This window comes from Trachurus trachurus (assembly GCF_905171665.1).
Source record: "Trachurus trachurus genome assembly, chromosome: 3".
Taxonomy (NCBI): Eukaryota; Metazoa; Chordata; class Actinopteri; order Carangiformes; family Carangidae; genus Trachurus; species Trachurus trachurus.
Window position 1 is genome coordinate 23,496,158 of NC_139893.1, and position 72,089 is coordinate 23,568,246.

Here is a 72,089-nt window from a genome sequence, read left to right on the forward strand (position 1 = left end):
AGAGACGTGGTGGGTAAAAGCGAAACTACGGTTCTCCTCCGGTCGTCGTCGCCGTTGTCGCCGCCGCCCCCCCACCCCACACAACCCCTCCCCCCCTCCCCCGACCACCTGCCACACAGTCTCCTTGAAAACATGTGGGAAATACTGTCGTTTATTAATGGGAATAAACGCTGGATGCGCTTGCTGTTAAGTTTCGTTTTCGTTTTCCCCCCCCAGACGATAGCGCTTCTCAACCAGATGGTGGAAGCACTGCGCTGAAACTCCGCAATGTTGCTTTAACACGTGGCTGGTTAAATTGTTTTTGGGAGATTAATGTTGGTCTCATTGATGAAATTAACTGTGGCAGTGGCATTAGTTTGAAGTCAGGACTGCCTCTGGGCTACATAGCCTACTGAAATCACCACATTTACGTAAATAAATAAATGTTTTACAATGAACCGATCAGTCTAATACATTTTATTTTGTTCAGTCAACATGGTACATGGCAAAGATTATTACTACCACTTTATGACTTAGAGTATTTCTATGGGGGAGTCCTCGCCACTTAATCGCTCTGGTCGGCAGTCGGGGCAGTGTGTTTCACTTTTTCCTTTCTCTTGACGAGAGGCGACAGACTCGTCGGCCAAAGCCGTCGGCGTCGGGACGCGTCGGGAAGCGTTGTGGCGGTGTGTTCCTGGCTTACGACTAAAATTGGTGTTTCTTTCCATGCTCTGGAGACGTCTTTAAGCAAAGTTTGACGCTAAACTCACATTGTTTAGTCTGTAAACTGCTGTAAATAGCCTTCTTATCAATAGCCTACCAAACTATAGCTCCTTTAAATGTGAAATAGTCAGCCCAATTTCCACAATAACTAAGCTGTTATGTAGTGGAGTAAACATTCACCTTTTAAATGTAATTATGTCTAATATCCTAATAAAGCAACATGGATGGAAATGTAAAATGCAGAAAAGCTACTTTAAATATAATTGTGATGAGTCACCTTTCACCACTTTTGCTAGTTTAATAGCTGCAATAGCAGATGAAAGTGAAAGTTGTCTATAGGTTGTGCTGTGTTTATCTTTTGTCTTAGCCTAGCCTACTTATTAGGCCCACAAACTTTTGTATTGAATAAATGAAATAGTCATGTGTGTAGGCTATCTTCTGTTTTTCATCCTCTTGATACAAAAATCTATCAGCCTGAGGTGCGAGTCTGCTCACTGAACTTTCAAAGCAGAAATTTACGAGCAGCACTTGAAGGCAGCAGTAGTCCCGCCGCTGTTAAAAGGAGAATCTTTTTCTTCTCTTTTATCTCCGCGTGGTAAATGATGCTGCGCGCTGATTGGCTGCTGCCCGCTGACTTGTGCTACATCCTGCAGGCCGTCTCTCACTCACGGGCTCAGTGCTCAGTCAGCGCTCCCCCCGGTGATCCTCGACACCGCTACCTGCCTCTCCTCCTCACACTCACACACACACTTATGCATACACACACTCATTCATGAGTGCGCTTCCTGTCTGTGCGCACCACCGGCTGCTGCAACCTGTCGACTTTACCTGAACCAACAACGCGGGGGGAACCGAATCACTAAACAATGCGTGCACACTGCATTATGCGCTACCGCAGGTTATTACTACTTTTGCGCTGTTTTAGGAGGTAACGGGAGAGGTGTGAGCTTGCATGCCATCATCATGGATTGCCTTTTTCTTCTGATATGGACTTTACCTATCCCGCTGGTCAGCTGCACCTCAGTCAAGCTACTCTCCACCTTCTTGTCCTGGAATATCATCAAGGCATGTGGCATCTAATACACACACTTAAATTCAACACGTGCAACAATCTGCAAGTATTTGTCGCTTCTCGGCGTGATTTATGTCAACAGCAGGCCAGTGCTTGAAAACTAAGACAAATGATTGTCATCCTAAATTAGACTCATATTCCCACAGGGGAACTCCACTTATCACTTTTTGACTTCCACCACTTCCATTGCTCGCAACCTGTTGCTACCTGTCCATTCATATATATCTATTTCTTTTCATTTTGCAGACGCTGCACATTTGCTGCTCACACACCTCCCACAGCGCTTCAGCCAGTTATTCTTCCAGCTACAGCCACGGATTAAATCATGGTGAGTGCTTGTTTTTTGGCATCAGTGAATGTTTCCTCCAGCTGGGAGAATCCCACGAGATTGTTAATACAATGAAATTGGCCATATTCTTGACATAAACAATTAGTTATGTTACGATTTCATAAATTAAATTGGGTGACATGCCCACAGCGTCTCTGGTAAAACTATGTTGGGGACCCTTGTTAGGATTGGGGTTTCTAATAAGCTGACACTGCAGCAGTGGCTATTGAGACAGGACCAATGAGGGCAGTGCACACACAGGGATTCCCTCTTCACTGCTTTGTAGGCTACTGTAGAAACCAAGGAAACAAGCTGAGGTGATTTACATACTTTAATTTACTGAGGGGAAAAGGGGAGATTGACTTTTTTTTCTGAGGTTGTGAGAAAAGCATCTTTATTCTCCCAGCACTGCACTGAGGGGTTGTTTTCTGAACCTATAGAAAGTCATAGCTTTTGTTATATGACAAAGCTGACTGGGACAGGAAAAAAAAAAATTGGACTAGAAAATTTCCTGCTCCTACTTTTTTTCCGGTGTTTCTAATTACTGTCCTATATTTTGTATCTATGCAGTCATTTTAACATTTCATTTGACTGGAAGACCATGGCAACTGCATGAAATTGGAACATTTTAGATTAACAACCTCTGATTTTGAAGTACTCAACCGTATCTGACATGCATGGAAGTATGATGTTGGCGTCAGGGCTTCTGTTAAAATCCATCTGTCATCCATATGACTTGCTGCACACTGAACCTCTCACTTGAACAGAAGTTTTTCATTTGAGAAACAGGCTTTGTTTGCTAATGACAGTTGAAAGTACCCTCTTTGGATATTCGTCGTGTATCTTGTGTTTCTGTGTAAATTTCCTGGTATAACCAGACCCTTTTTGAGCTATTTTAAGATGCAGTTTGATATCAATGGGAAATTGTATGCAGCAAATGTTAACATTTTATTTTAATATGCGTTAAATAGCAAAACTATCTCCACCAACAATAAGAAAACCAGAATGCAAAGCAAAAAGATGTTTTGTTTTGGATACATGTTGCAACTCACTTCTTTGCTTTCATGCTTTAATTTTTGGTGTTAGTGTCACTCTGTCCTCTAACAGTAGTAGCTAAATCCAAATCATCACACGCATCCTTGGCCAAAGACAACACCAGCCACAAAAGAACTCCTGGAGTATCATAGTATTTGACGTTAGCAGCTTCTGATGTGACTTCCTTTCCACCACTCTATTCCACAGACTATGTGTTTGTAACCCCGGTGGAGGTGAACTCCGAGGGAGGATACCTGACCCATGATGTGACCAGGAGAAGCCACCGCAGCAGGAGGTCCCTGTCCTCTTCTCTGCACTACCGGCTCTCTGCCTTTGGGAAGGACATGCAACTGGACCTGCATCCATCCTCTGTGGTTGGCCCGGGGTTCACCGTGCAGGCACTCAACTCTGATGGCATCGCCACGGTGATGGATGATGCAGGGTTTCACAACTGCCTGTATCAGGGATTCGTCCATAACCTCTCAGCATCCTCTGCTGCCATATCGACCTGCTCAGGACTGGTAAGTGTCTGCCACTTCTTGGCTCTTGAAACATTGTATGATCATGCGATGTGAAAACTCAGCAGTGATTTTGTAATTTATTTAAACTGATTACATGGTCTCAACATAGTTTGAGAAAATGTATCATCCCTTGGGTCGATGAGACCTCAGAATCTCTGAAATGCTTTGTTTAAAGTTTCTGAAAAGTTTGGAGGAAGTATTGGTAATAAAAAGCTTTCAAGCAACACATTTTGTGCTCCACCCCTACCTCACGCTCTGTGTCTCAATGTCTGAAAAGCTGTCACTCCTCTAATAATGACCCAATTGTTTTGATGCATCAATTCAGACCTTGGTAATATCATGGGTGAACTCTGACATGACATCATTACCCATGAGTGTAAGCATAATTTTCTGCAAGAGCTTTGTCCTGCTTTTATTTGAGCATTGGGTGGGGTGGGAAAAGAAAGGATAAAAGGAAGAGAGCTGAGAAGGAGAGAGATGTTACACTGCTGGCATTACAGTGCATGAGGAAGGACAGTAGTTCAGTTTAACTGTTCATTGACAAAAACGCCCAACCAATTTACTCACTAAAGGGCAATTGCAAGTTGTCATGGAAAGCACAGAATTTTTTTTTTCCCATTCCCCAAGTTGTTCACCCCTGCAGCAGTGAAACAAGTGTCTACACGTGCAGGACTGGTTGTGTTGCCTTGTGGAAATGTGTCTTCATCACATTTTCCATGTCAATGCCTTTGTTTACACAACTATACAAAGTTTTGGTCACTGCTATTTCAATTTTTCCTCAGCCACCACACCCACTGGTGCGAATGAATATTAGAAGACATAGCTCAACATTTGGGAGGTACAGTATCCCTGTGGCTTTCCGTCCAAGACTGAGTACAGAGGATTAAGTTAGCACTAATTTAGCCTAGCTTTAGGCCCCGTCCACACAAATACGCGGCTTCACCGAATCCAATCTTCTTCTTAATCGTTTTGAAAAGAATCTCTGTAAACACGGCACCGTTTCCAGAAATATCTGCGTCCACATGGATCAACTGAAAATGACCCAAAACGCGGTAGTACATACATACTCCAGGCCTGTGTGGAGTGTGTGTGGCGCTGTAGCGTTGCCACACACAACCACTTAAGACAGAGAAGAAGACGGAAAGTCCCTGTTGAAATTCAATAGAAGAAGAAGTCCCCCGCTGTATTCAAACTCAAACATGGGATTGAAATGTTGACAGGGAGTCGTGTCAGAGTAAATATGACGATCAGTGATGATTAAACAGGTGCGATTCAGCCGCAGCGTCTGAGCGACCCGACGGTAATAGGCCGTTGTTGTTGTTACGTCCATAGACTGTCAGTGTGTAGCTGCTGTAGCGGTGTGTCTCAGGTTACAGGTAGAGCGGTGGGGGGTATGACATCATCGTTTCAGAAAAAATCAGTTTAGGCCATCCAGACGGATACGCTGGAGTGGCGTTTTCAAATTTTCCCACTCTGGAACGCGTTTTCAAAAAATACCGCTTTCACCCCCCAAAAACGCCGTATCCATGTGGACGCAACGCCGATCCGATAAAGTATTTATCAGGATTCGAAAAAAATGTTTGTGTGGACGGGGCCTTAGTCTGAGTGGTGACTCAAATGCTCATCTTCATGATGCTGTTATAAGATGGTCTTAAAACCCAATGTACAAAGTTGGCCAAACCAAACCCATGTTCCCACAGACTGTTGCTCTACCTCGCTCTTCTTGATCTGTGGATCCCACGTTGAGCCCTTCGCTGGCTGCAAATACAGTAGCTAGGGTATTTGCCTCAAGAAAACATTTTAAAGGACGCATGTCGGGTCGTGCAGATACCTTTGAAGATAAAACTTGCTGTTGTATAATCAAAAAAAAGAGGAAGCGAAGGGAAAACGTTGAAAAGCCAAACAAACTAACAACAACAACAAAAAACACCTACAAGAAAGTAGCTAAGCATGCTATTGATAGCCAGACTTTAGTACACTGATAACCCACTGTTTGTCAAGAATAACACCAACATGTCACTTAACATAATTACTTAGCCATGTTACCTAGCTGTCAGTCTTTATGCTCACCTCTGTTAGCTTAATTAGCTTCTTGCACTAATTTCACTCTGGTTCAACAAAATCATGTGGCAGAATGTGAGATGATGCTGTGTTTGGGCTTTACATATGAACTTTGATTGATTTGTTTTTTGTAATTATGACGTTATCCGATTTCATTTGCGGTTCATGAGGCGATTCTATGCTCCACCACGCTCACATTCGACATCCCACACCAGCCTGGGCCACTTGGAAACACTGCACTCCATAAAAGCCATACCATCCATTTGTCATCCATTGTAATACCTCCTCTTACCACCTCCTTCTCTGCTTGCCCTGCTCTATTGTCCCCTGTTTGCTACATCTCCTCTTGTTCTCAGCAATTAAAGCCAGGGTGAAGTTTGAGCTCCCTGGCTGGCACTGCTAATCTTCACATTGTCCCTTTCATTAGGCTAGGCTCCCACCCACAATAAAACACCACTGACCCGTTCTCTTAAAAGTGCTGCGGGGACACAATGTGATTGGGTCGTGATTGCATTTGAATGGGCCTCGATGAGCGCTTTGATCTATTTTTTACTCCTCCTGAGCCTGTGCTTAGTTTTTTTGCCCCCCTCTTTGTCCCCCAAGTGGGCCATCGCTGACTGGCTGTTCACTCAGCCAGTTAAATGGACTCATGTCTTTATATCTCTGGCTGATAAAAATGAACGGTGAATGAATAAAATGAGATGAAATGGCAAGTGCATGGAAAGTGAATTCTGTCCTTCTCCCCCCTTTTCTGTCTCTTTCTTTTGGTGCATCAGTCTGTGCATTGTCAAACTGCTGCAAGGCTTACAACAACAACAAAAGTAGTTAACCCTTGCTTTTCACCCAGCCCTCTGCCCAGAATATTTGGATTAAGTACAAACGAGGAATGATCCATTCAAGCCTGCTTGATGTAGTGATGAGCTCAAGGAAGAGATTAAGGTGGGATTAAAAACAACGCCAGAAGTCGGGAAAAAGGAAGACAAGAAAATCTGGGAAAAATAGAGAGGGCAAAGCAAAGAGGGTGAATGAATGAATGAAATCATGAATGAGAAGTGAGCTGGGCTGGGAGCGCAGCACCGGAGACAGAGAGAGAAAGAGAGAGAGAGTGCTTTGCAAGAATAATGTGAGTTCATTGTCTAGGGTGGAAGCTCCCAGGGAGGTTGGATGGTCTCTTTATAGAGAGTTGGAGAGATGGACTTGGAGAAGAAATTGAGTGAGAGCAAGAAAGAAAAATTGCTCTCTCATTTTTCATTTCATTGTCTTCTTTCACCAGAGATGAGGAGACAGGAGAATAGGGAAAAGAAAGTGTCTGAAATAGGGTTTTTTGGACTTGACCCGGCTTGTTAATAGCACAGAAGTGTCAGCACCAGCTACCGGGCCAAACCAAGACCAAGCCCTTTTTTTAAAAACATTCACCCCGGCCCGGGCCAAACAGATGGAAGCGGGATTCAACTATTTAAATGAAGACAAGGGCGAGTTGGTATTAAGAGCAGAGCCGGCTGGATGGATGACTGGCATAGAGGGATTTTCTACTGTAAATCCCTAATAATTGAACATGGTGTTATTTGCTGTCCCTTAATTACTCTCTCTGTGTCCTCACAGAGCACCACACTCACGCTTTTGAGTGAAATGAAGTTGTCTGCTTCACTTTTGCATGAGAGATGAAAGGATGCCGTTGCAGATGTAATGCTCTCTGATTTGAAGAGTGGAAAGGGGAGGGGGCTGCGGGTCTTCTTTCTTTCTTCTTTTGAGGGTTTCTCATCTGAGGTTGCTTTGCTGGTTGACCCCAATCCTCTCTTCTTGGGTGTATGGAGATGAGTGAGCTAGAGGGAGGGTGGTTGGGTGAAGGGTGTAGAGTGGAGGGGTTTCAACCTGGCCTCTTACAGGTTCTTACTATAGTGCAAGTTCAGAGCTGCTCAGTGCTCGTGTGAATGCAGAGAGGACAGGTGATTTACTGCTCACCTCTGTCCTCCCAGGCCCTTCCCAGGATAGGATTCTTCTCTGGGGTGATGAGGGCAGATCTGAGTCCTGCACAGACACCGTGCTGGTCCCTGTGAGAAAATATAGACGCACTATATTATCCTCAGAATGTGAACAGAAATTTTACACACTCGGGGCTGGATGAAATGCATAGCACAGCAGAGAGACAAAAGAGTGAACAATTTAAACACGACCAACAGTCCTAAACACAGAAAAAGTTCAATTTTATACCATGTATAAATTAGACAAAAGATGCAGATGCTCAGATGAGAGAATGTGGGACCAACATGTGTTTGACATCGGCATCTGACAAACTAATTTTCAGTGCTTATCAAAATATTTGGGGATTCATTTTCTATAATTTTGCTCTTGCTTTTGACCCTTGATATGCTATATTAGGGTCTAGGCCATCTTTATTACTCCCTTTTAAACATATGGCGAGTGGCTTAAGATGCAAAGCCTTGTGGGAAAGTTGCAGAGCACTAAATTCTCTTGCTGATGTGTTGTCTGAAATTCCTTTGCCTGTATAAGTCAGCGGCTATATTTGGGGATTTTTATTTTGTTGACCGTTACCTATGCAGCCACGTCGACAACTCATAGATGCCGTCAATGTTGGAGTGGTGAATACTGCAATTACTTGATGACGGTGTATAATTTTTATAATTATTTTCTCATGTTTATAATTAACATGCGACAAGTATTTCAGAAACATTGCTACAACATTCTTGTCTATTGTGGTTGTTCAAAGTCATTGCTCATGACTTGGCAGTCTTCACTGCAGCATCGGAGAGTCAGATACTCCCTTTGTCAGGATGTGGCAGAGCTGACCATGACCTTTATTATGACCCTTCCCAAGCCCCTGGGGGCCAGGCCAGAGATGGGCTGGGCTCTTTGGAAACTGAGCTCTGAGGTTCAGACTGACCAATGGGTGCAATTTAGAGGATCAGTTTTCCTCTTCTGAGTCCTTAAATTGCTAAACCAAGCCATTCACTGACTTTTTAGTGCATCGTCGCAAGAAAAAGCAGAAGAGATAAAATGTTACCATGGTTTTGATCAAGCCCAGAAGACGTGTGGTGGAAATTGGCCCTAAAATCCCAGCAACCCCCAGGTGTCACGATTTATAGCTCAAACGTGTTAGCACAGCTACGTGTGAGAGGAAAAACACTTAAGGAAGTGTCAACACACACCTCCTTTCATTTTCTCCTTCAGCTCTCTTCATCTTCTCCGGCACCTCGGATCAAACCTGCTGTCTGGTTGTCTGGTTGCCGTTGTTGACACGGTGCCGCATGTTGTGGCAGCCACCAGTCACTGTAGTGTAGTATGATGGCAGCTCAACCTATGACCTCTGGCTGCATCCCCTCAGGCACTGGGCTCCCTGTGGTGTGAAAAAGATGTTTGCTGTTTTCCCGGGACTTGTCACTGCTGTGTAGCCTCCACAGTTGTGTGGTGGTTGTAGTACACGACACAATGTGATGACAATAAATGAGAGGCTGAGGTGCATTATTTGTTTGGAAAATGTGACATCCTGTTCTTTTGTTGATCTTTAAGGTTAAATATGCATTTTGGAAATAATTGATGATTTAAATGTCCTGCTCCAAATCTATATGCTATATGGAATGTTGCAGTGACAATACAAATTCTAAAAAAAAAAATCTGTAAACTATATCTGGGGGAAAAAAAAGTATTTGGCCAAAAGGCATACATTTAAACACTTGCTTGCACTGTTTGAATATTTAACATATGTAGATGTTTAAATCCCATTAGACTCCTTGAGCTGAGACAGTATACGATTACTCATCCGCAGGGCTGGGAACAGAGACAACATATGATGTGTGTGTGTGTGTGTGTTTCCAAATCCCTTAGGCTTTTGCCGAGTTAAAATGACACTTGAATGACCGATTTCCAGACAGCACTCGGGCCATTTGTACCTGTCCATTTTCAGTAGAGGCCAACAAATTGGAACGTCTCCCCACTACAATGTGCCTCTCTGGCTTGGCCATAACTCAGCCACTGGGCTGGGCCACAGAGGAGCTCAGAGCTTGGCACTACAAGAGGAGAGTGGCCCGGAGCCGTTCCCTGGTGGTCTGGATGCTGACAGTGATGTAGTGCCCACCGTTAGATGCCAGTGGGAGAGGGAGGGTGGGGGTGGGGGTACGACTCTCAGCATGGGTGAGGGTTGCTTTGTGTGTGTGTGTGTGTGTGTGTGAATGGAAGAGAAAAAAACAGAAAAGCTATGTGTATGTGGGCTTGTACATCCTTTCTAGTGTGTGCAAGGTCTTTTCTCACACAAGACTAATGGCTGGTGTTGAAGTCTTCAAGTAGATGCTACAACTTCTACAAACATAGCCCATACATCACATCTGACCTACTATTGTCCCCACTGCATTACACTGACTGGTGCTGTGGTAAAACAGTCCAGGCTCACAGTAAAGCTGGTATGGCCTGGTTGATAAGGAGCGTTGATTGGTGATAAAGAGTGGTGACTTCTTAAAGTGTTACAGCTGTCATTTTTCAATCTGCTGGCAGAAGCTTGTGTGTGAAATACAATGTAGTGCTGTTTCATGTTTAAGGCCTGTTTGCCCCTAGTGTAACCTCACAGTACAGGACACATGGTCTTCATTCTGGTCTCTGGGAAAGCAAAATCTGGGATTAATGGTGAGAGGGGTCTTATCTAATTTTGACCTGCTTTTTCTTTTTTTTTTCCTTTCACAACTTGTGTCAGAGTGTTGTCAAGGTGAAGATGTTTTTCTCTGGCAGCCATGGAGAATTTGATTAGGAGTTGCTGGATGTTCTTTAGTCGAGTTGTACTGTGACCACATACCATGTATTTCCTACACCTTGTTACTACAGGTACGATAAAATTTGTACGTACAGGTACGATTATTTATAAGTTAGGTGCCTTTCTGAAATGTGCCGTTCGACAATGTCTCACTGCTACGGCCATCTCATTCTCCAGTCTACTAGCTTTTTTTTTTTTAGGTTTAACAGCGTCATCAACATAATCTGGGTGATAATGATAACAGTACCAGTTGGCAGAGACCATAAAAATATCTCATGGTGGTTATAGTTTCATTCATAGAGTTTGATTTGCAGCTGTTTTAAAGTTGACAAAGATGTAGTTTGCTCTGAGTCCTCTCAGGCTCACTGCCTCCGCCGGTGCCAACACTGAGGTGAACTCAGTATTGAATATTAACAGTAGGAACCGAGTGGTTATTGACATATTAAACCAACACTAAGGAACTTTTCAACCTTCATATAATATTTTCATAACTTTTGTGATGGTACATGGGCTTACAACAGGTTGAATGACACCTCTGTCATGGCCTGAGGGGGTCTGTATCGCCTTCACTGGCACTAAGCAGCTTTGAGGAGCATGGTAGGACACCGGCTCTCACTTAAGTTTCACTTTCACTTTCGCGGGTCACGACGAGGAGGGAGCAGGCAATGTGGCACCTTTCCGTCGGATTGTGTATGTGTGTTTATTGTGAAATGATCCGCTGGTAACAGAAACTTAGTTTGGACGTCTTCTGTTAATTTCTATGCACCGGGAGATCAGGATGTTTAAGGCGCTACACGCTGGTGCTCATGGGAAATGCAGTCTTCCTTCAGGCAAAACACTACCGCTTTGGGCCACTAGCACCGCCAAACTCAACCAAAATTGAAAGCTAATAAGTACTGCTTTAAAACATATGTTAGTATTGAAGCTCTGTCCATTTTTACAAATAGACAGCTCCTCTGGGTGTTGGGGTGTAACTTCCCTAGTGTCATATCCACCTTTCCAGTCCTAGGTGCTATTACTGAGGGTTGGTTGACCTTTGTTGGAAAATTCAAAAGTTAAAGTTATCACATACATCTCTGGTACTTTTACTGTATGTACGCTTCACTAGAGAAGAAAGAACTCTGAAGTTTATTGGAATTAAACAGTCACGTCGTTTGCATCATAGCATCACTTCATCTTTAGGTTAGTAAAAGTGTTAGAGCTGCACTGTAATCCAGTTAGAGAGCAATTAACATCACTTTGAAGGAGGACATTTCCATTTGTATGAACTGGTGTGGGAGTAGCCTTACTGTTTCATGCTGTGACTACACGGAATAACGAGTAGGACCATCCCAAAGGCTGCAAATGACAAAAGACTCATCCAACACCATCCGTTTCTGCTGCCTTCCCCAGACATGCTTGGAGGGTGTCAGTAGGTTGTTCAAAGACAATTAGCGAGGCCAAACAAGGACTGAAAGATCCCTGGGCTACTGACACTTTGTGATCCTAATCAGTCATACATGAAGAGGGTTATCTGGACATGTTATCACCAACTGAGTAGCTGTAAATGACTTGAATGACTGTGAAATACAGTCTTTCAAAGCTAAATGAGGAGAAACCCAACCAGTGTTATTCCCTGTCATTGCTGTTTGGCTCTTGTCTTCTTCTAATCCAAGATCCAAAATTACCACCACTACCTTTTTTTCACCAAATTACACATAATTTCTCTTGAGTAAACTGTAATTACTCAGATTATGATCCCATTGAATAAGTTAGATACCGGAGGGGCCTCCTCTGCTCCTGAATGATTTTTCCCCCTCACCACACACTGTGTTCACATGATTCTCTGCTGAGCTGGAGTGCAGATGTGCTTTAGAGCTCAGTAATCACCGGCTTGGGGCTTCTCACTGCTCGGCCCTAGTCTTTAACAGCATGTAAGCACTTACTCATTTGCCTTATAATATCATGGTGGGAAACCTTAAAAGAAGTTTGAGTTTATACAGAGACAAGCTAAAGATGCCGTCTCCCCTGACATTATGTTTGCCAAAGAGAAAGAGCTCCTTGTTGGAGTGGCTTTCATTGACTTTATCCAAGGAAAGAAGAGGTCCAGCCGGAGTTATTTTAACCCAAATTTTCTCCACGTTGAAAAAAGAACAATTTCTTACTGGAGGCGACTTGGTTCAGCCTGTGATCTGTGATGATCTGAGTGTGCGAGAGTCAGAGAAAGGTGCAGGTCTGCATGTAAACATGGGTGGAAAGTAAAGTGGTGTTTAGCAGAGAGTGCTCTGCCCTTTAATCTGTCCTAGTCTTACAAGTGTTAATGTGTAAAAGATAATAGGTCTGCGGTACCATTGCTTACTAGCCTCTCTGTTGTCTACTATAGACGCTGTGTCGCCCTGTACAGTCCTGTGAAACTCTATACACCTACCTTTTTTCCTGCACACCTCAATTACAAACAGAGCTACTGTAGATATAGGCAGTCATTTGTATATATTATCTGCAAAATGCGTAATATTTTCGCAAAAATCTAAACCTTTCAGGCCAATCTTTCATTGCTTTGATGGATTCACTCTACCTGCCAGAGATCCCCAGTGAATCTTTTACTGTTCCTGTTTGACTTACACCAATTTATCACCATTGTGCAGATATCATATCTAACCCACTTAGATGGAATTAAATATGCAATCCAACAAATTAATATGCTGCCCCCACAAAGGTGGTCGAAGCAGCAGACGCCAATTCATCCTAAAGTCCCTGGTTGTTGAATGATTGTATTATACATCCCACATTTCCATAGCATGATTGGTTAGTTGCTCTTTGCAGGGTAAATGCTCACATCAGTTCCCTGAATGGATTTTGGGTAAAAAATGTGATGACTCTGATCCTGTGCTGAGACTGAAAAAAAATATCCCCGATGATGTCATCAGGTCAGTCTCCCTTCAGAACCTCAAAAGACATTATACAGCTGTTTCCAAAGGCTGAGTCGTCTGTCCCATGATGAATAAATCGACCTTGATGTGTAAAATAGCTGGAATGAGCCTTTAAGTTATGCATTACCATCCAGTATAAGTAAAGGATTGTGATGCCCCCCCCCCCCCCCTACTTAGACAAATATTCCATTACTGTACTGTTCAGTTCATTCTCCTGTTTATAAAGGAGAATAAATTGTGACCACAAAAGATGAGGTAGATCTTTGCTGCATAGGGCCATGCACTGTAACTCGAAGATGATAGGTTTGTAATGAAATGAGATCTGAATGACACACAAAACATACAACTAGTCACATGACAGTGCTGAAAGACGGTCAGAAAGTGAGGGATGTGTGAAAATGTAAAGAATTAAGCTGGATTTATACTTGGGGTTAAGGGGTTAATGGATGTTACACCATAAATACCTTGGATTCATAGTTTGCCATCAGAATTAATCTCTTCATAGCACCACTGCAACATACCATATGTTATTATTGCATGTAATCAGGCCAAGTCCTGTCATATTGTTTTATTTAACTATTTAATAGTAAACTATCTTCACATTCTTTCATATACTTGCAAGTCTTCTTTATATTTTTATTCAAGCCTTTTCATTCACTGTGATGGAGACAGGCAGAAGGTTTGCAGTGTATATTTTTGGGCAGACAACAGCAGCTCAAGTATAGGTTATAGTGCAACTACTGCAACTAATGTATGTGTATTAGCCTGACTAATTCTAATGTGGTGTTGGTCTATTGATGCTGCAGCAGGTGAACTTTTATTTTGAAAGGCAGGTAGCTCTCCAAGTTGTATTAGTTGCTCTCTCCTTGATAGCAGCATAATGACAGAAGAAAGAATATCACCTCACCTCACCTCACACACACACACACACACACACACACACACACACACACACACACACACACACACACACACACACACACACACACACACACACACACACACACACACACACACACACACACCACCATTATTACCGTGCCTGCAGATGGAATTAATTTCCTGTCATTATCATCTGCTAACTGCTGGAAAAGAAAGTGGAGAGCTGGCAGATGTGGTGACGCAGTGAGAGAGCGAGAGAGACAGCGAGAGAGTGAGAGAGAGATGTAAGGCATGCAAGGATTGTGGTGGTTGCCAGGTTGGGTCATGAATAGTCATTAATAACATCTGCCTTTTCTGATGGCAAATTATATGATATGCTCTGCAAAATCTCAAGCCGAATCTGTATAATGTCTGTATGAGGCTGATTTTCTTGTTGTCTCATTAAAGCCAGTGTGATGGTCCAAGGGTGTTGGTAGGTTGAGAGGAAGAAAAATTATGAAATTATCTACTGCTGTTGTGCAATGAGTAGACTGATACCACTTGACAGAGTGTGCTGTCGGGACAAAAAATAATAAAAGTGTTCCATCTTAAAAGGGAATATGTGATGAAGTGTATGTTTTCACAGAGCAGGTTTGTTGTAAATGTAAGAATGAAAGACAGATGAAAAGATGGGCAAACGAGAGATGACAGCAGTGTGTGCTGATGGGAGACACCTCCTTTGACCTCCACTAGCTCTGTTTTGAATTCCAGTCTATTTTGGGAAGCTGTACTCTTTTTGCCAAAGACCTTCAGTCTCTTAATTCAGATCTTTGATTTGATATATTTTATTCATAGCCCTGAGGAAAGCTTTCTTTCCACCTTGTGCTCACAGGTGGAGCCTTTCAGAGTGATGCCGCTGGAGCAGGGAGCTGTGAAGCTTTTTGAAGGCTGTTTTGGCAGGTATCGATGTGCTGGGGTTAAAGCCATTGACACCGCACAGTGAAACTCGGAAACCATTGGAGCACGTGGAGTTTTTTTTTATGTTGGCAAAATGAAGAACTTGCTGTAAAACTTCCCATCGCTCCGTGGAAGATTGATGGAAGCGGGAGATGATTTATAGACAGACGAAAGATGTGTTGGCGGCTGAAGATTTGGAGAGATGGGTGGATGGTTGGATGAAGGGATGGATGGTCAGATGGATGGATGGATGGATGGTTAGAGGGATGGATGGGGCTGATGATGGCTGCCTGCCATGTATCCAGGCAATGTTTTGACAACAAGAGCTTTGCCATGGCCTCCCTTTTGTCCTGTCTCTGTTTATTTTGCCACCTGCTAGTCTGGGGGGAATGGGGTCAGTTCAACAGGAGCAGGGTCCTCTCTCTCTCTCTCTCTCTCTCTCTCTCTCTCTCTCTCTCTCTCTCTCTCTCTCTCGCTCTCTCTGTCTCTCACACACACACACACACATACATTCTCTCTCTCTCACATACACACACACACATGTACCCATACACACACACTCAGGGGTCACTGGGTCAGTGGGTGTGCGCAAATGTGTTCTTAGTGTGTGTTTATGGCTGTGTATGTGTGTGCCTGATTGATTGCACAGCTATTTTGTGAACATGTGGTGGGATGTGGAGTGAATTAGATTGAAACCTGTGGTCATGTTTAAGGTTCAGTAGCTCAGTCTCTCAGTTCAAAGAGCAGCTAAGGCCACATGATCAAAACTGACGTGACCTGTTACTTTGAAATTAAAGGGCCAGGCCGGACAAGTTGATTTGCTTTGTAACATGTCCAGGGACAAAAACTACAAACATAAATTGAATCTCCTCAGGTTTAGACTCTTCAGAAGAAGGGAGGTCAAAATGGATGCTACAGTGCTGCCATATGTACATGTTGTTTTCCAGTTTAGATGACACATTAAATGAAGTTGACTGTTAAACCTTTAAATACGATTAGTCACGGTCAGGAAATTGAATAAAGCAGTGTATTAAATTTAAACAATTTTAAAAGTGCACTGTACAATTGTCAGATTTTATTTTGAAAACAAAACCAGGGACACAATGTTGTCATTATGACTATGTCAACAACAAGCACTGCAGAATTTTCAGCTTGGAGTGAATTATGTTTTGAAGTAAAGCCCTAAACTGGACTGAACAAGATGTGCACATTTTGTTGTAATCAATTAAAAACAAAACCCAGTTCTGCATAAAAACAGTAATTTTATGCTTTTTTGTCATCCAGCTAAATTTGACATATCCTCCCCTAAAACAGCTGGATGCACTGTGCACATCTGCCTAATATTAAGATGGAGTTTAAGTTGTCAGTTTAGGTGGGACTGATCTGGGCAGATTCAGAGGTGAAGTATGTGTTAGACTGCTGGTTAAACCAAAGGCTGCTTCAGCTACACTGTATATCTCTGTCAAGGCCAGACTGTGCTGTTCCATATTAGATACTAAATATTTAATAGTACCTACTGTTGGATCTGAAAGGATTTCTGTGTGAGAGATTTGTGGTTTTTTACTCATTATCCATGGTTTTGTTTGTGTTTTTTTCAGTCAGGTTTGATCCGTGTGTCTCAGGAGGAGTATCTGATCGCCCCTCTACCCCAACATCTGGCCAAACAGCACAACTACAGTGTCCCCAGCGGTCACCACCCACATGTTGTCTACAAACGCTCAGCAGAACATGTTGTCCACAGAAGATCTACCGACTCATCTAGCACCAGTTCATCCAGACCTGACGATCCTTACCTCCACCATCATCATCATCAGCATCATCCCCATGACTACCAGCATGGGAAACTACAAAGGCATCACTTCTGCGGACGCCGCAAGCAATGTATGTAAGGGAACCTTATATTCCTTATATCACCCTTAAAGCCCTCCTTCGCTATCTGATAATTTTAGATTAATCCCATTTCACATACCAAACACACCACATGTCACTGATTTGGCTGTAAGCCTTTACATTTATTTGTTTAATCGTGTACTTCAAGAAAACACTCTAAATTTATTTTGGTCAGTGCAGATCTGAAAAGATTCTTCCCTGAGCACATGAATCAATGTACATCACTGGCTTAGACATGCATACATATGGAATGTGCTGAATCAATGTAATACATCATTTTGCCATTAAATTGAAAAATACAAATACATAATAATAATAATATTTCATAATCTTAAGTGTTTGTTGGTTTGGTGTATTTGGTTTATGTCTTTAGGCCAATGTGAAGTACTTTCAGCTCATATTTGACATACGCAGGATTGTTGGATGCAACTTGATTTTCTCCTTGCAGGACAGGTCTATACAGATATGTTAACATGAGATGCAAAACACCAGTTTATTTGTAATACAAGTATGTAACAAAATACATTGACATGACATTATTTTAGTGTTATCACCACTTCACCATGCCACTTTGAGTGCATAATTATGACAAATGTATTTGAGGCTACACCATATACTCAAACCTCTGCCCAGGTTACAGTTTTATCTTTCCTTCTAGTGGTGAGAGGTAGGAAGCAGCATGGGGAGTGAATTTCCTGTCCTTTCAACACCTACCCTGCTCTTATCACCTGGCACGAGCCAGGAAAAAGGCAGTTCATTCATTTGACCCTCAGTGCCAAGTCCTCACTGTTTCTTTGTACTTCATTCTCCCTCTGTCTCTCCTCCCTTCCGGCCTTCCCTTTTCGCCCTCGCAGACGCTCCCAAGCCTCCCGCTGGGGACCGTTTCGTCATGCCTGATGAGTTTGCGATACCTGAGGTGGAAGGACCAGGAAGGGCAAAGAGATCGCCCATCAACTCCAACAGGGTGGGTGGTCTGAATGTGGAGACCCTGGTGGTGGCAGACAGGAAGATGCTGGAAAAACACGGCAGGGACAACGTCACAACCTACGTCCTCACAGTCATGAACATGGTGAGAAGTGGGAGGAGAAGAGGGAGGAGAAGGAAATGAGGTGGTGGCATGTAACATAATTGACAATACATGATAGAAGATACATGGACATCTGTTGTATCGCTCTGTTCACTTCAAGCCTGGTTGTAGTTCTTCTGCCATCTAAGATTGGACACTCCTGAGAAGTTTCAAAGCGAGGGCCGTGTGCTTGACTGTAGTTGAGCTAGCACCAAGCGTATAGGCAAACATACATTATATATCCAACCAGACATGCTTAACATCTCTTCAGCAGCTCGTTTAGAAGTGGGATATTATGGCGCTTTTCCACTACACAAGTCACGGCTCGGCTCGGTAAAGGTGCTTTTCCATTACAACTGAGTTCTTCTAGTTCCTCCTCAGCGGGGGCGGGGTCGTCGCGGGGCCACATTGTCTCTCTCTCTTTTTTCGATCCTCTCGTCAGCTCCAAACTCACTCGTCTGTTCCTCGATCACAGACCACACAGCAGTCATTTAACTCAGGTGAAAGAATAACAACAGTCTCGGTACAGATCAGTGGACGCTGTTTGCCGCTGTGTTTTTTAAGTTTCCGGGTTTGATTCTCATGTCGGACGTTGTGCTCACGACGACGCTCTGCCCCATCAGTGGAAGGCAGTCGGCTGACGTCACGTTTTAGTATCGCTTCGGCTCGCTTGGAACCAGGGCTGAGGCGATACTAAAATAGTACCTGGTGCCAGGTACTAGGGCTAGTGGAAAAGCAAAAAAAGCGTGCCGTGCCGTGCCGTGCCGCGCTAGTGGAAAAGCGCCATTAGATTAGGGTAGAGTACTGTAAAGTAATTTATGTTGAATAAACTCTTTAAAGGAAATGCAATAAAATGTAAACTTACACTCAAGAGTTTTCCTGCTGCCGTGTTCCTTTTTTCTAGCATGACCAGTACTGACACTGCTGAGACAAAATTTGCTTCCTCTGTTAACCCAGCTGTTGGTTATGTGGTTTCCAAAAGTCTGATTATTAGTATTTCTTGCATAATTTACTACCTTTACATTAATATGTTTTAATATGTTTGTTAGTTTTCTTCTGTGCTAGTTCTTTGTTGGTCATGTGGCCCTTACTTTCTTGTGTTGTCAGAAATGTTTTAATGGTATCAAGATTTTGACCATTAACCTCTTCAGTTTTGAGTGCAAGAAATCTGCATAGGCAAGTAAATGGAGATGGGCATTAGCCTACAACCTAGCTAAGACTAAACATTACTTGATGTTAGAAGCTCTATGTGGGAAATTAACAATCTACTTCCTGCTCTTTTGCAGGTTTCCAGTCTTTTCAAAGATGGCACCATTGGTACCGACATCAACATTGTGGTGGTTAGCTTGTTACTGCTGGAACAAGACCCAGTGAGTGGAATCACATAACAAGTCTGAAGAAAATGTGCTGTTTTGTTCTTGGACACTGATGACTGATGATTTTACTCAATATCTGTGTCTCTGTTCCTCTCATTTCATTTCCAGCTGGGCTTAACCATAAATCACCACGCCGACCAGTCTCTCAACAGTTTCTGTCAGTGGCAGTCGGGTCTGGTGGGGAAAGGCGGCAAACGTCATGATCATGCTGTTCTGCTCACTGGACTTGACATCTGTTCCTGGAAGAACGAGCCCTGTGACACCCTGGGTAAGGTTGTGCTTAGTGGGAATGCTCAGTTTTGTCTGCATTGGTTACAGCTCAGAAAGCCCTTTCCCCCATTCATTTGAGTGTGAAATGGTTTCAGGAGTTGAACTGCACTGTGGATGTTGTGATTAATGATGGCGATTTGACAATTGCAAATAGAGGAGATGACTATCCTTATGACACAGTAACCTAAATGTGCTTGTTTGTTTGTTTTTGGGCATTTTGCCTTTCTTGCATGGTAACAGTGTAGATGCAGGCAAGAAAACATGGAGAGAGAGGAGGTTATGGCCTGCAGTGGAATTCCCCAGTCAGAAATGCAAACATCACCTTGATCAGCTGACACTCTGGAGGAAAAGAGCTCATTAAAAAGTATCCTGCCATGGTTGTCTGTCAAATCCAAATGAAAAAACACAATCTGGCCAAGCAAGATAACTGCCAACAACATGTTTGAAGTGACCAGTTTACTTAGGGATGAGCTTAGATTCAGTCCACATGTAAATCTTGAAGCTTGTAGGAACAAGAAGCAGCTGGAACAACAACAAGGCAGCCAACTCATCCTGGCTTATATCCCAATCATATTGCATTCACACTACTAAATACCCCTAATCTCTAGGCAGCACTTTATCTCATTATCTCATTAACTGCTGGCAGTTAATAAGAAGAAAAGTGACTTATCAGTAGAAGTATGTGTTAACTGTACGTAACTTGTGTAGTGTCTGAAAGAAAATGGCTTTTTGATAAAGACCAAAACAAAACATACTGAGAGACAACATGTTCTGCCATGGTTGTTAAAGTTTAGCGCATGGCTCTTTTAACTTATGGGCACATTTATTAGCGACGTATCACTGTTCCTACATGCTTTTATTTTGGGGTCAGGAAAGTGACTGTAAATCCTGAAAATTGGTCACTGAAATCATAATGCTGTCGGGGCCACTATCAGCAGTAGTCATCTAAACTCATCAGCTATCAAAGTCTTATAATTAGGCAGGCTTGTGAGGTAGCACTTTGCATCTGGTGTGAAATTCCCCTTCCGACTTTTCAAGTACGTGAACATGTTGCTGGCTGCCAAATCTGTTTGAGGTTTCAACACAAAAGAACATGCTCGGTTACAACAGAGAAAGAAACAAGAGGATTTTGTGTTACAGATGCGAGGTTGAATTTTGTTAACCTTTGGCATTTTGTGAAGCTGGTATGTTGAAAGTTGATGACCAAAAATCTCAGACTACATATCTCTTTCTGTCTGTGCAGGTTTTGCCCCCATCAGTGGCATGTGCAGTAAGTACAGGAGCTGTACCATCAATGAGGACACAGGACTGGGCTTGGCTTTCACCATTGCACATGAGTCTGGACACAAGTATGTTTGACAAAAACTGTATTATTGAGGCATCAAATGAATTCTGCACTCAGCGTCTGGCTGCTATAGTTATAAAGCCTTTCTCTAACAATGCTGACAGAAACTGTAGCAGTGACCTTAAACAGATGAAGCGATGTCAAATGGTTGTAACATTGCTCTGTGCTGCACATTGATGTAATGAATCTATATTAAATGAAATGAACATGCTCTGATTTAAAGAAACAAATACACTGTGGAATAAAAGCATTACGTTAGAGCACTACTTCATCCACTCCATGACACTTTATGAGAGAATAATGGAAACTGCCTAAGGCGCCACAACTCTTTGTTTCTGTTTTCACGTCTCCATTGAGATAGAGTTTTATTTTTGATATTTGCAGATTTCTGTTTGTGTGGCATGCTCACAACAGAAACGGGGTGCAGATGATTTTTTAAATAATCCACTGAGGTAATAATAAGCCTGGCTCTATAAGGTGAGGTATACTAATGAATTAAGTCAGCTAAACGGGACGTGATCCAGAAACATGTTGACTCAAGACCTAAAATTGACAAATTAACAAATAAGTAAACACATGACACCGCGTTGTAATGACTTAGTTCACCCAAATATGTTTTAGCTGCATGACATAATGCAACATGTAAATGGTGGGTTAACAATGACATCAGCTTGATCATCACAAGGGAAGCTGTCAGTATCAATAACTGTCAACGTAATCATCGCAAACTTACTGTTACCGTTTCTATTTATAAGATCTTATCTTTAAATAACTCATATCTCTATTACTCTATATTGTCATCAACATAAGTTTAAGTCTCTAAGTCACCCATTTCTCTTGATTTTCCTGCAGTTTTGGGATGATCCATGATGGTGAAGGCAACCCTTGCCGCAAGACAGAGGGCAACATTATGTCTCCAACTCTGGCTGGAAACAACGGGGTCTTCTCCTGGTCCACCTGCAGTCGACAGTACCTCAGCCGCTTCCTTGGGTTAGGCCCGACTCAAACATATGCACCATGTAAAATCTGTTGGTCAGTTTTTGTTGCCTTCTTTCTGACTGACATGAGTGGTGTGCTGCGTTCACCAGAACAGCCCAGGCATCCTGTCTGGTGGATGAGCCCAGGCAGATCGGTCAGTACAAGTATCCTGAACAACTTCCTGGGCAGCTGTACGACGCAGACACACAGTGCAAGTGGCAGTTTGGCTCAAAGGCCAAACTCTGCAACCTTGATTTTGTCAAGGTGAGATAAGTCTGAGTTTTGAACACAGTTTTGATTAATTGTTGTTTTATTTAAAGCTGCTATCTGTAAGTTTTGCTTTTGCTAGTGGCTAGTTGTTGGCTAGTTTAGCCAGGATTAGCATTAAAAGCTGTTTACAGGGAAATATTGCAACTTCAGCATCAACTTTCTTCCCTTTACTTGCTATGAGCTGTTTGGAAGTGGCCATGCTAACCAGCTAGCTTTCCTTGCCAGCCTCGTCCGACAAGCATGTCACTGTACTTCCCACTTCACACTGGCTTAAGCTCATCACCATCACCTGAGCCTGGCAAGGGTTAACCCTAACCGTTACCCTTACATTTGGTGGTAGAAAACATATTATAGCCCCTTTAAAGTAAAACACTGCTTTGGTAATATTTGTTTATATGTGGCCAGCAGCAAACAGGCATTTCAAGTTTGTGACATGCCAATGAAGAAAGTAGAACAATTAATAGCTAAAGAGTAAGACATTCCCCACTGGTGGAGAGCAAAACAGAGAGAAAAGGAGAGTCTGGACTGACATTCAACAGATGGAGACAAATAGACCAAGGAAAGAATCAAAAAGGATGGAGGAAGTATCGTTCCTATAATAGATCCTTGAACTAACCATGTCTTGTGCAGTTACACTAAAGTTGCATAGTCCTGGTTTTACATGGACCCCAACAATGTAAATCAATTCTCATTCATGTGTCTTCAATGCACTGGAAGAGTCTCCACTAATGAGATGTGGCACTCGGATCATAAAGGGGGTTCACTTGTTTGCTTTAGAGCGCCAGTAAATTGGCATTTTATTAATTAGCATGATCTTTGCACAACAACTTTAAACCCCCTAAGTTTGACCCCTCTATTAAAATGCATTCCATCTTTTGAATAGGAGCAACCACCACCCTCCCTCCATGTAGGCCTTCCCCCCTGAATCCTTGTGCTCTTGGCAATGGCCTTTATATTCAGTGCATTCAGTGACATTGATTCACATGTAAATGCCGTTTAAAATACCACCGGTTTTCCCTTTACAGGGCCGTAAATGCTGGGAAATCGTATATATGACAGATTAGCACACATTACATGGCCATGGCTATTCAGTGCTTATTCAAAACCCCAAATCCCTGCTATGTTTCCCTAAAAGAAGATCACATACCACAAATGCATTTCTTAGAACTCTGTGTTAGTCAGTGGGTGGTCAATTAATCTACACACTGATTGACCATGGATTTGGGACTGCTTTTCACACTTTTTCATCGTGTTTTCTTTTTTCTTTTTTTGGTCGTAATGGGCTCATGTAGAATGATTTTCAGTATGGTTGATGTGGCTGTCAACCACCTGCTCCGTGTCAGAGAAGTGAGGACAAAGACTCAACACACACACCAGAGCTGTCTCTCCTGCTCTTACCCTCCCTCCTTTCTGGTTTCTCTCCCGTTGCCAGTTGCAGTTGGGCGGGTTGCCAGACTCTGCCGCCTGTCTCTCGACCTCGGCTCTCCCTCTGTGCTCACTCGCTCGCTCTGTCTCTCTATTGTTGGGTCAGATGACACATACAATTATAGCCCGTTTCATTAAAGAGGTACAGTGATTAGATTTGACACCAACGCTTTGTAGAGAAGCTTATTCTCGGTTATCGAGGCGGTGGGGGCTTATCTACCAGCATGATGGTGGTCCTGGCAAGAAGCAGGTGCTGTCAGGTCAGGGAGGAAGAGGAAAGAGGGGGAGGAACATGATGCCAAAAGGTGCCAAAACAGATGCTAGTAGAAAACCTCCTGTGTGTTTGTGTATGGCTTGTTCGACAGGACATCTGCAAGTCGCTGTGGTGTCATCGCACAGGACACCGGTGTGAGACCAAGTTCATGCCGGCTGCAGAAGGAACCAGCTGCGGTCCAGACATGGTAAGGAAGGGTGAATCATACTGATCATTTCACTCACTAATTAGACACCTAACATAATAATATAATAATAATAACAATAATAATTGAAAGTGTTATAGCGTTAGACAATACAGAAAGAAAAGAAGATGTGGCACTAAGAAAATTGTCCCCTGCCATGACTTCTGTCAAAGAGCAAACACCAGACTGGGGAGGACAAAAAATCTAGTTCACGGCGAATGATCCTAATCTCACCCAAAATGTAAGAAGTTCATCCCTGGTCCATGTCCCATCCCTCTACCAAGCTCCAAATCGGTTTAGTGCTTCTTGTGTTATCCTGCAAACAAACAAACAAACCAGTAAATACACAGACACAGATGAAAACACAACCTCCTCAAATTATTGATAAATCTCATTTTGTGCAATGTTACATTCTCTGTACGGGCAAGCACAGATAACACATTTGACAGGAAAAGAAACACTGAGATGCTGATAATTGGGTGAAAAGAATGAAAATTGGGTGAAAATATTGCTTTATATCCAGGATTGATTACAATTTCTGTTCTGGTGCATCGTACCGGTAAAAATGACATTTTACTCACCAAGCTCACTGCTGAGAGTTGGTGCAAACAGAAGGAACGTCAGGAGACAGATGATTTTAAAGGACTAGTTGACCTTTTGAAAAATACACTTAGTCATGCTCTTGCAGAGAGATTGATAAAACTCTCACATATATACTTTATTGTGAAGTTACTGCCAGATTAGTTAGTTAGTTTCTTGCTGATGGCAGCTTCTTACTGCACAGGCAAGACAGTGGAATTGATCTTTCCATGTAGCTCACCAAGAAACCGTTCCTCACACAAATCCTTATTTGGTCAGACTAAATGAGGGGAAACCTCAAAATTATTACCCAAATGGTCTATTGTAAATATCCATCATGGTTTACAGAGCCACTTCCTGGTTCATCTTTGATCTAGTGTAAATACCTAATGTACACAGTTTCCCTGTGTGATGACGGATGGTTTAGACAATCTGTCTGAGGTGTTGACATGTTTACAGCCTGTCGAGCAGAACATCTGACTCCTCATTTCTTGCCCCAGCTGCCTTTGTTATGGTGATGTCAGCGTGTTTCCAGGTCATATTAATTCATTCTGTAAGTAAAATGTTTTTATAGCTGATAGAAATAATGGATATGAATTCAAGAAACAAGTGGTAATAAACTGCAATTGGCCTGCATCATCACTCTCCGTAGCGAAAGCAAATTTTGCAATTTAAAAGAAGCAGGGGAAGCAGCTTAACCTAGATTAGTTTATTTGGACACTTAATCAGTTCAAAGAGGATGACTAATAACAACAAATACTCCACTAAGTATGCATCGCTGCTTCTCATACTTGTTTGTACCTGCAGAGGTATTTTTACAGTTCTCTCAGCTGGACACAGAACAACTGCACTCCTTCACATATCGAAAGCTGATATTTAGACAGAGAGAAGGTGATGATGTGTGTGAGTGCAGAGTTTGGCTTGGATTGGCTCGGGTGTGGTGGACGGTATATCTGTGCGTGTGTCTTTTGGCTGCAGCTAGAGAGTCTGGGTGTCCAGGTGTGGTGCTGGGCATTTGTCCAAACCAGGAAACTCAGCAAACCAGGTGCCCGAGCCAACACTCAAGTTCTGATAAGAAAGCCATTTCTGTGTGTCCCAGTCTCTTCTCCTCTTTCACTTCCTTCTTTCTTTTTTCTGCAGTGGTGTCGGCGGGGTCAGTGTGTTAAATATGGGGAACATGGTCCCAGGGCGGTCCATGGGCAGTGGTCAGCCTGGTCCCAGTGGTCTGACTGCTCCAGAACCTGTGGAGGAGGGGTCATGTACAGGGAGCGTTCCTGCACCAGCCCAAGGTATACGCTCTTGTGCATGCTTGCATTTACTTCTAATCTGATTCATCACCTCATTTTTAATTTGTATTGATAGCTTAAGTAGCCGTGCAGATGACAAAGTGATCCATGTTGTCATGTGGCTTCTAATACAGTGAAAATCTGAGTTGCGGTTTGGGCCAGAAAGTAATTCTTGAAGGCCCGGCGTCCCAAAATTCTTTCTCTCTGAACACCTGAACGCGCTGTCTGCCAGGTACTTGTCAGCAATGACATGCACACACGTACTGTCCATGCACACACACACGCATGCACCTGATAACGGCTCTCATCAGTCAGGCTGACAGTCCAGACAGACAGACTATCTCTCCCAGTGCTCCAGACGAGGAAAACCTCCTAATAGCATGCTCTTTTCTCTGGAAGCTGCCAAGACGGTCGGCAAACGTCCCCCATTGCTGCTCACTCACACAAACATAATTCTACATAATTCTGCAGACCCAGATCCCACAGTGCATATCTCTTTGTTAGTAAAAGGGCTCTGTGCGTGCCATTACACTCACGTGAACGATTCCCAGTTTTAATGTTGTGTTTCATAACAGACAAAACAGTGCAGGTCCTTGTTGGTTTCCCCCACAACATCCAGGAAATGTAAGACTTTATTTTTCTCTACAATATAGACTAGGTTTATTGCTTTTCTCTCTCATTACAATGCAATCAAGTAATGAAATGGCCTCACTCTGCAGTTACTCTGCTAACACAGGCCCTTTAAACTTCATACAGGACAAGTGGGCTGCCTGTAATAGGATATTTAGAGAGTTGATTCACTTCCTTACCATTTCTGCAATTTTTGTTCTGCCTTTACTATGTAGTACTGCATGCAATCCATAGACGAAGGCCACACTTACATAGATGTTAATAAACAATGACATTATGGTGCAAAATATACACAGTGTCTGAATGAGAACAAGTGAAGCGTTTAATATCATCTCCCTGAGGAGTGTTTATACAAGTAATTTCCTCCATGCTGTAACACAGGGACACTCATGATGGGGATGGTGGAAGCAATTAACAGTGTTTTGATTCTTGCTTGTAGGAGCAACTGACAAGACTGAAAAGTTTGCATAAATTCCTAGACAGCATCTGTGGTGTTTTTCCTTGTTTCTAGCCAGTCTTCAAGTGGATTTTAATTTCATCTGATTTTTAGTTTAGAAACCAACTGCTAGGGCAATTACAGGAAACAGCGCTGCCACATAGAACTTAGGTTCATGCGTAAGCACACGCACACACCCACACATACAGTAAAAGTAGACTCTCATACCACAATAAGTTTCCTGTAGGATCATGGCTAATGGCGGATATCCAAGCCTGCTGCACCATCACAAAGAACCTGCTGATTGGTTTGTGCTGGTAATGATTGCCATCACTGGGGAATTAGTCAGGGCAGGTTAGATCATATTGGCACGTCACATTCAATTCTACATGTATGAATACGGACTTGTGTGTCTCTGCGTGTGTAGGTGCAGGTGAGATGATACAAAGGACACAGTTGCTTTCGAAATTACTGCTGCCCGTGGGTGCCGTCTTTCAGCCGAGTAAAAGAACAAAATGACTTCATATCATCATCTTTCATCTCACGTAGTCGTTGAGCAGCCGACAGTAACTAGATACCTAGAGCTTTTAAACAATATAAGTTTAATAGATGGCCTCAAGAAATTAGACTTGAATGAAAACAATCAGTGCTTGCGATCTAAGTGATATTTTAACTGGTTACAGTGTTCATACTGTGTGTTGTCAACACTCTTACATTAACGGACACTTCCACTGCTTTCATTCATATTCTTCATCCGAGTTCTTTTACGTTCAGTGGTAACACTTGAACATGTCACTCAACTGCTCAAAGTGATACTTCAAACCCTTTCAAGTGTCAGGTCCTCAAACTTTCTCAGTTGTTCAATTGTTCAAAATCTCAACTGTTTAGCGGACACTTTTGGCTTTTGTCTTTCACTTTATACGCTTAAACTTGCATTAATTTCTTTCACTCCCACATCACCTGCATTTTCAGCTCTTTTCAACTTAAAAACACGGCTCATGTTTAAGTCTATGCTTCAGTTTAAATCATTGCTTACATCAGACAATTTACCTTTTTGCAGTAAATGTGTTTTGACTTTTCTGCTGCACATATACTTTATATTTTCTTGAGAAATTGCTTCTAGTTTAATCTTTTCTCCTTACTCCATTATCGAGTCCATTCAGATATTCGCAGACCTCTATAACACCGCCCTCTTTACTCCACTGGCTTCATCACCGCTTACTTAACAGCCGGACAGATACTGATGTGGCTGCTCTGTCCGTCACAGCCGACTTGTCTCCTAATCCCTGTGAGGGATCAAAGACGTTTTTTTCAGGGGCGGACCGGCCCTCATATGATACACATTATGCACCATGACTGGCAGACCAAAAAGGGCCACTGAGCCCTTTAAACCAGGTTACCTGTCAAGTTCATTTATCATTCTTGTGGCGCTAAAGAGCGCTTTGTAGCAGCTGCTGCTGAAAATGGGTTGATGCTGCTAAACGGTGAGTTATGGGGTCATAGAGACAGAGAGGGTATGTAAAGATGGTTAGGGTGAAAATATGAAATCCAATAATGCCAAGACATGATATGATTATCTCATTACATACAATGGGCCGACTAGTTGTCATGTAAAATAAGATGGGACATGTCTTAATAGGACATCTCCTCACTTCACTTCCATCACCAGTCTGGATCCCACCACCGCTCTGACACACACCACAGGAATTCACCCACCCAAACACACTTTTCCCAGCTGCACCATGTACCCCTGAGTCACGTTTTAGTCTCTGACTCATGACATTCAGAGTGCGTTTGTCCCCAGTAATCTTTGCGATTATTTTGGCAAGGCCCCTCTGTTCTTAATCTGAGCAGAACAAGAAGGATTAGCCTAAATCTGACAGCTTGTCTCTAATGTCATCTTCACCCCCAAAACTGTACTGTCTGGACACTCTGGGGCGTCACCAGTAAATCTCTGGAAAGATCAATTGTGCTTGACACATTGAAACATCTAGATTCCTGTCAAACTTGCAGTCTACCGTGTTTCATGAACTTGTGAAATCCTGAGTTGTTTTAGTAAAGTTATAGAAACATTTTCACCCCTACTCTGCTACGTTTTCCCTCAGCAGCAGCTGCTTTAAAGATTGTTCAATTGATTCAGCACAAACTCAACCATTTCATGAGGCAAACGTGTATCTTCTTCTCAAATCTTGTGGAAGAGTTCTTTGGGACCTGCCAGTTAAACCTTCCCCTTCAAGGAGTTGCTCTAAGACAGAAAGTGTATTGTCTCCTCCTCCCTCTCTCCCTCCATCTCCCTTCTCGCTCCTCCGTTCGCTGTAGACCACCTGCCAGATCAAACACAGTCAAGCTAATCCTCACCAACAAGCCTGGGAGATTAGGTTCACGATCTTGACCTGGTTTTGCAGGGAGCGCATTTTGTCACACACTCAATTTAAAGGGAGTGGGTTGTGTGTGATGAGGGGGCGACGGTGCTTAGACGGACTCCTGTTTGGCGGAAGCCTCCTCGTAGACTTGTGAAGGTGTTTAACAGGGGTTAGGCAGCACACAGCAGCGGAATGGAAAGTCACGAGAGGGGCATGGAGAGAGCAGGTTACTCAAGAAGAAGACAAGACTAGACATGGTGACCTCTGACCCACAGGAGTTCAGTCTCAGCTTCTGCCGTTGGACAGATTTACTGAGCTCGCGGGACCTTTAAGAGTCCTTAAGGGTCCTGAGGGCTACGTCGGGACTGGGCGTTGAGACAGAAGATGAATGGCTGAAACACAAACCGAAAACTTGTCATATCTGGTTTCTGTCTTGTTCTTGAAAGTAGATTTACAGTTGCAATGAGATGATCTAGGGAGAGGAGACCAAAGGGTGTATGTAGAAGATAAATGAGAGGTATTGTGAAACATGGGGCCAGATGTCCATAATCCATGAATAGCATTCAACCCCCTTCTCAAGTAAACTGCCCATGTTCTGAGCTCCTCTGATCAGAAGGCCTTGACTGATGCAGTATATGGAGTAGTTCCCCCAATGGCCTGCCGTAAGCACATTACCATATGGGCTGCGTTTGTCTGCCGCTAAGTCTTAATAGGATCAGGACTATGAAAACCTGGGCCAACCCCCCCCCCCCACCACACACCCACCCCCCACTCACTAGGGGAAGCAAGATCAGCACAGAGCAGATTTACACACATACACACATACACACCTTCACTGAAGCTCCATCATTCCTGGCAGCTAGGTCACTCAGTGATTGAGTCCAGGTCTGAATGGAGGGGATGAACAGTTGGAGTTATGCAGTGAAGCAACATGCATTTTTGATTATGATTGTTGCTAACATCCATTTCATGCAGACACTGTTACAGGAAACTCAGAGGAACTATGCCTCTGGTTGCTTTCCCCTCCTTGTGTTTACTGTTCTTATTAAGCTCTTTTCAGTTCCTTTTCCAAAGCGTTTCATTAAACTGTAAAACTTGGTGAATTGTTTTTATTAGACATGTTTGATCAGCATGGTTCCACAGGCTCTGTGTGTGTGTGTCTATGTGTCTGTGCTGGCCACTTTGGTAAATGACTAAACTCAATTTTCTCTGTTGGTGGCTGTGTTGGAATGCCTGGTATGAGTTTAGAAAGCCTGGGAAGTCTGTCATGGCATCCCATTGTTGACTAAATATCAAGACTCTGTGTTTTTTTTCCTCTTTCGCACAAGCAGTGATGTCTTTCGTCATTTTGATGGTATAGTGATATTTATTCAGTAAGTCATCATCACACACACCACAGAAACATAGGCTACATCGATCTTCACAATAACAATGGAAAAAAGCCAATAAATACATGATGATAATGACCAAAAAGGTATAGGCTAAAGCATATTTAAGCAATATATCACGACAGGCCGTGGTATATGCTCATTATACCACGGCTAAGGGGCGTTGTTCGGCCCAACGCGAAGCTTAACTATCCTACATAGAATCATAAATTAAGCTACCCATCAAAAAAGGAATAGAAAAAAAGCAACAAAAAAACAGGAAAAAAACAAGAAGAAATTATATTAAATCTCCATTATCTGTTTATCTTCTCTATCTTCACATATTGCTGTGGTTGAAGAAGTGTTGCTGTAGCATGGAGTATAGTAACACCTGACATGGCGTTCAGGCTTTGTGAGACATGAGTAGCTAGTATATCTCGACTGTATGGATACATGTGGATTTCAAAACAGTGTAGTAAAATAAAGTATGCTTTATTGAATTTCATTTTTAGTTATTGTTCCCCTTATCAGCTACTGTGAAGTAAACATCAGGGGTGTGATAATATTCATTTGCTCATTGACATGTTGATTTCAGAACTGTGGTAATGAAACAAACTGAATATTTCAGATCTGTAAACCTCCCCCTCGTCTCGTCTCGTCTTGTCTTGTCTCTCAGGCCACAGAACAACGGTAAATTTTGCTCAGGCTCCAGTCGGCTCAACCAGCTGTGCAACACTCGGCCGTGCCCCCTCAATGCCGTGGACTTCAGGGCCCAACAGTGTGCTGAGTACAACAGCAAGCCCTTCAGGGGCTGGTACTACAAGTGGAAGCCCTACACACAAGTGGATGGTAAGCTGATTAGACCAAGAGTGAGCAGAGTCTGTTCACTCCTGTGGCACACTCATATTTAATGTATGATTTGCTCCAAGGATTCTATGGATGCATTTTTCCTGCATCCGTCCTTGAGAGAGAGAAAGAATATTTACATATTATTTTGTGCTCTAAAGAAGCTATTTGAAAGTTTTGCATGTGCGACGGCATTAACATAACGAGCTGTTTATTTACCAGTCTTGCAGAAACACTGTGAGTTTATCACCAACACCTGCAGTGGTGGAAAACAACACCAGTGTTTACTCTTCTCTCTATGACGTCTTTTCTTCGACTGAAGTTAGCCTGCCACCATGCCATGCACACCAGCTATGTAGCTGCTGCCCATCTCATCTAACAGCAGCTCACTGAAGCCTCCAATTCTTTTTTTTTTTGTGCCTCTGTTGAAGTTTGCACACCAACCAACTAGTCGCTGGCCCATCTTGTCACTTTTTAATAGCGCCTTACTGTAGCCACAGTCCGCCCTCAAGACATAACACTGCTCAGAGGGCGTGTTATAGCCTCTTGTCTTGTAAACGCAGTGATGGTCAAAGTAACAATAACAATCTCCACCTCCCGTTCCTAGAACAAGACCACATTTTGGTCTCAGAGGAAAAAAGCCATTTTAAAGCTGCTATAATAATATTTTTTTTATTCCCTGCTCGGCAACTAAGAACAGACAGACCACGTTAGCGACTTCTAATTATAAATGGTTAATTTATTCATTCATTTAATTCAGTAATTCTCCAGGATTATAAATCCACCCCATGATTTACTGTATTTCAGTTCGACAACTCACGATTAAAATGTCTGTTGCAGCTTCAGTATGCATTTAGAGTGTGGTGTCAAGACTCCGACCTCATAGGAATAGGATCTCATTAAAAGTATATGGGAATGATGAGCGAATATCTTAACCCCCCAAAGCCTGCAGGTGGATGCTGGGGTGGTGGGGGGGCAGAAATGATGCAGTACGCTGTTGGCAAGGCAGCAGTGTCATTGACAGGCAAAGAGGACGATGGTTACATTTCACAGCTTGAATTGAGCGCCAAAACGGGAGGGTGTGTATGACTGAGTGAGGCATATCATGTGAGTGAAGCAGCGCAGCCCGATTTGGCTGCCTGAACTAGCTCGCAGGCTTCGCTTCATTATTGGCACATAAAGCGCACAAAGAGAAATGTCATTGTTCAAGAGCACACAGTGCTACTATACAAACACAGAAGTGCAGATTGTCCGGGACAAGCTTTTTCTTGTCTTAATTGTGAAGAGCTTTTATATTCTGCACACTGCTATATTCTGCTTGTCCAGATCTCTTTTATAAAGTGTTTCTGTAATGCCAACCACTATTTACTGCTGCAGTGATTAAGGCCAAAAAGCTGGAGGAAACTATCATTCTGTGTAATGTACATGAGAGACATGTAGCCACCTGCACCCTCTGACACAGTGGGGATGGATTTAAAAAGGAAGCCTGCGGGCCAGCTTTGTTACATTGAGCGAGGGAGAGGGAGAGTGAAATGAAGGAGAGCAGTGTGTTTGGCTGTCGTCCCAGACCTGTTTAAGCTGTTGATGAATGGGAGGTGATGTAGAGAGGAACAGATTCTGAACTGCCTTCTGGGAGCTTGGGCCAAGTCACCTTCACCGTCATTTATTTTAATCAAAGATGGCTGCAGAGACTTGTCTGTGATAACTGATCTGAACTAAAGAATAAACCTGTTGCCCCACATGAATACCCCTGGGTGAATTTATAGTTCAGTTCCTGTCTTTTACAATTCATCCCCAGCAGCTGATGTGCGTTCTGTATATGCAACGGGTTGCACAACAGTAGCTACTGAATCTTCACACGTAACAGGTCATTGTGGAGCGTGAGATTTTTCTCCTACAAATTGCTAATTTCTGTTGCTTCCGTCTTCACCATTAATGTTGTACACATCTGCATGTTCTCTGGGCAGATGAAGACATCTGTAAGCTGTACTGCATTGCAGAGGACTTTGACTTCTTCTTCGCCATGTCCAGCAAGGTTAAAGACGGCACCTCCTGCTCAGATCACAAGGGAGATGTCTGCATTGATGGAGTGTGTGAGGTAAACAGGTTGTTATTTGTACATGTGTGTGTGTATCCAAACATATAGTATTGACTTTTTTTCTCAGTGTGAGATACAAAAAGTATTCAGACCTCGTTACTATTTCACATTCAATAGTCATGTCTTTCCATCAGTCTGTACTCATTGATGGGAGTAGTTTGGGTTTTCACTTTCTCATTGGCTCAGCTCACCTTTCCACAAGAACATAAACCTCTGAATGAAACCCATGTTGACACAGATTTTCAATTGTTTCAGTGGCCATTTTTAAAAGTGTCTAAAACACATATTTTCTTGTGCAGGCAACACAACTTGGAGCACACTTTTACATAACAGTCTGCTTGGGCAAATGACATTTAAAGGGCTCATAGAGAGCTAGGAGAAGATTCTCACGTATGATTTAGAAAAAGAAAAAAGAAAAAGCATCATACTATGGGGGGGCTTCTCAGTGGCAGGGACAGGGAGACTGACCAAAAATTGAAAGAAGGATGAATGCAGCTAAATACAGAGAGGTCCATGAAGAAAAGCTGCTCCCCAGTGCAAACAACCTGAGACTGGGGCAATGGTTCACCTTTCAGCATGACAATGACCCAAAGCACAGAGCCAAGAAATCGCTGGAGTGTCTGACAAGTCTCTGACTGTCCTTGAGTGGTTCAGCCAAAGCCCAAACTCTGATGAAGCTTCAAAGGATCTGCCAGGAAGACTGGAATAAAGTGGCCAAATTTAGATGTGCAAAGTTTGTAGAGACTTGTAGCTGTAAGTGCTGCCAAAGGAATTGTTGGGTCCAAATATGTCCGTAAATGAGAGAGATTTCAATTTTGGTTTTAACAAATTTGCAAGAATTTCTAATGATACAGCAATGTTTAGATTTTTTTTGGACGTTAAACATACACAGTGTAATAAAAAGTGCAAAAAGCGATGTGGTCTGAAAAGATTCTGAAGCAATGTAAATGCTGAGACAAAACAATTTTCTGACTTCTATACTCCTCCTCAAATGGGATGAGAGACAACATTGACAGTCACAGAGACATAATATAGTGTTCTTCATGGCAACACAGCAACTATTGTGTCTTTTACATAAAGGTTTTTTGCAATAGAAAACAAAAGCAAATGACAAAGTGCAAAAACCCATTCTTGTCCACTTATTTTTCAGCTGTGCAAAATATTTTTGGTGTTTGAACATACAGTCAGACTTCTGAAGAAGAGTTAAGAGGGTTATTGTGAGGGTTGTGCTAATATAGTATTTTGGGCTCGAATTCAGGCACAGACTGGATGGGGGTGAAGGTGTGTGATTTACTGTCAAGAGTTAAACCAGGTGAAGCTGAGTCTGGAGAGGGCTGACAGCTGACTGAGGGATGGATGAAGCAGGGATAAATGACATCAGTAGAAGGGAGGGCAGTACAGACTAACATGATGATGGTGTGAACTGAAGAAGCTGGCGGTGGGATCCTGGAAAAGGAGGTAAAAAGCTTAAGTACAGCTTCAGGGACAAGCAAATAGAAACAACTGACACTGGTCTATTATAGAGTGGCCGACAGCCTATTCATCACATATGAGAGTGAACAATCTGGTGTTAGGTGTAGAGTGGTGAGAGTCAGCCAAGGTAAGAGAAAAGAGCATGTATGTGTGCCTTGGTGTGAATCTACTGCAATGTGCTGCAGGTACAGGTATTAAAAAGTGTAATGAGAGATGGAGAATACTTCAGTTACAGTTTTCTCCCTTTTATTGCAAACTTTTCATGCTACATCTCCCTACCATGCTTTTATTGTTCCTGTAATCCAGATTCAAGGAGCAGTTGTTATGTGAAGCACCAGCACAGATGGAATTATAATTACTTCTTTATTGGCACAATATATCAATTTATTCCATTGATGTGTACTTTAAAGAAAGGGTCTGATCATATAGTTTATTTGTATTTACATCATGCTTATTGCATCTTTTTTTTTTTTTGTGTGTGTGTGTGTGTGTGTGTGTGTGTGTGTGTGTGTGTGTGTAGGCGGTGGGCTGTGACAAGATTCTTGGTTCCAAGGTCTCTTTGGACGCCTGCGGAGTCTGTAAGGGAAACAACTCCACTTGCAAGTTTTTCAAGGGCCAATACACCCTTCAGCACAGGGCGAATGGTAATCTTGTCTTTTTCTTTGTTTGTAGCGTGTCTGCACATTAAAGGGCATGCTCAATTTTTTTCTCTTCAAGACAAAGGCAGATTTGAAGTGGGTAAACAAGGATAATAAGTAAAGTCATGCATGCATTTGCCATAATACACAAGGTGAGGTAAGATACGGTATGTGTGCATGGGTAATGAAACAGGCCATGAAAACCGGAAGAACTTTCAAGGAAAACAACAATAACCCTCGACTTTGTTTACTTCTTTTCTTTCCTCCAGAGTATTACTCCATGGTAACGGTCCCAACAGGGGCACGAAGCATTCGCGTTCAGGAAGTGGAGGTCTCCACCAGCTACTTGGCTGTCCGCTCCCTGAAGAGGAAGTACTACCTGACCGGAGACTGGACCGTGGACTGGCCTGGCAAGTTCCACTTTGGTGGAACCGTGTTCGACTACCAGCGCTCTTTCAACAAGCCGGAGAGCCTGTATGCTGCTGGACCTACTAATGAGACGCTGGTGTTTGAAGTAAGCCGCCGCTGCCGGTTGACGTCCGTTTGTGGCAATTGACAGTGACAGGGCCCCCTTTTTTTTTTAAATGTCTGATTATGACGAAGCTTAGATGAAAAAAAAAAGTTACGGTGGCAGGGAGAAGAGGGGTGGCTGTAGCTGTCTGCAGTGCTTCTGAGGGGGATTAATTGTGTTGGGTGATTGGTTACGTCAGGCATGATGTGCAGATGGTTGGGTGGTGTGGAAGGCATTAGAAAGGAACAAGAGCTTTCAGGGGTTCAAACAGCCACTCTTTTTTTTTCCAGGCATTGCACTCTGCTGACCAGCAGTTCAGCTTGTCTGAGCCCTGAGAGATGAAAAAAACAGAGAATACAAGGTGAAAGAGAAATCCACATAATATCATATCAAAATAAAGTCCAACAGTTAAACAGTTGTTCACCCAGGACACACTGTCAGTAGTTTTCTAAGACTAGTTTCGAACATCTTTCACGCCTTTCCCATAGATCTAAATGCAGATGACACTGTAATCACTGCTCTTATTGAGACACCAACTGAGTATCTTTGTGATTCAACAATTGTGATTTCACAGTCACTTAGATCTTTCCACTTGCCATCTTGTTATAAATCAGAATCAGCTAAGCATGACTGGCTGTTAACTGCTCAACAGTGTGGAAGTACCTGCATTTCATTTCTGCCTCATTCATTCAGGTTTCTCCTTTAATTTGCCACCTGTCTGTATCACACAAATAAATAATGTGCATGAGTGGATGCCAGGATTGTTAGGATAAGTAGCCTAAGGGTAAGTGATAAAAATATGTTTTCTGTAGTTTGCTGTGGCCCAGCCTTAAAGCATCATTAGAATGACAATGGGGAATAATCATACATCAGAGAGAGGGAGAGGAAGATGTGGCACAATTTTTCTAGACCAGCCTTTGGGCCACTTTCACTTTTCAGATCGGTCTCACATGGCAGAGTCTTTCCCTTTGTTTATGAGCTATAGCTTCTTGGTGCTGTCGGTTCCAGTGTAAACACAATCACGTGTTTATCCATGTACACATATTCAAAGCCACAGGCGGCGATACCTCCAAGCCTCCCCCCGCTCCACCACCACCACCCCCACTCCCTCCCTTACCCTCTCGGCCACTGACCTCAAAAGTGCTTTGTTCCAGCCATGTGATTTGAAGCTAATGGAGCGAATACAATCCCTAAGTCAACTGCCCTTTAGAGGCAGGGATGAAAAGTACAAAATCAGATGGTTGCCTAGAGTGAGATGTTCTGCATAGTACAGGGGGTGATTTACGAGCTGATGGTACCTTTTTTTTTTGCCCCGTGTTTGTAATCAGTGGTGTGTCAGAAACCAAAGCTTCGAGGGTAGGGCGAGTCCTTACCCGTCCTGGAGGCAGCAGCAGAACGTGATGCTGTACAGGCGTATCCTCCTGACAGCAAAACTAATATTTGACAAGTGGCCGAGTCGTTCTCCTTATGACTCCTTATGTAGGTTTTAAGTGAGTGGTGGGGGGATGTGCGTGATGTTTTTCCTACATAACTTTGTCAGCGAAAGCATTTATTTTCTCCTGAACTCTGAACCCTGGCTGTGGAAACAGAAGTGAAAACCAGGTGAAGAGGAGACATTCGTTTTTTCGCCCTTCTCCCTCATGCTTGTAGTGATAGTTGTGTAAAAAGCTGGTCTCTCCTCAGTCCCTTGTCCCCTGAAATGGTGTGGTTGAAGCAGGGATGATTGGGCTGTAAATCCAGCAGCAATACCAGTGTGATATTTCCAAAGTGCTTGTCTGGTCACTCTTTTGACCGTCAGGAAATGGCTGAGTGTTTTTTAGAGCTATTTTAGAAGAGAGACTTGTGTTTGTGGACAGTTTAGTGGATTTGCTGTTGTTTTTGGCATCTGGGAAGCTCGCTCTCGTCTCCTTGTGCAAGATTGAATTTTTATTTCTCAGCAACTTTTGTAATTGTTTTGGTCAGTCACTCCACCATTTTGGTCCAGACTGAAAAACCTCACCGAGCAATTCATGAAACAATATTTCATGGATTACCATGAAATTTAGGACAGACATTCATGATGCCCAGGGGATGATGTTTATTGGTTCTGATTATCCCCAGACTTTTCCTGAAGTCTCACCAGCAGGTCAAATTTTTTCATTTCTATGAAAAAATACCTCAGCATAATCATGGTCTCCAGACAAAGTCGTAATACTGGTAGTTGTTGACTAAATTTCGGCAAAATTAGTGACATTCCAGTCAAGCTCACCTGCACTTAGTGTTTGGTGCAAATGAATCTTTGCATGCTAAAACAATCATTAACAGCTGTTTACATACCAGAGGAAATGTTGTAAGTTCAGCATCAAACACATTCTTTTACTCCCCAACAGCTAGAGGTGGAAAGCAACGCTACTCTTGTATCCATCACATCTTTTCTTTTACTGAAGTTAGCGTGCTAACCAGCTAGCCCCTATCCGTCTCCATAGCACTGTTCAAAGGAAATATCGTAGCCTAAGTTCATGCAACAATTGCCAAAGCTCTTGTCGAGTGACAAACATCACCATGTCTGAAAAAAAACGATGATTTGCATACTTTCATCAAATTCAAGATCAAGGAACACAAAAACACAAGCAGCTCTTACTGTCTCAGTTGAAGTTTGCCTCATTTAGAAGGGTGAGGATCATTGTCTCTGTCTGATTGTCTGACTACTGATTCTTGTAGCAATATCATAGAAACAATTCCCTGAACTACACACATATACCCCAGTTGTAATGGGGATAAATTATCCTTAAAGGACGGAATAAGTCCCACAGTGTCCCTGCTGCCTGTCTGTCTCAGTCATACATCTGTCCAGCCGAGAAGTCAGCTGTAGCATGCTGCTGATCTGCAGATGACACGACCATAATCTCTATAAGTATGTCCTGTAATTACAAAAAGGAGAAGGAGGTTGATAGAAAGTGAAGGATAGAAAGAGAGAGAGAGGGGAGGGAGAGTGAGATTAAAAGATTAAGAGTTCTGCAATTGAACTCTTTGGATGTGAGAAGTTAAGGTCAGGGCACTGGGACTTAAACTGCAAATGAAAAGAGCCAAATGAAGGCAAATGAGTAGTTTTTCTTCACTGCTGATCTTCATCTGTTTCACACATTCTACTAAACTGGCTCAGTCGCAGAGAAACTGAGAGAGTGCAGCGGGGGAGGGCGTGTGCACCGATCACTCCCAGACCCTTACTCAGCTTGAAACACTCCAAAAAAAAACAAATGTTGAGAAGTGTGAGCGTAAACTGTGACAAGGTGTTCACATCTGTACAGCTGCTCTGCTGGTAGAGAGGAAGAGGAGGAGGAGGAGGAGGAGGAGGGAAGGAGGAATGGGAGTAGTTAACAAGAGCAGGAGGAACAGATATAACATATGGCTGCTTCTGGAGGTCTCAGTGGATACCAATGAGGATTATTCCGCCTGCATTGATGTTCTTGTGGTACGGAGAGGCGAAGTCCTGCCAGTGCAGGGCAAAGCATCCAAGGGGTCTACAAGTGAGAATGACGTCTGTGTCTGCCACATTGTAATTCATCATCGTCTCATCTGACTTGATGAGTGGTGAGGTGGCTGGGGTGTGAAAATCAAGACGCTCTGTGGTCAGGATCTTGGAGTGCGCGAATATTCACACAGCTTTAACTTGAAAGGCTTCACATGCTTAGCTTCTTTTCAGGAAATATTTGCTTCTTTCAATAAATGTGAATTTTCTTTGAGTCTGAAGAAGAACTAGGCTTAATATGTGATAATTTATTTTATTGGCCATTTCTCTGACTAAGGCTCCAACCACATTACTGTGAAAAGCCCCTAAAATAGAGACTTTTGGAAATGCCCATTTTAGTTTGAAAACTTGTGGACAGGCAGACCTGTGGAAAGGGTCTTATCAGTCACACTAACCACTGGTGAAGTATTAATGACCTTGTTGCCTATGCTTTCAGCTTTTGTGAAGTAAAATTCAGCATTTTCTACTTGTTGTACGAAACATTTTGTCCAACTAACCAGTCACAGAAACAATCTGCTTCCTTTTTAAACAGGCACAAACAGACCCAGTGCACACATTTTCATTATTGACAATATTTGTGACATGAGGTCAAAACAGTGATATATTGTGAATTATTTCTGTAAGTTGTGGGATTTTAGTTTGCAGTATGGATAGTAAGGATGTGTTTGTTATTGGCTGTGATTGTCCCTCACTGAGGAAGTGGAGAAGAGACAGGGTTGGACATGTCTGAAATAATTGTTTGAAAGTTAGTGTCAGTCCTGGCAGACAATGTCAACTCTGCGGTTAGCTGGGTTTATTCAACACTGTGGAAAACTCAGGAAGAAGAGATCAGTTATTTAGAAAGATGTGTAGGTTCTCTAATAGAGGAACTGTTGAATGTTGTTCACACCATGGGAGGTTATTTGGCAAATGAATACTGGTAAGAGTTGGTTTGCTTGGATAAAAGTGAAGTCCCGGTGTGGTTATAAGAGGCAGCTGTGTCATGGCAGTGGGTTTGGGCTTGGTTGGGGTTGGTAACATCAACAAAGGGAGAGTGGGTGTTAAAGTGTGGTTGGATGTTGCTGTTTGTTAGTGACCACAGTTGCATCACTCAGGACTAGACGTCTTCAAGTTTAAAGGGGGCATTGTCTGAAACATGGAGTGAGAACATCAAATAAAGAACTTGTGGCCTTTGGCTATGAACATGTTAGTAAAACAATTGGAGTGAAGAAATAAGGGCTTTAATTGACTTTGTGGATGTCTGCATTTGATGCTCAGGCATTTTAGACATAAACCTGTAGTTTAAAGGTACACTGTAAACTTTTTGACTTGTAAAAATGCAATCTTTTTATCCATGCATCCTCTGGGTAGGGTAGTTAACATCACTCCCAACATGACAGTAAAGCTGAAAAAAAAAAGAATCAGCAAAATGCAACCTTAATAATTTGGTGTATTTAAAACTCACTCTTGCAAACATGTCATAAACAAGGAAATATGTTTTAGACCTTTAGCATGTGTTTTTACAGGGATTGGGAAATCGTGAGTTTAGAATTATAAGGTTCTATCTCCGTTTAGGGTAGTTCCGAGATATTGAGCATCAAAGTTCCAACTCAGCTTGTGTTTTGGTTGATAGAACCTTTGTATTTTATGAATAACTAATCAAAAAATGTTGAACATTTTAAAATAACATCACACAGGCATTAACAGACCACTAATGGATGATATTATGCAAAAAAACTCAATGGAAAAAAAAATGGAGATAGAACCTTATAATTCTAAACTCACGAAATCCTGTTTTTGTGTCATCTGTAAGTGAAATCAGCTGATTAACACAAATACTTATCATTTTTGGGAGCCTGTTGTGTGTAATATAGTGAAGAAGGTGGGAGGCCGACTACTCTACACAGCACATAGTGTTTGTTTCTGCCACAGACACCAGACCTACAGTATTAGCAAGGTTTAAGGATCAGAACCATTAACTCCAATCCATTGATAATGTGTTTGTAGTGAAAATCTGCAGGTCAATCAGGGCGTCCTCAGCTTTTTCTATATGAAATAAATTACACTAAAATATTTCTTTGGCTTATCAGTGCTTATTAGTTAAAACAACATCATGAGAAAATCTTTTTCTGTGGTTGGCTTCTTATGTACATAGATGTCGGTGCAGAATAATATGCACAGCAGGTTTGAGCATGCGAGCCTCATTCAGTTACCTTTAAGCTTGTGCTGATTTTTGAATGACAGCCCCACAGGTAACAAATAACAAAGGCAAACACACTTCTTTTAGTGAAGGGATTTTAAAAATCTAACATAGAAGGCCCTAAAACCACTTTTTGTTTATATTATAGTTGTGTTTACAGTATGCAGAATTAGCAAGCAGCTATGCTTGTTTGCAGTGTACTGATGGTTGTACAGGCAAGTTCTGGAGTTATAAGGAGCGCCTTGTCCCTATGATTTGCAAGAGGTTACAATATCGGGCAGTTTAAGTCGTACTAAATCAGTGACTCTGATAAAGAGTGTTATATGTGAGACAAAGAGCAGCAAGTAAATGTGAAGGCTAACGTAATGCCTTCTGCTTAATTGCTCCATTCACCAACTATTGGTGAGGAGACCAAATTATTATATTTAACTTTTAGTTTTCAGGGCTGTGGAGCTTACAGTTTGAAGGCTTGGTTTTAATTCTATATGGCAGGAAAATGACAGTTCCTGAGTCTGTCACAGTATCCTCATAGTCTTCACTGTGTCACACTGATTTGTCCATTCTGCTGTCTGTTAGCTAATGCTCCTGCACCTATATGCAGATGTGTTTCTGACATTAGACAGCTCATTGCTCCTCTCCAGATAAACATCTTTCTTTTTGCCTCCTGTCTGGCACTGTGCCGACCGTGCACATGGAACAGTTAACAAGCAACACAAGGGGATTGGTCCAGTCTATGGAGGCACCCCAGGACTGTTGAATGTGGACCGAACCCAGGAGGTGCTTGGCTTTCTAAGTTGGATGCTTTATGGTAGATTCCTTTTGTACTTTAGGATATACCCCAAAGAAAATACACTTGTCAAAGCTCATTATTGCAGACACTGATAGACTGGTATGTTTGTCAGACATTGGAATGGATGTTGACAGTTGGACTTAATACGATTTGCCAAATGGATTGAGGATTTATAACCACCCAACCTGAACTAAAGTGAGGTGGGCTGTGAATGAGACATAGCGATACTGAAGACAATCCAGTGCAGTGTTTTGAAATGGTTTAAACTGACGCTGTGTGAATGTGCCTCAACCAAAATCCTTCACAATTGCAGTGAATCCTCACAGAGTTTTGTAATGATAGCCTGATGCTTCTCATGTAATGGGTATGTCTGCTGTCATTCATCCATTTGTCCAAATAAATCTGCTGAGCAGAAAAGGTAACATAGAATCACCAGCCAGTATAAAGGATGTGGTGAAAAGAAGCAAACTCTTCAAAAGGAAAATGGAAATTGTCCCTCGTTTGTGCATTGTACTGTCCAAATAAAATGACCTTATAATAGTGTGGTCAGCCAGTTTGGACTAGAGAGGGAACAAAGCACTCCTTAATGTTTCTACAGCCTTCTGGTTAGTGGCTAGTAGATCTGACAGCTTAGTGGGAACTGAACAGTTGAATTAAACTGCCACGTTGTCAGTGGTCTTACCTTTTGTCCACACAGGCAGTGAACCTGGTGTTAAAGGCATACCATATTGTCCCCTTGTAATTATAAGGTTCTATCTGCATTCTGACCAGATTTGAGATATAGAGGTTTAGAACCTTATAAGACCAAGATATAGTTTGAGTTTGTAGATAGAACCTTTTTGTTTTCCAGATTAAATGGGATTAAATGGCCAGAAATGCATAAAACTTGAAAAAACACCTCCCTTTATGTTAATAAGTAGTACCAGAACTGGAATATGTGAATAACTCAATTTTGACAAAAATGTCAGCTAGAACCTTATAATTCCTAGGGGACGATATAGCATACCACTACAGTTCGGCTCATTCTTTATATTACTGTGTGGAAAAACTTTAGAATCCATAATTAGAAAATATGTTGATATGGAGGTGAAATGTTCAGGCATTAAATGCCAAACATTTGCTCAAATGTGGAAATGTGCTGTTTTGGTTTTTTTTTTTATAATTTTAAATTTCATGTGTGGTCAGAATATGAAGGCGCCCTCTAGAAAAGTGTGCAAGGAATTTGTTATGTTCTACAAATAAAACCATAGATTATTTTTTTTTTAAATGTGTGTACAAGCAGTTTATAAATTGTGTTGACAGCTGCATGAGAACTTCTTCATTTAGCGCCACAGATTTCCCCAATAATCTCGACATCAAAGCAATGTCAAAACAGGAGTTGTGGTGACTGCAGCAGTCTTGTCCAGTCACTGAATGTCTGCACTCTGCAGCACTGAACATGTAACTACATCACATCAGATTTTGTAATAGCAGAACCCAGACAAAGTTGTTTTAAGGCTATAGTCTGTAAGCTATTTGCACAATTTACACAGCAAAAACAAACTGTCATAGCTGACAAAATACAGCTTCCTATTTGATGCTACATTCCAGCCAAGCATAGTTGCAGAAACCTTTTGGATGAGAAACATCTACTCTTACCTGTTCAGTCAGCGTGATTTAGGCTGACATTCAGGTGCCACTTGGGTTGGTTGGTTTTAGCTTCGAGAAGCAGGAGGGTAGAGGAGCATCTCTTGGCCTTAGCATCAAAGCTTTTTTCTCCGTGCCTGGCCTCTTAAAACACTTCTCCAGGAGGCATTGTTTTGACATCATTGCATTTTGATTCAAATCTCCTGGCCTAATGCTAGCTTGCCAATTATATAGCATAAAGGCAGTGCTTGAGCCAACGCTGCCCCATGCTCATTTTAAATTTATTAGAGTGACAGGAGGCCTCTGTCCATTAGTCTTTTTTTTTTGTTCCCAATTATTTTTGTATTCATTCCACTAACCCCTACTTTTCATATGATTAAGCTGGGTGTGCCAGCCTTAGATTTAGATGGCAGAGGCTCATTTGGGCACACCTGTGGCCGTGCGGGTGCTTTACAGGATACACTGGTGGTCGGGAGATTGCTGGTTTACCTCCCCAGAGCAGCCAGGAAAAAGTGGTTGCAGCGGATGACTCCCAATGTAATGTGAACATTTTGAAGACCAATGTGATGCTTTCCCTGGCTAAATTAAGGGAAAACACAACAAAACACAACTCCACCCACACCAGTTCATCTTTCCAAGAATGAGGGATTAAATTAGCTCCATAAAATGCTTCTATATAAAAGAACTGTACACTTTATCTATCCAGCATCTGTACTGCATACACCCATTCACTCATGATACCTCTCTGACTGGCTGTGTTCTTGCCTGACAGATCCTCCTGCAGGGAAAGAACCCGGGTGTGGTGTGGGAGTATACTATGCCTCGCACTGAGAGGAAACCTGACTACAGCTGGGGTGTGGTTCGCTCTGACTGCTCCGCTCCCTGTGCAGGAGGTGAGGCTGTGTGTGTTTGAATGTAGGCCAATACATGTTTGTTTGAGAGATGAATCAAAAACACATCTGTGTATGCGCATGTGTTGTGTACATTTAATTGAACTTCTGTTAACCTCTTCATGCAGAGGCCATTTTTGGCAATTTCCACCTGTTTTTGTATCACTGCAATTAAAGCTTTATATTTACAGAAGTACTAATCCCACAACTATGGTTTATGGCTTAAATGAAAGAAAACCTTTGTCCTTTTACATCTATATCTATAAAATATTGAATTGAGTCATTCCATAAAAAATTGGGCTTCTGAAAATACAAATTTTTTTTGAAAAAAAAAAAAAAAAACGAGTTTGAAATTTTTGGTGAAAAGGTGATATTTCAAAATCCTAATTATAAAACAGGTTGAATTTTACATATATGGTTCACACACTCCCTGTCCACATTTGTACCAAATTTTAGGTTGATATGTAAAACTACTGAGGCACTATAGAGTTTTTCCAAAGAGTGTCCCTTGGCGATGTCCAGTGTGCAAAACCTGTCCAAAATTGTCCAATTTGGCCAAAATGCACACTGCAAGATTTTAGTGAGATTTTTTTTTTCCCAACAGATAACCTATTGGGGCCAATCACATACTTGATGGCTTTTAGGAGCACCAGTTACATAAGTAAAATGCCATTTGAAAATGTAACAAATGGGGATGGATATTTAGTGTCCAAAACCCATCCAAACAGGAATTTACCTATTTTCACCTGTATTATATTGTTATTTTCCTTTATAACTCCAGAAGTAAACATCCCACAACCTATGAGTAGACACAGCAGGCCTGTAAAGCATTGTATTTCTCCACATGTTGACGCTGTATGCGTGAGGCATGAAGCTCTAGTAAGAGCAATCCCTTGTTTCCTTAAAGTTCAGCTTTGCAAGAGGAAAACACAAGAATTAAAGTATGAAGAAGGTAAATGGTGTGTTTATCCCCCTCTAATGTCAACTGCATTCATGAGCCACGCCTAACTAGCTTTAGTACCAACAGTAAAAATGTTAGCAGCCCCGTCCTGCTAATTCCTAGGACATCTACACTCAGACAAACCCAGCCAGTGTTATTCCACTTGAGGTTACATTTGCCAAACACATCTGCCAATCAAACAGTTTCACAACAGAACATTCACTTTGCATTTACATGACATTTTCCTGGAGAGACTGTCTGAAAACATGCAGCATTATTCCCATTTTTAAATAATACTAGACATCCAACGTGGCTAGACAACGTGTTGTTCTGATGGAGCATTAACCAGCTCTTAACCTCAGTCTTTTAAGCATGATCATGCATATTTAACATCCCTTTTACAAGATTCTTGTTTTAAAACAAGTCAGCTAGAAACATTAACAAGTCAGACAGGGAGGTACTTTCAACTATGTCATGGCATGGAATTGCTCCACAACTACATTTATAATTATGGCTATCATTAACTATTTACAAATTAAAGTTATCATATTATGGTTACAATAAAAGGAACATGTGCATCCTCAGTGTGTACTGTGTCCCCAATATGTGATTTCATCATTATTATTTTATATTTTTTTGTAGTTGTCCCTAATGCCTGTGTGTTCATGTGTTTTTGTATTTTGTACAATTCCCTCTCATGTGGTCCAGGAAGTGTGTTAAGGCTAATGAAAAGCACCTTTGTCACATGAGAAGTTCAGATTCTGTCGGTCCAAAAAAGACTCTCAGCAAACCCATGCTCACTTGTCAGTGTGTGTGTGTGTGTGTGTGTGTGTCATTGTAGTGCCACTCTAGCTGTCTCCAGAGGCAGCAGCAGTCAGCAGACATGCAGACACACTGACTTAAAAACCCAGAGATCTTGATCTACGTTAACATTGAACCGAAGTATTCAAATTACAAGCAAGAACCACATCAAGTCTCTCTCTCACTCTTTCTCTCTCTCTCTCTCTCTCTCTCTCTCTCTCTCTCTCTCTTTCTCTCTGTTTAATCTTTTTATTTTCCATTTTTCCATCAGGTCGTATCTCCACCAAGGCTATCTGTCTGCAGGATCAGAAAGTTCAGGTCAACTCCACCATGTGCAATCCCCTCACCAGACCGACGCTGGGCTCCCATCTTTGCAACACGCAGCCCTGCCCTGCATAGTAAGTGCTGCTGCCTGTGTGTGGGTCAGGTGGCATGTGTGCTTATGTTGCCAAATTCTCAGGAACCTTTGGTGCTGTGTTATTACAGACACACACGCTGTGGTTGAGCAGTGTGGAGGTTGACTGTGGTCCATTTGCTGTGGCCAGCCACCACTCTGTTCTCCATGCTCCTCTCTTCTCTGCTCACTCTCTAATTTTTGTTTTTTCTTTCCATCTCCCTTTTTGAGAAAACACAAGAAACCTCTCCCAGTTCCCTGTACTGTTGAATCTGAACTTATGTTTTCTCTGCATGTTCATTTGCAGAGCAAGTGGATTTTAGTTCCACTGTGGTGACATTATCATGCAGTGTTTGATTTCCTGTTTGTGATGTCCATGTCCTACCACTTGGTGAGGAGACTCCATGTGGGTGGCAAGCCAGCTTTTAGTTTGATCCTAACTCTCTCAGACTGAAAAGTCTTATACCAGTCTTAGATGAACATTGGCGTAATGGTTTCACATACAAATCAAGAATACCATTACATTTTGTTTGAATGACACTTACCTTGTTTAAAGGAAATGAAATCTTGTGTCCTCAGCTCTGGATTCAAATAGTAGCTGATGTCATGACCACCTCTTGTAATTTCATGGAGTCTGGTTTGTTAACAAATCTTTTGTGATTATACACACTGTATGTTGGATGTGAAATTAGAGAGTCTGGGATATTTTTTTAACCAATTCTCAAAATCCTTAAAGAATATTTGCTGTTTGTTAGACTATTAGACTGTGATGTGGGAAACAAGTTTATGGAAACCAAACTGAAGAGTAGCTATATGTTTTGCTAACGCTACATAGTCATCATCAGCAACAGCTGTTTACCAACCATTCTAGAAGAAATGTTGTGAATTGTCTTGAAGGCAACACTAATGTTAATTAATTAGTTCTTGCCTCTGTGATGTCTTTTGTTCCACTGAAGTTCTCATGCTAACCAGCTCGCCAATTTCATGAACTTCCCATCAGGACTCACTGTAGCTTCCCCAAAGGTTTAGCTCTGTTCAGAGGATGTCCTAAAGACAACGCAGCAGCATGTTAATGTTAGCATGTACTTCACTGCAGTGACTATATACGGCCACACTGAGCTATACGAGCATTGAGCCCTGTAGACTCCCGGTCTTGCTAAATGTTCTGGGAAGTTTACAGAGTTCGGTCAGCGGTTGGTCAGACATTTCTCAGGTGGGTGGGGTTGTGTTGTGGAATTTGTAGTTTTGACCTCTGTTTTTCTAAAATCCCTGGCTGTAGCCTTGTCAGAAACATCTTATTTCAGTCTTATCCCCAGACATGCACTTCTACCAACTGGTTGACTGTTTTTGTCATGAAGTAAATACAGGATGATGTTTCCAACTCTGCAGTGGAATTTTCTTTAGTGAACACTGGAGAATAAGAGAGAGGGAGAGAGAGAGAGAGAGAAATGGAGACATGGCTGTAAGGAACCAGGCAGACATCAAAGGCGTTGCTCATTTCTGTGCATTGCATGTATTCCTCGTATATTCTCAGCCCAAAGCTTCCTGACTTTCTAAGTAGAAAAAATTATGCTCATGTTTTATCTCTAGACATTGTGCTTAATGGCATGCATTTTTTAAAGAAGGACAAGAGTAGCAAGCATATAGGAGGAAACCAGGCTTAAGTGCAGCAGAGTAAGACGTTGCAACAGCACCAAATAAATGGCCTCTGTCCTATGTGGGCCTTTGGTGGAGGTAACTGGAGCTAGTGTGATTTACTGTGCTGCTCCAAGGAACGGGCAGGGAACCATGACTTGGGTTCAGTGAGAGTGTATACACACAAATACGCACATGCATAAGCACATACAGGACACATGCAGACACTTTCCAAACGCATGATGCAAATATAATGCTTTGTGGATCCAAACCATTAGATAAAAAATAGAAATACATACTGCTAATGTCTGGTCTTAATGATGTTGTCGTTTTCTCCACCATCAGCCACGCTGCAACTAGTCCAGACTGAACTTTCTCCTGTGTCAGTGGGTTGAACAAGCCAGACAACTATCGGTTACACCTCCAACATTTAGCCTCTGTTTTTCACCAAGTTTCCCACCACCCGAGAGGGCATTTCCTGTGCCTAATCTTGGGCATACCATTTCTCTTATCTTGGCGAAAGGTATTAAACAGCCTTGTTGCATGTCTTGACCTCCCCCCTTTGTTTGTTTGAAGAAAAGTGGTATAACCCAGATGAATAGCATCAGTGCAGGTTGTCCATCCAGGAAAATAAAGCTGGGTTTGACACAGAGTTTGTCATGGATCTTATTATACAGTAGCTGATGCCATTTCTCAGCTGGTTGTTTGTACAAGCCAATTTATGGGTGCTGCACAGGAAGACAGTTGAGTTGAGTGAGCAGCGTGAAAGCTTTAATGACTACATCAGTACCTCCATGATGTACGGGCACACATTCAAGAGCCCAGCAGAGAAAAGGAAAAAAAAATGACAATGAGGTGGAATGCATGTGTGCTCTGTGTTTGAGTGTAAGTGTGCCTGACAGGAAAAGGAATGTAAAAGTGCCTGCTTATCTCTGTGGTGTGTATCTCGGGTGCTGACAGGCCTATCCATGTTTTATTGTGCAGAGACGGCTGGATTCCCACGGGGCACCGCCAGTCTAGCCATGCAGAGGCAGTGAAACTCCCCCCTCCACACCTTCATCCCTTCACTCCCATCTACCCCCCTTCACTTTAGACCCATTTTTAAACCTGCACTCCTTATGTGGGGGTTGGATTGATGAAGAAAACAAGAATCCTAGACTGTAATTCTGAAAATCAAATGGGGATGCATGAGGTTGTTTTTAAGACAAGATAAGTTGCAGTCAGGAAGAGATGCACGCATATCTCATACAAGTTTGTGTCCTGCCTTGCTTTGTTTGCTCTCCCAGCCCTCAGCCCCGGCTTGCACTACGTCTCCATCTTCTCTTCCTCTGGAGCTCCATCTCCGTTGTTTGAAGTTATTTTACTCTTTCTCTTGGCAGAGACCATCTGTAGACTCACTTAGCACAGGTTGGGGATTCCTCCGTGTGTATCATGCAGCAGCACCATATGTAGAATCAAAGAAAGGCACATTGTACCTGTGCCAGAGAAGAATGTGTGGAAAAATAGAGGGAAAAGTGATGACCAGAGCTTGGATTTAGCAAACCTATAGGATTTAACTGAATGATGCTCTAAGTAGTCAAGTTAAATATGTTCTTAGGTGAAAGTGAAGAATAAATTAACATTTATCAAAAGCTGCTCCTAAATGACCACATGAGTGATCACATGTGTGCTCAGAGCAGGAAGACATGGTAAACACAGCAATAATTAACATCTGAAATTAACAATTAATTTCTTTGGAATATACTGATGCATAAATAATGATAAAAAAAGAGATGTTTGGTAAGTCGAAAACAAAAAGATAACCAATCTGGAGAAGGGTAGATAAAGAATTAGGCACCACACCAACAACAGCAAGAAATGAAGATACACAAATACTGGTTGTAAATCAAAACTCATTTTCTTTATTCTTTGTACAAAGTCACGAAAACCTTTGTGCATTTCAGCAAATATGTCCTTGGTTTAAACGGCATGTTTAAAAATGAATCTAAATTGCACGTGTTGTTTGGGTGACATTTTGCTGTATATTATGTCTCAGAAGGTGTGTACTCACTCAGCCCTGTTTATGTGCTGCAACCTTTTGGAATTTAACCTCAGGAGACTGCTGTGTCTCTGTTACATTTAAATGTCAAAAGACATAGCTTTTGTTTTTATGTTTGGTAGTAGGAGTAAATATGAATTGTTTTTTTATTTTCAAGTATACAGTGACTTTTAGCAAATTGTAAATATACCTGTCCTGGTTTAGGAGCACTGACTGATGAAGGAAGAAATACAAGGAGAGAGAGAGGGGCTGTTTTTACATGCAAGGTTTCTTCAGTCAGGAAGAAAAATGTAAAGTCCAAGAGTCCTGGTTAATATGAGTACAGCAACCTGTTATGTGGTCATTGTGGTGTATACTTGTGCAGAAAACTGAGTATCAGGATAAGAATACATGTTAAGACACTGGCAGTAGCTGGTCTGCCACACTGTTCCACTGCAGTAATGCGCTCTCCAAACTCAGAATATGCCAGTTATTGAAACATTTCAGAAATACAAATTACAGCTAGGTCAGTGGTGGTTTGCAGCGAAGCAGAGTGGCACTTCAGCTACTTCACCCCAATGATATATTGTTATTTATAAGCCAGGGAGAACAGAGGGAAAAAAGCAAACAATCCTCAACCCAAATATCCAAAACCAGTGCTGTCAGGTTCCAATGGTTCACATCTTTCCCATTTCCAAATTAGAGTTTAGTCCTGCCGCTTCATTTGTCTGCGGCATTTGAAAGAGAATGAAAGCATTTTTCTTCCCCTGGTGCAGGTTGGTGGCGTGGATGAATGGTCTTTGCGGTGGCGTGTCGTCTCAGAACTGGACTGAGCCATCTGCCCATCTCTCCGTGTCCCTCTTCTAAGCCTGTGGTCGTCAGACCACTCATTTGCTGTAATCTCCCCCTTTAGCACCGATGCCAAGACAGAAGCTATTTTTGAAACAGCAGTAGGCTTTCATCAGTGGTGAAGCAAATTTCAAAGACACTAAAGGAGGGGAGAAGATGGGAGAGGAGAGTCAGAGCGGAGTGAGAGAAAGGGCATTGGAAATAAAATGAGTGAAAACAAAGAAGGAGCAATGGAAATGACAAGAGTACATGAAGAGAGAGAATTCAAGGACTGTGGACCACATCTGTTTGTGGCCTTGTATGTATGTTGTGTATTGCGGTTGGCTCTGCAGACCTGGGAAAGCTCTTACGGAGGGTTGTATACACAATATGGTTTCCATATTTAGTTTCAAATACAAATGGTAGAGAGAGATGGATGGACATGGATGTATATTTCGGGTTATGTATATTTTGTACATCCTTAACTACCAATTTGCACAATGGGAAAGATCAAAAATATTGTTAGTATTTTAGAAGCCACAGGTCAAGGTTTTGATTAATAATAAGGAAAGTAAGAAAAGCCAAGTTAGTTCACTATTTGAAGCTTTTAACCACTTAATGATACATGATCTTCTAATGTCTTTGCTGTGATAGTGCTCACTGGTAATTTGGGGTAAAATTGTTTTATTTTTTCTGTGTTTTTGGGACCAAAATAAATGTAACTGTGTAGAGTTGGGACCTGTGGTTGACTGTCCTGATTAGGAGCTTTAATTGTGTGGCTGCCATCCAGATGACAGAGGTTTCTCAACAGCAGCTACATACATCATGCTCAAAAGCCTGCATGTACACCTACAGTTTTTGTTTTAAATGAATGCTAGTTTTCACTAACAACTGATGCAACCCCCTCTCTCTTGCATCCATCTCCAGCTGGGCCACAGGTGACTGGGGGCCTTGCAGTCGTTCGTGTGGAGGAGGCCAGCAGACGAGGACACTGCGCTGCCTGAGAAAGGTCACTTACCAGAGGGAAGAAGTGGTGGCGAACTCCCTCTGCCCCGTCATTTCTCCGGCCCAAGTCCAGCCCTGCCACACGCAGGTCTGTCCCCCGGAGTGGAGCACTGGATCTTGGTCACAGGTGGGTTTGCGCAAGAATTTGAAAACCTTAAGCACAGTAGCAGCGTGGCAGTGATGGTTTGATGGTTGGTCAGTCAGGTGGTCCCCAGAGGATGAACCCTAAAGTCTCTGGTGATCCCCTGACGTTTCACCAGGTAAGATATTTTCCTGTAAAATATTTTCATATCTTCTAATCTAGATGGATTGGCACAAGATTTAGTTGACACTCGTCAGACACAAAACTGTCACCACATCTATGGCTGTATTTCTATGCTTATTAGTACATGTTAGTGTTGAAACTGAAACTGTCAGCATTATAACCTTGTCATCTTAGTATGCTGACTTTAACATTTAGCTCAAACATCACCAATAGTTGAATGCAATCTCACCTATAACCCATACAATAAATAAATAAGATACTATTACCATTGCGTCTATAGCTTAATGTTGTTAACCATGATATTATTCTACCTGTGTCTCATCTTTGTTTTAATTTAATCAGTGAGTCTTTTTTTATTTTTCAGTTAATGAATCAGCTTTTATGTGGGGCACTGTGAGCTTTAATTTAAAACACAGTTAGTTTGTGTGTATGTGTGCCTGGGATGAGAGAACACACACACAAGCACACACACATACACACTAGTTTCCAGGGCAAGCTGTCAGAAGTTTCACTCAAGCTAAAACAAACGCTCTGCTGCCCTCTGTAGGACATCTGGAGAACACAAATGAAATAAATTTAACAATGACATCCGTGACAACTGCTAGTTAGTCTTCTTTTGTCATCGCAATCAAAAAGATATGTATTTTTTTCTCTTTTTCAATTATCTTCTTCTATAAAATCCTGGAGATTTAATTTGCATAGTTTTATCAGATTGAATTTTTCCTGCATTTATGAATCACAGAACAGACACTGAGAAGTGATGACAAGCGATCATTGTCTAGGTTGCAAGAAACTCCTCTTGGATGATTAGTGCTTGTCAAATGTTAATGTAGTGCAGGATGAAATCTATTTTCTTTATGGATGGAAAAATGTGATTAGACCACTTAATGCCATGGCTGCTAACCAAGTATGACTTTAAAGTTCTGACCTTTTCCACTGTAACCACTGTGCATCGCGGGCTGTGATTTGCTCATTGTGCTGTATACAGCATTAAGAGCTTGGCAGCAGATCAGATGATTTGTCAAACTTACCAGAATAATTGGCTGCTGTGACCTGCGCTGTCGGGACATTCAGCTGTCATTCAGCCATCAGTCTTTAGGACACTCATGTAGTGCTCTTGGCCTGTTTTGAAACACCGGTCCGAGTTCAGTCTGCGGTCATGCAGAGACAAGGCCAGTCTCTCTGAAAAAGATCAATTGGACCTTTCAGTGACAGAAGGACAGCTGGGACATGTGTACGTGCGTGATTGTGTATGTAAATGGATATGCACAGATGTGTGTGTCTTATGTCTAATAAATTAATGTGATGTTGTTGCATAAAACTGGCCTGATGGCTGCGGCCGTCAGTCCCAGTGGAACAGTTTGACTCCGTTGTCCATCTCTCTACAGTTCATGTGGAGTTTACAGCAGCAGCGTCTGCTGTCAGTGGAGACAGTGACGGGCTGGGGTCACATTCATGTCCGACTTATTGGTTTACTGTATTTAATGTTAGGCCGTAATGTGCTGTCATCAAACCAGTGACCTTCTGCTTGCTTGTCCACTATGTGGTGAATTACAAATGCACTCACTGTGCCAAGGATTTACCCTCTGTTCATATGGCCCAGTGCTGAAGCGAGATGCAAGCTGAAGGTTAAAACAATCATGATAATGTATCTGGCTAAGTTAGTGTACGTGTACGGTCATTAAACCGTTGCTTGCTTGATGTGGTCGTCCGTGCCTTTGACTTTTTCCCCCACACTGACTTCTTTTACTTCTCACTCGCAGTGCTCTAAAACCTGTGGCCGCGGACTGAGGAAGCGCAGTGTGTTTTGCAGCAGCACTGATCCTGGAGCCAAAGCAGTGGTGGTGCCCGACAGTATGTGCAGACAGCACCACAGACCCAAAGCCCAAGAGACCTGCGTCCTGCGGCGTTGCCCCAAAAATGAAAGACTACAGTGGATTCCCACTCCCTGGGGAGAGGTAGGAACAGAAACACATGTAGCTCAGGTAGCAGCAAGATCAGAAGTGAAATGTGTTGCTTTCAGTCTAATCATTTGGAGTAAGGATCCACCCTAAGGCACTTGAAATGTGTCAAAAGAAATAGCTTTTGGTGATGCACCTTGTATTTGTGATGCTTTGTATAATATGTCACTCACTACAAATATATCAGATGTGACATAGGAACAGGCCTGGAAGTGGAGGAGGCAAGTGGAGGAAAAAGAAACCAGGAAACTCAATAACACACATTAAATGATTTACTGATGGATATCAGTGTCAAACCTCAGCAACTCATGGAAGACTGATCCAAACACATTAAAGCAACTGATTTTAAAATACTTTTCGCAATTGAATAATCTTTTAATTTGTTTATCCAGCAAAATCGTCGAAATTGTTGATCTTCTGCCTTTACACTTCTTGCCAGTTACATATCTTGTATCAGCAACTGAGCAAATATTTTTGTGTTGACATGTGTAATCCTAACCCTATCCAAAAGGTAAAAGTCACAGAAACATTTTAATGTTCATGGAGAGATTCTCTTCAAGAGAAGAGGGGCTGATATGGGGATAATATTTCCTGCAACTTGACTGGTTGACGTGTCACACACATTCACCATGCCCTTAACCGTTCACTCAGAACATCACTATAGTATCCGTTCCAGTGCAGTATAAAAAGAGTGGTGAGTTTTTGGTTTCCTCTTTGATTTCGCCTGTTGTACAGAAGTAGAGATGCTGAGCTGGGAGTAAAGACAAAATACTTCATGTTGCTGAATATTGAATGAAGAAAGGTCAGTGCGATAAAGATTGGGTCTGCAGTGTAGAAAGAGCAGAAAAATCCCCCACAAAAAAACAAGGAAGTGAATTCCCAGAATGCACTGGGATTTGAATTTTGAAATGTAGCTAGGCATATTGACACTCTTACACACGTACAGAATGCCCTGCACACTCATCAAATATAATGACTGAAAAATACTCAGTAGAGCTCTTATAGAGAGTATTTTGAATCCATTTCTAGAAACTTTATGGTGTCTGCTGCTACACACACGAACACACACACACACATACTCTCACCGAGTTCATTTTCTAAAATTGTCCCACCTGCCTGCTGTCTTTTCCAGTGCTCCAGGTCGTGTGGCTCAGGCATCCAAAGGAGAGAGCTTTCCTGCGGGGAGAGAGACTCACGCGGAGGGTATGTTCCTTCAACTGCACACCGAGACATCTTCAGACTTGAAAAAGCCTGCACACATATTTAAAACCCCACTGTGTCATCTTTGTACTATATCCTCTGAATCTGAATTTCAGTCTTTTTTGAAAATTGGTATCCCTGTAGGAAAAGTCATTTTGAGCAGAGAACCTGTCCTCTCCCTGCACAGGTATGTGGAGTTCCCCATACGGAGGTGTAGGAATATGGCCAAACCGTTGGTGGATCTCCAGCAGGGCTGCAACCAAGGTCCGTGCCCAGAGCTCCCTCGGGTCGTTGCTGGCAGAACAACCTCCAATGCTGTGGTCTTAGGCTGGTACTCTTCTCCCTGGCAGCAGGTACATTTGCTCCCGCTTTGATCCAAAAACTGTCTACATGACAGACTGACACGTTTACTCCAGCTGAAAATCTTCCAGTTTGGAGCTTTCTTCCCCACATGTGACACACTATGGTGACAAGCTGGATGTGTCCAAATTATACCGCCAAAAACGGTACTTGGATATTTGGTAGAAAATTGGATCCTTGGGCCTTTTACCGCCTCGCTGGATGCTGAGAGAGTTTGTCATTGCATCCCTGTATCTCACATCAGTTACCTGGACGAGGGACAAGAAGCTGAAAAGCTGATTTCATTCTTGATTAGGTAGATGATCTGAAACCCCCCCCAAAAAAGTAGATGTGGTGTTGGCAAGGTGTTTATTGTCTTTCTAGTTCTAGATATTTGAATTCAAGTTTAACTTTGCGAAACCCTCTCCACAGTTACAGTTACTGTCCAATTATACACTAGTTAGGAATGGCATTAAAACAGGTGACTGTATTTATTCTTGTGGCTGATGGTGCACATCTATGGCCTGTTTTAAGAATTCAATCCTAATCAATAATAGTTTGATATGAAACTTAATTTGCAGTCTCAATTATTATTTTTCCACAGTTAAACAGCTGCTCAAGCTTTAGATTTTGCCACTTACTGTTACAGCGACAGAGAGACTTAAGATCCCATATTTTACACTGTTCAGTGTTGATCCATAAAAAGATATAAACGCCTCAAAAACAGTTTGGAAATGTTATTTTATTTAATAATTTCCCCCCTTTTAATAATACCAGTTGGTGTTGAATTATTATTTATTATTTATATTGATGGAGAGCCTGATTAGTCACCTTTACAATGAGGTGCAACTTGTAAGGATCTTGCATCTTTGGAATGAGCAAAACATCATAAAATGTGGGTAGCGCCCCCCCCAAAATGTGCCAAAATTCCCTGCAATATGCTCCTGTTGATATTCACTCTTGTTGAGTTGCTTGGTGGATTGGATCATTGCACCCACCCACAGTAATAAGGAAAAAAAACAACAAAAACACAAATTGGCGATTTTCATACACATTTATTTTAAACTGTTAGGGACCTTCACTCCATCCTCTCCACCCCCAAATTCTTGAGGTACTCTGTCTCTGTGATGATCCTGGCTCTGTGGGGGAAAGCGTTGTCATCCATGAGGATGGAGTTACGTCCCAGATCCTGGAGATATGAGATCACCACTGACTCCACAATCTCATTCTGATATCGCACTGCATTTGCATTGCCTTCAATGATGAAAGGTTCTGTTTTGGGGATTTTAGCACATTTCTTGGGGGGTGCTACCCACATGCTGAGCTGTGTTGCTCATTCTACGAATGCAAGATCCTAACAAGTTGTACCTTGTTGTAAAGGTGACTAATCAGGCTTTCCAACAATGTAAAATACAACACCAATTGTTATTATTAAAATTTAGAAATTATTGACTGAAATAACATTTCCAAACTTTTTTTGAGAAGTTTATTTGTGCATTCTTTCTGGAGTTTTAGTAATGAGAATGAAATATAGAGTGAGAGAGATAGGGAACTACAGTACATGAATCGGATTCAAACCCTTTCAAATTGAGACTAAACCTACATGGTATGATCTGCTCTACCAGGTGAGCCACTTGACAGCCCAGCTGTGTGCATTTCTCTGTGTATTGAAAACTTTGATACTTTCACAGTATAAAGACAGAATGTAGACCTGCTTTATAATCAAAGCAGACATGGAGACTTAAGACCTTCAAAGTATTGGGAAAAGTAGCTACCAGCTAGACTACCCCTCACCCCACTTTATGATCAGTTGCTGCTAAACTAACAAATCTCTCAAAAATAGTTTCTCAGGTTCACAACATTTATTTTTGCCCTCCATCTCTCACTGCATTGATTTTTGTTTACTGGGTCTTCTTCTCTGGGAGGTCCAGGAATAAGGAAGGCAGCACAATTTCTGGGCCAGAGCTCTGATCAATAGAGCACGTAAGACCACTATTGGCTGCTCTGTTTTACTGTGCAGTGTAGGTGGAGCTAGTCCACAGACTTCGCCTGGTTCTTACCAACAGTGGCTGGCTCTGTGGAGGGGGCCTCAGATGTTATTCAAAAGCTCCATTCTGTTACAGAGGCTTTCGGGGCAGGTTGTGTAGTTTATGTGTTATATCATCTATTATGCAAAAAGTCTTAAGGGCAACCTCATACTGCACAGAGTCTTATTCTCCTTGATCTAGAGCTTGTGATCCCAGTATGTTTCCACCAGAGAAGATATATACTGACAGCTTGCTGGAGGGCAAGTACATGCTGGATGGGATGTTTGTTTTCTTCATCTGTTCTTGGTCTCTGTTTGGACTTTTCCTCCATCCGTTCCCCTGCCTCCTCTGCTCTTTTTATGACAAGTCTTTTCTTTCCATGCGCTGCAGCGTTTGATCTCCGTCTCCTATTTATATCCCTGCACTCCTTCTCATTTCTCTCCGTCTCATTCCGCCTTTCCTTTTCTTTTTGTCTCTGTGCTGTTCCTCTCCTGCCTCTGTCTCAGTGCTCTGTATCCTGTGGCGGAGGGGTTCAGACTCGGTCTATCCAGTGTTTGCGGCAAGGTCGTCCTGCAGCTGGCTGCCTGCCCCACCAGAGGCCTGTCACTTCTAGGGCGTGCAACACACACTTCTGCCCCGCCGCTCCACCGGCTCCGGCACAACGCCCAGGCCGGGTCACAGCTGCTGGACCGACACCGAAAGGTAAATTCCTCATAGGACACAAGACAAGTTCATGTAGTTACATTTACTTGTAAATACAGTGCTGGGTGGAGTTTGCATTCCCAGGATTTTTGCTTTTCTTTATGAAGACAAGTAACTCAAGCCCAGTGGTTGGCATGTACAGCTGATCAACAGATTATAAATTAATTTGAAGTTGAAGTTTATGTTTATGTCTCATGCAAGGTTATTATAGGTTTTCATTCGTTTTTGTTTTCATTTAGTTTGGATTTTTTTTTTTTTTAAGTTTAGTTTTTATCTGTTTGAGTGTTAATTTTACCTTTTTGGTTTTCGTAATAATAATGTTTGTTAGGGGTGAGATTCAGGGAAGGTCAGAGAAGGTTATTTTAATAGTAGGTATTTACTTGAACTATAAAAGATGTGTGTTAGTCAGTGTGTCATTTACTAAAAAAAAATACTGAACCAGACATGAATGTTTTGTTAAGTGAAAACAATGTAAGTAGCTGCTAAATAATTTTTCTGTTCTCTCTCTCTCTCTCTCTCTCTCTCTCTCTCTCTCTCTCTCTCTCTCTCTCTCTCTCTCTCTCTCTCTCTCTCTCTCTCTCTTTCTCTCTCTGAAGATGAACTCTGTGTGGACCATTTCAGCTGGTGCCATTTGGTCCCACAGCACGGCGTCTGCAACCACAAGTTCTATGGACAGCAGTGCTGCAAGTCCTGCTCCAGCAAGAGGCCGTAGAGCTCGGACACATTACAGTCTGTGTGGCTTCAGGCCTCTGAAGGAAACCACACTATAGAGACCATTCGGGGGAAAGTGATTACTCGCGAGACACAACACTGTGCTCAACAATTTGTGTTTTCTTCCTGGAGTACTTGAGTATTGAATTTTGAAGAGAAGAAAAAATGAGGAACCATGGGACTCTTTTTTTTTTGTTGTTCTTAAAGAGGGCAAATGCAGCTTCAAATGCTCATCTGCCAAAGCAGTGTCATCACATCACTGACCACATTGAAAGTTGAGACAGAGCATCTAAAGACTGATGTAATATATATGTTGTCATTTGGTGGTGCATTTTCTGTTCGAAACCTCTGAAACTACAAGCCATCAAGAGAACAGAAAAGGACTATAGGGTTTGCAGCTTGCTCATACTGTATGTTGTATATTTAAAGGCGTCTGGTTTCGCACACCTTTGTTTAAATTATTATGGTTCTTAATATATGATTTACATTTTGTCAGGTGTACAGTGGATCTGTGACATGTTATTTCTGTGTTTGGATATACCATAGGACTGTGCCAGTCACCCTTGAATCCATGTAATGAGATTTTTATGAGGCATTAGTAACCAGTGCTAAGAGTTTCTTCTGCTTCTCCGCTTGTCTTGTTTTCTACTGCTCAGTCAACAACAAATTCTTCCTGTGCATTCTATGTCATGTAAACACACATGCCTCTCTGTGTACGTAAAACATTTTATCCAGTCACGCTGTTATGTGGTCTTTTTTTATCTCCTGTATTGTTATGGTAATACAACTTGATGATCTTAATGCTCCTTTTTCCTTCCATGCTCTCTCATCAATTCACAACAGAAAACAAACCAAAACAATAACAACAACAACAACAAAAAAACGGTCCCACTTGAATTAAACTTCACCATTTGCTGGCATACATACAGTACTGTACCTCTATAACTGGGAATATATTTGTCATTATCCCATGAGAGTGAATGATAGTTAGTTTGTGCACCACAACTGTGTGACAGTCATGCTACATGTGGGCCATATTTGGGCATTTGAACTGGGCATATATTGGGACGGAAGCAAACATGTGTCCCAAGTATATGGTATGTATATGTATGTAGCTGCATCCATAAACACGACTCATTTTGAACCATGACAGTCTCGATGTTTTTTGTAGGTCAACAACATCTAAAACAAAATGAAGGCAAATTTGGTTGGAATCTGAAGATTAGGTTGAAATGTATTCAGTGAAATGCTGTTAAAACAGGTTAAAATAGGTTTTTGCAACACTTTTAAAACTTCATACAGTTTTAATCTTGGTATCTTGATTATTAATAAAGCACACAAAGGCAATGCCTAAGGGGCTCTGCCAGTTTATTTAACTTTTTTTTTTTTTACCCTGTTTGAGAAATTGAAAGACAAAAAGAATGGTGTAGCTTTGTTGAGTTGAGCTGTAATGGCTCAAATTCCCTGAAAGATGCCAGATAAAATGTCACATCAGAGTAAAAGGGTTTCTGTTTGTTTCACATAAAAGAAACAAAGTTGTACAAGGAAATTAATTAATGTTTTTTATATGAAATGACAAGATAGGCTCCTAGGCTGAAGTTAAATTTACTTTTACTATACAAAATAGTTCTGGCAACTGGAGCCATGGAATATTTTACACCTTTATTACAATCTGTACAGTCACAGCATGGATACACTTGTTCAGTTAAATCAATCAGCTGCTCTGCTCAGCACCCCACTGGTTCATATGTTTTTGTTCAAATGTAACCACACGTGTGATAAATTTAAGTAATTTTATAAAAAAAAAGAAAAAAAATGTCCCTGTGATTTAAAAACACCAAAAAAGGACATATTTGCAAGCCCATTACTTTGCACATGATACTGTATATAACCATATGGAAGGGATGCAAAAACCTAAAGGTGTTAATGAAAATATGAATGAACGCCACCTGAGGTGGCCAAACAGTGTCTGTATTAAGATCTTTGTGTAAATAACATACAAAACTAAAACATGAATCTTTTATTAATGATATACGGTATTTATAATCCTAAAATTACCATTTTATGAAACACTAGTAATCCCATGTTAAGAATCCAGAGTGGTTCCTGGATATTGGTTATGAGGGGGGGAAACACTTACATTACACATCATGTAGCTCAACATGCAGCCCCTTCAGTTACTGTTTTAGTTTCAGTTGTTTTGGTTCAACAGCTTATGACTTTATAATTTTGACTCACTCCCACAGCTCTAATCACTGTTCTCAGTTCTCTTACAATTAAAACTGATAAAACCCACTGTAAAGCCAATTGTCGAGCACCAAAAAGCAGACAGCTGAGCAGTTGCTCATATGCTCTCTCCTTTTAGCTCTATTTTTTGGTCTCTATCAGTTTCACAATCTTTATTGTTCTACAGTATGAGTTAACAAAGCTGCCATTAAGTATAGTATAATTGGTTGTTGTTTTGCTCCTTCTGTAGCTGAAAATCTGTATGTCTAACTCTTTGGCTTTTAAAGACAAAAAACAGAAACCATCTTGGTACATTAATTTTGATCTCTTCCTGTTATAATAATACAGATAGTGCAGTTTCCCTCTTTTGTGCTGCTGTTTTGCCCTCTGCCATGCACACAGTGATTATTAGAGACTCGGTGGTCACTATCTGTCTGGCCACTCAGTGGGAATCTGCCTGCACTATCATTGGCCTCTTTGGCAACTTCAGACATTTGAGAACTTCTTGCCCCCTCAAAACTTTCAGAACTTGAAGCATGCTAAGACTTATGCTCCTAAACAGTGTTTTTCTTGCGGTGATTATGCCACCCTTTCTGGCACTGCGGGGGCTGCGATTGCTCTTTAATCAACCCGTCTGCATGAATCATGAAGCCTGGAGTCCCCACATCATCTTGGCTGCATGCTGTTTACCAGCATGCTGGGAGCCAGACACCACAAGCTGAGGCCCACTCACACACACACAAATATATCGACTCAGCTAGCATACACACCTACTGTATAATGTGTCCATGGAGCACCAGGCAAGGTGTGAAAGTGTGTATTCACTGTGCTTGAATTTGTGTGGGTGAGAGCATGCTTGTGCAAATTGTGCGTGCAATGCATGTTTTACGCTGGTTGTGTGTGTGTGTGTGTGTGTGTGTGTGTGTGTGTGTGTGTGTGTGTGTGTGTGTGTGTGTGTGTGTGTGTGTGTGTGTGTGTGTGTGTGTGTGTGTGTGTGTGTCTTAAATGGAGGGCGAAGGAGTGTTTGTACACTACATATGTATGTCCCAACAACCCGGCTTATGATGTCTAACTCTCAGTGGGACAGCAATTTTACTGCTGAGCTGATGTGAGAATTTCTATTTCTCCAGCATCCCGCTTTCAGTTCCAGATGGGACTCAATTTCCCCAGTCAATATTGGTTCATAATAACATATCTTGATTATTTTAGCATGGGGAGCCACATCAACCCTAAGCATTACTGCAGCAGAGGCATAAAGAGACCAAGACTCGAATAAAGAGACAGAAACTGAGGGATATTTTTATTTGGTATCCTCGCTTGAATTTTGGATCTGTACCCACATGGGTCATGAATCTGAACACATTTTTATGACCAATATAATTGTGTCTGTAGCTTTCAGTATTGGAATATGCCCCATAAGTTGGCATCAAAGGCTTGGCATCAGATTTTGGTTTACTTTTGGTTTTAATTTGGTTGTTCCCTCTTTTAAAATAGTGATTTTGGTAATTGTGATTTTATTAGCTCAGCTGCTGCTGAACTTGCCGATGGAATGCAATTTTGCCAAATAGAAAAGACAAATTTGGAAGCAGTCCACAATGTGAGTTATCATGAACCGTATTAACTCAGAGACAATATGCCATTAGTGTTGGTAACGAACAATTCTAATTAGGTGTACCAGTGTTGAGATCTGGCATGGCATGACATTTTGATAAAGTGTAGCAGTGAGTGTCTCTGTGTGTTGACTGGTGGACAGTTTGATAACCATAAAAAAAATAATAATTTGGGGGTTTTAGTAAAATGTCATAACAACCCTCTGATGGATTGCTATAAACTAGGCCTATAGGCCTACTCTGCATATTGTCATAGCACATTAGCATGCTAATGCTAGCATTTAGTGAATGCCACAGCTGTCAACTCCTGTAGACGTTGGCAGGGCTGTGGGTTTTTAGCCAATTTAGATTCCGGATTGATCAAATCTGATTTTATTAGCCATGTAAAAAAAATTCTCTTTAGACAAGAAACCTTGTCTGAAGCAAAATAAGTGCACAGGTTCAGCCTCTTTCCAAAGAGGTTAGCCTACACAATGTGCACACTGAGCCAAAGTAGATGCCCTGGTTTGTCAACTCCAAAATAGGCCTGTCTTTCTTAATACCTTCTCTAGCCAGGCTGATCGATGCAGGTATTTCTTTCCTGTTTTCAGCACGCTCTCGGGGTCCATCTTTTTTTCCAGCTGGCAGAGCACCAGTTGTTGTCCGTCCAGCTGTAAGTCAGGGCCGGCTGTTATTTCCAGCTTCGACATTCCTCCACTAGCCAACTGTCAGACAGCCCGGCTAAGACGGTCGTTTGTGTGCGCTTGGCGCGCAGTGAACCTTGATAGGACCCCTCAGAACTGACAGTCAGCCTAATCACATCTTAACAGAGTTCTATCTTAGTGTGGGTGTGGGTGTGTGCGTGTGGACTAAGAAATAGTGAGAGTGATCTCTCCATTTCTTGCAGGGCTTACGTCGAGGGCAGGCTTCAGAACAAGTGAGAGCTGTCATATTTCATTGCCACCCCACCCCCCCATCAGTACCTCAGTATCAGGCAGGGTTCACTGAGCACAAGCCCACACATACAAAAAGATAACACACACTCTTCCCACTTCCCCTAACTTCCTCTCACCCATCCCTCCCTCACCCCCCCCCCCCCCCCCCCCCACTCTCTCTCTCTCTCTCTCTCTCTCTCTCTCTCTCTCTCTCTCTCTCTCTCTCTCTCTCTCTCTCTCTTTCAGTTTAAACAGCCATTTAAACTTCTGGGGTTTAGCATTTTGGTTCCCACAAAGCTGTAACCCCACTTCTGCTATATGGACCCCAGGAATGTAGTAAATTGAGGCCACACTGCACACACACACACACACACACACACACACACACACACACACACACACACACACACACACACACACACACACACACACACACACGATGTGCAGACAATGTGGCTGCCTGCACAGGGGAGCACCTGGTATTTGCTGCAGGGTGATTGCAGGTGGATCACAGCATTGGCAGGGCTTTAGAGGTGTGCAGTTGTGTGGGAGTCGCAGTGTGGGGCTCGTTTGTTGCTGCCAGGCGTCTCCTCCAATGTTAAGAGATCTGCCCCTTGCAGATCTCCGTGATTAACAGCTCAAAAGACGACTGACAGCTCTGTGTCAAGCCAAGCCTTTGTGTCTCTGTCACGCTGGATGATTTAAGAGTTGTGTAAAGACTCATGGATATCTCACTCGCGCCCAACTAAACCTCCCCAGCTCTCCTGAACTCTCGCCCTGATCCTTACCCATCACACACTCCCAGGCTGCCTCTCATTAGCCACCTCTTCTATCCATCTGTGTCTGTTTTGTTTTTTTTGTCTCCACCTTTTCTCTGAGTACCACATCTTCCTCCTCCACCTTGACTTCTCCAACTCTCAGCACCTTCATCACCTCTCCCTCACTCCTCTCATCTCAATAGCCTCTTTTATGCCTTAAACTACGCAAAGTTCTGAATGTTTGGCTTTTCAAGCACCAAAATCACTTTATAACCCCACCAGATGTGTGTTTTCCCTGTGCTGGGTGTCATTTGGGAATACTATGTGTGCCTTCAAATTCAGTTTTAAAGGAAGAGTCTCTCTCTTTTGGGAGCCTCTGTGTCTTTGTGAAGCAAAGAAAGATAAGAAACCTTTGATCCTGCTTGATTAAGAATCTGTTTTTATTGATTACTGGAACACTTTGCTCTCTAATGTTGTACCATCTCAACACTGCAGCAGAGGCAGCACAACTCCCTGCTGTTATTTTTGAGCACCACTTTACAAAATATGGTCCAACCTATTCATTTCTTAAAGACTTTGTTGACAACACAGATACACAAATATACTAACTGCTTTTACGGAGCATTTTCTTTCTCCCTCTTCCCCCAACAGCACATTGCTTATTGTTCAGAACCTTCACAATGTTGACGATTTCTTTCCTTTTTTCCCCTCATACATACTCATTCTCTCTCTCTAAAGCGTAAAGGTACACATTACAGCAGCTTTTCTGAGCATCCCTGCTCAGATTCATTGGGTAAAAGCTTTTACTTAACGTATTTTCTCCTTGAGGCTATGAATATTATTGATTGCCATGTTTGCTGCAACTCTCTCTCATCTATCCTCCTTTGAGCAGGCGGTTTCTCTTCATTTTCCCCCTGAAATGTACAAATTGATTAGGGTCCTTGGGGGCCCTGTAGGCACCAGCTGTATCCATGCCCACCTGCCTGTTAGCCCTACCGACCTTGAGGAAACAGCATCCAAGTAGCTGTAAAAGGGTCCTGCTTTTTTGTGTCTTGTCTTTTCTTTTAGCTGTTTGCTCAGTGTCTGTAAAATATGTGAATTAATCAATGTAAAGCGGAAACCTCATACATTCACTGCATCTTCCTCCTCCTCGTCCCTGGAGATCCATTGCTTGGCTTGACATAATAATAATAATATGTATGTATTCATATAGAACCATGTAGGATGTGTGCAGTGCATGTGGACACATACGCATATGTACCCAGGCTTCCTTTGAAACCACATTCTTCTGTTTTTGAGTGGAGCAAAGCCCTGAGCTGCCACACACACTGAGGGGGCTGCTTCTGAAATGTATGTGGGGAGATATACAGTAGCACTCCTCAGTTCCTCATCTGACCACCAGAGGGCAATGCTTACCCAACAATTCTACTGTTTGTCTTCTTCCACATTTTAAATGCAAATTACAAACAACAACATAAACAAAGAAAACGGCCGAAAAAGAAAGAAAACAGCATAAATCATACTCTCTCACACCTAAGATGTAAGATGCATGCAAATAGACTTCTCCTGAGTTCCTTTTACCCCAAACAAAAGCACTGACTTCTCTGACCTCTGCTGCCTAGTTAAACATTATCACAACCACCACTGCCTGCACATTTCCAAACTTGATTTTGACAGACGTCAGTTCAATATTTGTAGCTCAGACAGTCATATTTTATTGATGAACTTGCGTTCTCATGCGGGGCCACGGGGGAATACAATTGCACAACAGATATGTAAATTCCAAAAACCTATCAATTTTTCAGACTCTTTGGTCCGCAATGCCAGCTGAATCTCTGAGGCGATCCCTCATTTTTTGCCCCTTGTGGATAAAAAGATGAATAGGCGAAAACAAGCCAGGCTTGATTTTTAGACCACCAGTGATTTCCTAAGTAAATGAAGTGTTCTCCAGCATGTTGAGGGCAAAGCTGAATTACAAATAATCAGGGGGAAACATCATAAGGCAGAAAGAAACAAGGTCAGAACTATTACCAATTAACTATTACTTTTTTGTGCAAGGCAAGCAACAAAAGTGTAAGAGGGGAGGGGAGAGGGGGAGAGTGAGGTGTTCTCCTTCATTGTGGAAAACAGCTAGGGAGTGTGTTTGCAGGTAATTGGCCAAGGTTACACACCTCAATAAATCAAAGCCACACTAGTGTTTCAAACAAGGACACAGCAGTGGTCAAATTACAGCAGATACATTTTTTTCAGACACACTTTAGTTGCCGTCATCGGCCATACATAATGGCCGCACTTCCCACAACAGTGCTCCTTGTCACTTGACCTCCCACTGCATGTTCCGTTGCATTGAGTGGCACACGTGGCGGATGAGGAGCTCCCACATTGGGCTCACATTGAGCAAGACTGCAATCTCATTGAGGCCTTTTTATGAGATAGAAGAGATTACATTTTGAAAAGCAAAAGGGTTAACCCTTCAACAAAAAGGTTTCTCAAGTTATATTGAGGGATATTCTATTGCTGTTTCAACTCAGTGGAGAGGATTTCTGGATGGTCTGAATCGTTTTCAAAGGACATGATTCTCCATCACTGTTGTGTTAAGTTGATCTTTGGCAGCTCGGTTTAGTGGATCAGAATCCCTTGCTAAAATTTTTATGCTGAACTCAAATGGTAGCCATCGTAGCGTGCAAAAGTTTAGACATAAACAAAGTTAAATTGCTGCTTTGTCTAATCCCACCTCAGCATCACATTGCTCAAATAACCCAGCTCTGCATGAGTGCTGGTGTCAAATCAACAAAACCTAGAATATTTACAGGAACGCCTCAGATAATTGGTATAAAAAGGCACAGAGATGGCCATCTGTGTTCTGTCCAGTCAACAATAATGCCTGCATCTTTAAATCAGCAAGAAAAAGCAGTGATGGAGGTGCTTTGTGACATCTCTTGTGACAACTGCACAAGCAAAGCCCATTTATTATGTTTAACACTGCATATGTGTGCATGAGCAGTTTTTATTGCCGTGTGTGAGCCTGTGTGCAGACATGCACAAGCTCGTGTGTGCACACGGCAAAGTTGCACAGAAATACTTTTCCTAAGTAAATGGTGACAATTGCAAGTAGATCTCGGCCCACTGAGTCGTCTGTGGCTGTCAGAAACTGCTCTGCAACGGAAAGACTTGTGTATATATATACTGACAGAGAGAAAGAGAGAGAAAGAGACAGAGTGAGAGAGAGAGAAGTCTGACAGATTTCAGTGACAATGTGCCTTACAGCCACTTCCTCAGTGCTTTTTACCCAGTGCCTCTGGTGATGTACACACATGAAAGTGAAGGAGGCATCACATGCAGCCAAATCGGCAAACGGCACCATTACAGATACAAAACAACTGTCACCTGAAGCTGGAGTCAGCGGATTTGATGGCTTACCTCACCTCTCTCTCAGCAGTTTGTTTACAGTGAACTTAAACTGTGAAAAAATGACAAGCGTAAACCCCCCGAAAAACGTTTCTGACAGACATCCATGCAACTCTAACATCAACACAATAAATAACTCCCATCTCACAAATGTTTCCCTTTATTAGACGAGGAAGTTGTAGGAGTCTGGCGGAGGATCCTTTGCGCACCCCACATCTTTTTTGTTTTCTCTGGAGTTATATCAACTTCTGTTGATGGCATTCACAACTGCAATAGATCCGAATCCAAATGAAGCAAATCAATCAAATCAGCTGCTCCTGACCCCCCTCTGCAACCTCTCCCACCCACCACCCACCAGCGGAGAAAACAGCTGCTGCTAAAGTAGAGCTCAAATGAGAAAGTTTTCCTCCATTTAGGTCGGGTTTCTCTCAGAGAGCAGTGGGGTGTGAGCAGGGAAGCAGGGAGAGGTGGGCAGGTGTGTCTGGCTGTGCAGGCGAGGTTCAGTTTCCTCGTTACCTTTGCTACACCTCAGCTAATCATCTAACACAGTGGTCGGTCTGCCCGCCAGGAGCCTCAAATACCTCGTCCCTCCCTCCACCCTCCCTGCGTTGGCCTCAATTAGTGGGGAATTAAAGTCCTGCTTCACGGATGGGATTCATGGGGGATGCTGCTTCTTAATTACAGCAGCTCTCCATGTGCTGCTGGGGACTGATTGCAAAGCAAGACATCCCCCAACCCAGCACCTTCCCCAGCTTTATTTGGGGGTGTCTGGAATAATGTGTTGTTCAAACCAGTAGGCAGATGCAGATTACTCTTTCAGCTGATAAAATGGTGCAGAGCTACAAGTGTCACTGTAATTTCTTACAACAAATCTTCTGAGAATAGACTCATTTTGTGTAATGCAGAGTCAATCAACAGTACAGATGTGAAACAAGTTCTGTTTTTAGGCCTTAATGTATATTTATTTACAGTTCTACAAGGTAAATAGATAATAGACATTTGGACAATGGAACCTTGAAAGGTTTTTGCTTTGGGATGTTTGCAATTAATTTCTTGAAGATATCCATGCTATTTTCCAAACTGTAAACACAAAAGCCAGTTGTCAAGCTACTTTTATCAAACCTCGGACCCCTCTTGCTAATTTAACCAACCACCTCAAAACTGTGATATACTCTGTTTCCCGGTGATACACATGTGATATAACTCCCAGCTCTGAATTCTGACTTCCGAGGCATATGGAGCGCGGCATTATACCATAGTTGGTTAGTCTCTGTCTTTGTCTTGCTGTGCCCTATTGTGTTGCACCTGTGTTCAATCATCCTGGCCTTATACAGTATGTAACCCACAGTCTTTCCCTCGGTTTGTCTGTTTTGTGTGTCTGTTTTCATCCTTAAATTCCCTTTTTTCCGGCAACCCCTTTTTTGTGCTTCTCTGCAGTTGGGTCCGGCAATCTTCAATTGCAACACGTAACTGCAAAATCAAACTCCAGAAGTGATTCATTCAGTCTCAGCAGCATGCCTTTGTACTGGGTCAGGCCAGAGGACTTCATCTACATCACAGTCTGTGTTCTCCTCAGCCAGGCAACAGGGGGAAAACCCTCTGCCATGCCGGATCCAGCTTTGGCAGGACTCCACACTTATGTCACCACAGGCCAACTCAATGGCCTGTAGGAGGTTTCACTGGTGTAGGGATTTGTACAGCTTCCACTGCCATGGGGAAGGTGAACAATCATGAATCTTTGGTTGATGTTGAACCATTCGTGCACGGAGGCAATACTGTGAAAACTGACATTTTCCTAAATAGATAGGAGGCTCTGCCTGCTCTCGATCCTGCTGCTCACCTACAAACAAAACATCCTGAAGACCATCCAGAAATGTGTGTTACATGGCCCCAAGGTGGCATGAAAATGGTGCATGAACAATTACTTATAGTTGCATTAAGTGCTGTTTCATTGTGAATTACTGCCATGATAGCAAGGTAACTCAACAATAACCCTTTGTCCAACTGTGTTTCGTCCTCTAATTCTATTGAACTCAGCTTTGTCCATAGAAATGTAATCTCTACGTAGAAATCAGTTTAGTTTTGTAAGTTCAAGCACTGAACAACAAAGCCAGCTTCTAGACAATAGCCTGTTTCCACAACAACTTGATGGATGCAAACAGGCATCAGATCCTCTGTGGGACAGAATGCTGTTCTTCACTGTTTGCTCTGACAGCACAGCACTGTTGCTGTAGAGAGTATGTTCTCCCAATACATACATTACTGTAATGCAGCATGACAGTTGCATGTAATATAGGATTGTACAGTAAACAATCAAGCATTGCATGTGTCTGAACTTGGACAGACACATATCATGCTGTTTGTCTCATAAATTATTGATCTTTGACCCTTTCTGAGCTGCTACAAGGTACTCTGCAGACTTGCTTTATATGCACCCTGTTGTGCTGGAGGACACAGCATTTGAAAAAAAAAATGTCTGTGTGTATATTATGTATAGTGTATATTCACATATGGATGTTTACTCTCATTTGTCACATCTAACTCTTTACAGACTTGCAAAAGAAGTCAAAATTTGCAGTGGCACCTTTGAGTAATAGCCTCCTCAAAGACCTAAAACAAATGACAGCTCACTCAGCTAACTGCTGATTTACAGTAGGAGCTGCGAGAAAGACATGCATCCTTCAATATGTACAGTTCGTGCTTAATGTGCTGAATATTAAAGGGGGTGAAGTTTTCTCTGCCACTGGACATTGAAGCCTGACGTGATTGAGCTTCAGCCATCATTATCGTAATAAGCTTATTTCCATCAGTTATCCTTGATTTTGTATTTATTCAAATATGGGCT

The 72,089-nt window shown here is 42.2% G+C and overlaps 1 protein-coding gene across 1 annotated transcript; it reads left to right on the top strand.

Moving 5' to 3' along the window:
* Window positions 1-1,665: 1,665 nt before the first annotated feature.
* adamts18 (ADAM metallopeptidase with thrombospondin type 1 motif, 18) lies at window positions 1,666-60,329 on the top strand (the record flags this gene model as incomplete). The annotated part of the gene is made up of 24 exons (XM_083996239.1): window positions 1,666-1,767; window positions 2,021-2,102; window positions 3,345-3,658; window positions 16,804-17,086; window positions 17,950-18,164; window positions 19,448-19,531; window positions 19,646-19,805; window positions 21,051-21,156; window positions 22,005-22,142; window positions 22,241-22,394; window positions 24,191-24,286; window positions 26,003-26,151; window positions 31,621-31,793; window positions 33,758-33,888; window positions 35,882-36,005; window positions 36,269-36,513; window positions 45,386-45,506; window positions 47,516-47,642; window positions 53,046-53,250; window positions 55,152-55,346; window positions 56,482-56,552; window positions 56,737-56,902; window positions 59,422-59,617; window positions 60,214-60,329. 24 exons carry the CDS (start codon window positions 1,666-1,668, stop codon window positions 60,327-60,329), a joined length of 3,753 nt encoding a protein of 1,250 aa, XP_083852365.1.
* Between the last annotated feature and the right edge of the window lie 11,760 nt (window positions 60,330-72,089).